The 72,089-nt window shown below is 30.2% G+C and overlaps 1 protein-coding gene across 1 annotated transcript; it reads left to right on the forward strand.

Annotated features, from left to right (window-relative positions):
• The first annotated feature begins 21,832 nt into the window (after positions 1 to 21,832).
• On the forward strand, positions 21,833 to 43,138 carry LOC143223234 (uncharacterized). The gene is made up of 3 exons (XM_076450939.1): positions 21,833 to 21,964; positions 40,953 to 42,037; positions 42,072 to 43,138. Exons 2-3 carry the CDS (start codon positions 41,282 to 41,284, stop codon positions 42,621 to 42,623), a joined length of 1,308 nt encoding a protein of 435 aa, XP_076307054.1. The 5' UTR covers positions 21,833 to 21,964; positions 40,953 to 41,281; the 3' UTR covers positions 42,624 to 43,138.
• The last annotated feature ends 28,951 nt before the right edge of the window (positions 43,139 to 72,089 follow it).

Below are 72,089 nucleotides of genomic sequence, written 5' to 3' on the forward strand. Positions count from 1 at the left end.
AAAATCACAGTACCCATGTTTGGATATTAATATCGTTAAAAAATCTAATTACCCACATTTGTATATTAATATTGTTAAAAATCACACTACAGCGATTTGTATATTAATATTTTTAAAAATCACAGTACCCATGTTTGGATATTAATATCGTTATAAAATCTAATTACCCACATTTGTATATTAATATTGTTAAAAATCACACGACAGCGATTTGGATATTAATATTGTTAAAAATCACAGTACTCATGTTTGGATATTAATATCGTTATAAAATCTAATTACCCACATTTTGTATATTAATTAAAAATCACACTACAGCGATTTGGATATTAATATTGTTAAAAATCACAGTATCCTGTTTTGGATATTAATATCGTCATAAAATTTAATTACCAACATTTGTACATTAATATTGGTTAAAATCACACGACAGCGATTTCTATATTAATATTGTTAAAAATCACAGTACCCATGTTTGGATATTAATATCGTTAAAAATCTAATTACCCATATTTGTATATTAATATTGTTAAAAATCACACGACAGCGATTTGGATATTAATATCGTTAAAAATCACAGTACTCATGTTTGGATATTAATATCGTTAAAAAATCTAATTACCCACATTTGTATATTAATATTGTTAAAAATATTATACAACGATTTGGATATTAATATTGTTAAAAATCACAGTACCCATGTTTGATATTAATATCGTTAAAAAATCTAATTACCCATATTTGTATATTAATATTGTTAAAAATCACACTCCAGCGATTTGGATATTAATATTGTTAAAAATCGCAGTACCCATGTTTGGATATTAATATCGTTATAAAATCTAATTACCCACATTTGTATATTAATATTGTTAAAAATCACACTACACCGATTTGTATATTATTATTGTTAAATCACGGTACTCATGTTTGGATATTAATATCGTTATAAAATCTAATTACCCACATTTTTATAATAATATTGTTAAAAATCACAGTACCCATGTTTGGATATTAATATCGTTATAAAATCTAATTACCCACATTTGTATATTAATATTGTTAAAAAATCACACTACAGCGATTTGTATATTAATATTGTTAAAATCACAGTACCATATTTGGATATTAATATCGTTATAAAATCTAATTACCCACATCTTTATATTAATATTGTTAAAATCATACGACAGCGATTTGGATATTAATATTGTTAAAAATCACAGCACCCATGTTTGGATATTAATATCGTTATAAAATCTATTTACCCACATTTGTATATTAATATTGGTAAAAAATCACACTACAGCGATTTGTATATTAATATTTTTTAAAATCACATTACCCATGTTTGGATATTAATATCATTATAAAATCTAATTACCCACATTTGTATATTAATATTGATAAAAATCACACGACAGCGATTTGGATATTAATATTGTTAAAAATCACAGTATCCTATGTTTGGATATTAATATCGTCATAAAATTTAATTACCAACATTTGTACATTAATATTGGTTAAAATCACACGACAGCGATTTCTATATTAATATTGTTAAAAATCACAGTACCCATGTTTGGATATTAATATCGTTAAAAAATCTAATTACCCACATTTGTATATTAATATTGTTAAAAATCACACGACAGCGATTTGGATATTAATATTGTTAAAAATCACAGTACTCATGTTTGATATTAATATCGTTAAAAAATCTAATTACCCACATTTGTATATTAATATTGTTAAAAATCACACGACAGCGATTTGGATATTAATATTGTTAAAAATCACAGTACCCATGTTTGGATATTAATATCGTTAAAAAATCTAATTACCCACATTTGTATATTAATATTGTTAAAAAATCACACTACAGCGATTTGGATATTAATATTGTTAAAATCACAGTACCCATGTTTGGATATTAATATCGTTATAAAATCTAATTACCCACATTTGTATATTAATATTGTTAAAAATCACACGACAGCGATTTGGATATTAATATTGTTAAAAATCACAGTACCCATGTTTGGATATTAATATCGTTAAAAAATCTAATTACCCACATTTGTATATTAATATTGTTAAAAATCACACGACAGCGATTTGATATTAATATTGTTAAAAATCACAGTACCCATGTTTGATATTAATATCGTTATAAAATCTAATTACCCACATTTGTATATTAATATTGTTAAAAATCACACGACATGGATTTGGATATTAATATTGTTAAAAATCACAGTACCCATGTTTGGATATTAATATCGTTATAAAATCTAATTACCCACATTTGTATATTAATATTGTTAAAAAATCACACTACAGCGATTTGTATATTAATATTGTTAAAAATCACAGTACCCATGTTTGGATATTAATATCGTTATAAAATCTAATTACCCACATTTGTATATTAATATTGTTAAAAATCACACGACAGCGATTTGGATATTAATATTGTTAAAAATCACAGTACCCATGTTTGGATATTAATATCGTTATAAAATCTAATTACCCACATTTGTATATTAATATTGGTAAAAATCACACTACAGCGATTTGTATATTAATATTTTTAAAAATCACATTACCCATGTTTGGATATTAATATCGTTATAAAATCTAATTACCCACATTTGTATATTAATATTGTTAAAAATCACACGACAGCGATTTGGATATTAATATTGTTAAAAATCACAGTACCTATGTTTGATATTAATATCGTTATAAAATCTAATTACCCACATTTGTATATTAATATTGTTAAAAATCACACGACAGCGATTTGGATATTAATATTGTTAAAAATCACAGTACCCATGTTTGGATATTAATATCGTTATAAAATCTAATTACCCACATTTGTATATTAATATTGTTAAAAATCACACTACAGCGATTTGTATATTAATATTTTTAAAAATCACATTACCCATGTTTGGATATTAATATCGTTATAAAATCTAATTACCCACATTTGTATATTAATATTGTTAAAAATCACACGACAGCGATTTGGATATTAATATCGTTAAAATCACAATACCCATGTTTGGATATTAATATCGTTAAAAACTTTAATTACCCACATTTGTATATTAATATTGTTAAAAATCACACGACAGCGATTTGGATATTAATATTGTTAAAATCACAGTATTCATATTTAGATATTAATATCGTTATAAAATCTAATTACCTACATCTTTATATTAATATTGTTAAAATCATACGACAGCGATTTGTATATTAATATTGTTAAAAATCACAGTACCCATGTTTGGATATTAATATCGTTAAAAAATCTAATTACCCATATTTGTATATTAATATTGTTAAAAATCACACGACAGCGATTTGGATATTAATATTGTTAAAAATCACAGTACCCATGTTTGGATATTAATATCGTTAAAAAATCTAATTACCCACATTTGTATATTAATATTGTTAAAAATCAGATTACAACGATTTGGATATTAATATTGTTAAAAATCACAGTACCCATGTTTGATATTAATATCGTTAAAAAATCTAATTACCCACATTTGTGTATTAATATTGTAAAAAATCACACTGCAGCGATTTGGATATTAATATTGTTAAAAATCACAGTACCCATGTTTGAGTATTAATATCGTTATAAAATCTAATTACCCACATTTTTATAATAATATTGTTAAAAATCAGAGTACCCATTTTTGGATATTAATATCGTTACAAAATCTAATTACCCACATTTGTAGATTAATATTGTTAAAAAATCACACTACAGCGATTTGTATATTAATATTCTTAAAATCACAGTACTCATATTTGGATATTAATATCGTTATAAAATCTAATTACCCACATCTTTATATTAATATTGTTAAAATCATACGACAGCGATTTGGATATTAATATTGTTAAAAATCACAGTACCCATGTTTGGATATTAATATCGTTATAAAATCTAATTACCCACATTTGTATATTAATATTGGTAAAAAATCACACTACAGCGATTTGTATATTAATATTTTTAAAAATCACATTACCCATGTTTGGATATTAATATCGTTATAAAATCTAATTACCCACATTTGTATATTAATATTGTTAAAAATCACACGACAGCGATTTGGATATTAATATTGTTAAAAATCACAGTACCCATGTTTGGATATTAATATCGTTATAAAATCTAATTACCCACATTTGTATATTAATATTGTTAAAAATCACACTACAGCGATTTGTATATTAATATTTTTGAAAATCACATTACCCATGTTTGGATATTAATATCATTATAAAATCTAATTACCCACATTTGTATATTAATATTGATAAAAATCACACGACAGCGATTTGGATATTAATATTGTTAAAAATCACAGTATCCTGTTTTGGATATTAATATCGTTAAAAAATCTAATTACCCACATTTGTATATTAATATTGCTAAAAATCACACGACAGCGATTTGGATATTAATATTGTTAAAAACCACAGTATCCTGGTTTGGATATTAATATCGTTATAAAATCTAATTACCAACATTTGTACATTAATATTGGTTAAAATCACACGACAGCGATTTCTATATTAATATTGTTAAAAATCACAGTACCCATGTTTGGATATTAATATCGTTAAAAAATCTAATTACCCATATTTGTATATTAATATTGTTAAAAATCACACGACAGCGATTTGGATATTAATATTGTTAAAAATCACAGTACCCATGTTTGGATATTAATATCGTTAAAAAATCTAATTACCCACATTTGTATATTAATATTGTTAAAAATCAGATTACAACGATTTGGATATTAATATTGTTAAAAATCACAGTACCCATGTTTGATATTAATATCGTTAAAAAATCTAATTACCCATATTTGTATATTAATATTGTTAAAAATCACACTGCAGCGATTTGGATATTAATATTGTTAAAAATCACAGTACTCATGTTTGGATATTAATATCGTTATAAAATCTAATTACCCACATTTTTATATTAATATTGTTAAAAATCACAGTACCCATGTTTGGATATTAATATCGTTATAAAATCTAATTACCCACATTTGTATATTAATATTGTTAAAAAATCACACTACAGCGATTTGTATATTAATATTGTTAAAATCACAGTACTCATGTTTGGATATTAATATCGTTATAAAATCTAATTACCTACATCTTTATATTAATATTGTTAAAATCATACGACAGCGATTTGGATATTAATATTGTTAAAAATCACAGTACCCATGTTTGGATATTAATATCGTTATAAAATCTAATTACCCACATTTGTATATTAATATTGGTAAAAATCACACTACAGCGATTTGTATATTAATATTTTTAAAAATCACATTACCCATGTTTGGATATTAATATCGTTATAAAATCTAATTACCCACATTTGTATATTAATATTGTTAAAAATCACACGACAGCGATTTGGATATTAATATTGTTAAAAATCACAGTACCCATGTTTGGATATTAATATCGTTATAAAATCTAATTACCCACATTTGTATATTAATATTGTTAAAAATCACACGACAGCGATTTGTATATTAATATTTTTAAAAATCACATTACCCATGTTTGCATATTAATATCGTTATAAAATCTAATTACCCACATTTGTATATTAATATTGTTAAAATCACACGACAGCGATTTGATATTAATATTGTTAAAAATCACAGTACCCATGTTTGATATTAATATCGTTAAAAAATCTAATTACCCACATTTGTATATTAATATTGTTAAAAATCACACGACAGCGATTTGGATATTAATATTGTTAAAAATCACAGTATCCATGTTTGATATTAATATCGTTAAAAAATCTAATTACCCACATTTGTATATTAATATTGTTAAAAATCACACTACAGCGATTTGGATATTAATATTGTTAAAAATCACAGTACCCATGTTTGGGTATTAATATCGTTAAAAAATCTAATTACCCATATTTGTATATTAATATTGTTAAAAATCACACGACAGCGATTTGATATTAATATTGTTAAAAATCACAGTACCCATGTTTGATATTAATATCGTTATAAAATCTAATTACCCACATTTGTATATTAATATTGTTAAAAAATCACACTACAGCGATTTTGATATTAATATTGTTAAAAATCTAATTACCCACATTTGTATATTAATATTGTTAAAAATCTAATTACCCACATTTGTATATTGATATTAATATTGTTAAAATAATAGTTAAAAATCACAGTTTGTTTTGATATTAATATCGTTAAAAATCTAATTACCCATATTTGTATATTAATATTGTTAAAAATCACACTGCAGCGATTTGGATATTAATATTGTTAAATCACGGTACTCATGTTTGGATATTAATATCGTTATAAAATCTAATTACCCACATTTTTATAATAATATTGTTAAAAATCAGAGTACCCATTTTTGGATATTAATATCGTTACAAAATCTAATTACCCACATTTCTAGATTGATATTGTTAAAAAATGACACTACAGCGATTTGTATATTAATATTCTTAAAATCACAGTACTCATATTTGGATATTAATATCGTTATAAAATCTAATTACCCACATCTTTATATTAATATTGTTAAAATCATACGACAGCGATTTGGATATTAATATTGTTAAAAATCACAGTATCAATGTTTGGATATTAATATCGTTATAAAATCTAATTACCCACATTTTTATATTAATATTGGTAAAAAATCACACTACAGCGATTTGTATATTAATATTTTTAAAAATCACATTAACCATGTTTGATATTAATATCGTTATAAAATCTAATTACCCACATTTGTATATTAATATTGTTAAAAATCACACGACAGCGATTTGGATATTAATATTGTTAAAAATCACAGTACCCATGTTTGGATATTAATATCGTTATAAAATCTAATTACCCACATTTGTATATTAATATTGGTAAAAAATCACACTACAGCGATTTGTATATTAATATTTTTGAAAATCACATTACCCATGTTTGGATATTAATATCATTATAAAATCTAATTACCCACATTTGTATATTAATATTGATAAAAATCACACGACAGCGATTTGGATATTAATATTGTTAAAAATCACAGTACTCATGTTTGGATATTAATATCGTTAAAAAATCTAATTACCCACATTTGTATATTAATATTGCTAAAAATCACACGACAGCGATTTGGATATTAATATTGTTAAAAATCACAGTATCCTGTTTTGGATATTAATATCGTCATAAAATAAATTACCAACATTTGTACATTAATATTGGTTAAAATCACACGACAGCGATTTCTATATTAATATTGTTAAAAATCACAGTACCCATGTTTGATATTAATATCGTTAAAAAATCTAATTACCCATATTTGTATATTAATATTGTTAAAAATCACACGACAGCGATTTGGATATTAATATCGTTAAAAATCACAGTACTCATGTTTGGATATTAATATCGTTAAAAAATCTAATTACCCACATTTGTATATTAATATTGTTAAAAATCAGATTACAACGATTTGGATATTAATATTGTTAAAAATCACAGTACCCATGTTTGAGTATTAATATCGTTAAAAAATCTAATTACCCATATTTGTATATTAATATTGTTAAAAATCACACTGCAGCGATTTGGATATTAATATTGTTAAAAATCACAGTACCCATGTTTGGATATTAATATCGTTATAAAATCTAATTACCCACATTTGTATATTAATATTGTTAAAAATCACACTACACCGATTTGTATATTATTATTGTTAAATCACGGTACTCATGTTTGGATATTAATATCGTTATAAAATCTAATTACCCACATTTTTATAATAATATTGTTAAAAATCAGAGTACCCATTTTTGGATATTAATATCGTTATAAAATCTAATTACCCACATTTGTATATTAATATTGTTAAAAATCACACTACAGCGATTTGTATATTAATATTCTTAAAATCACAGTACTCATATTTGGATATTAATATCGTTATAAAATCTAATTACCCACATCTTTATATTAATATTGTTAAAATCATACGACAGCGATTTGGATATTAATATTGTTAAAAATCACAGTATCCATGTTTGGATATTAATATCGTTATAAAATCTAATTACCCACATTTGTATATTAATATTGCTAAAAATCACACTACAGCGATTTGTATATTAATATTTTTAAAAATCACATTACCCATGTTTGGATATTAATATCGTTATAAAATCTAATTACCCACATTTGTATATTAATATTGATAAAAATCACACGACAGCGATTTGGATATTAATATTGTTAAAAATCACAGTACTCATGTTTGGATATTAATATCGTTATAAAATCTAATTACCCACATTTGTATATTAATATTGGTAAAAAATCACACTACAGCGATTTGTATATTAATATTTTTAAAAATCACATTACCCATGTTTGGATATTAATATCGTTATAAAATCTAATTACCCACATTTGTATATTAATATTGTTAAAAATCACACGACAGCGATTTGGATATTAATATTGTTAAAAATCACAGTACTCATGTTTGGATATTAATATCGTTAAAAAATCTAATTACCCACATTTGTATATTAATATTGTTAAAAATCACACGACAGCGATTTGGATATTAATATTGTTAAAAATCACAGTATCCATGTTTGGATATTAATATCGTTAAAAAATCTAATTACCCACATTTGTATATTAATATTGTTAAAATCACACGACAGCGATTTGGATATTAATATTGTTAAAAATCACAGTACCCATGTTTGGATATTAATATCGTTAAAAAATCTAATTACCCATATTTGTATATTAATATTGTTAAAAATCACACGACAGCGATTTGGATATTAATATTGTTAAATCACGGTACTCATGTTTGGATATTAATATCGTTATAAAATCTAATTACCCACATTTTTATAATAATATTGTTAAAAATCAGAGTACCCATGTTTGGATATTAATATCGTTACAAAATCTAATTACCCACATTTGTATATTAATATTGTTAAAAAATCACACTACAGCGATTTGTATATTAATATTCTTAAAATCACAGTACTCATATTTGGATATTAATATCGTTATAAAATCTAATTACCCACATCTTTATATTAATATTGTTAAAATCATACGACAGCGATTTGGATATTAATATTGTTAAAAATCACAGTATCAATGTTTGGATATTAATATCGTTATAAAATCTAATTACCCACATTTTTATATTAATATTGGTAAAAAATCACACTACAGCGATTTGTATATTAATATTTTTAAAAATCACATTAACCATGTTTGGATATTAATATCGTTATAAAATCTAATTACCCACATTTGTATATTAATATTGTTAAAAATCACACGACAGCGATTTGGATATTAATATTGTTAAAAATCACAGTACCCATGTTTGGATATTAATATCGTTAAAAAATCTAATTACCCACATTTGTATATTAATATTGGTAAAAAATCACACTACAGCGATTTGTATATTAATATTTTTGAAAATCACATTACCCATGTTTGGATATTAATATCATTATAAAATCTAATTACCCACATTTGTATATTAATATTGATAAAAATCACACGACAGCGATTTGGATATTAATATCCTTAAAAATCACAGTACTCATGTTTGGATATTAATATCGTTAAAAAATCTAATTACCCACATTTGTATATTAATATTGCTAAAAATCACACGACAGCGATTTGGATATTAATATTGTTAAAAATCACAGTATCCTGTTTTGGATATTAATATCGTCATAAAAACTAATTACCCACATTTTTATAATAATATTGGTTAAAATCACACGACAGCGATTTCTATATTAATATTGTTAAAAATCACAGTACCCATGTTTGGATATTAATATCGTTAAAAAATCTAATTACCCATATTTGTATATTAATATTGTTAAAAATCACACGACAGCGATTTGGATATTAATATTGTTAAAAATCACAGTACTCATGTTTGGATATTAATATCGTTAAAAAATCTAATTACCCACATTTGTATATTAATATTGTTAAAAATCAGATTACAACGATTTGGATATTAATATTGTTAAAAATCACAGTACCCATGTTTGATATTAATATCGTTAAAAAATCTAATTACCCATATTTGTATATTAATATTGTTAAAAATCACACTGCAGCGATTTGGATATTAATATTGTTAAATCACGGTACTCATGTTTGGATATTAATATCGTTATAAAATCTAATTACCCACATTTTTATAATAATATTGTTAAAAATCACAGTACCCATTTTTGGATATTAATATCGTTACAAAATCTAATTACCCACATTTGTAGATGGATATTGTTAAAAAATCACACTACAGCGATTTGTATATTAATATTCTTAAAATCACAGTACTCATATTTGGATATTAATATCGTTATAAAATCTAATTACCCACATCTTTATATTAATATTGTTAAAATCATACGACAGCGATTTGGATATTAATATTGTTAAAAATCACAGTATCAATGTTTGGATATTAATATCGTTATAAAATCTAATTACCCACATTTTTATATTAATATTGGTAAAAATCACACTACAGCGATTTGTATATTAATATTTTTAAAAATCACATTAACCATTATTGGATATTAATATCGTTATAAAATCTAATTACCCACATTTGTATATTAATATTGTTAAAAATCACCAGACATCGATTTGGATATTAATATTGTTAAAAATCACAGCACCCATGTTTGGATATTAATATCGTTATAAAATCTATTTACCCACATTTGTATATTAATATTGGTAAAAAATCACACTACAGCGATTTGTATATTAATATTTTTGAAAATCACATTACCCATGTTTGGATATTAATATCATTATAAAATCTAATTACCCACATTTGTATATTAATATTGATAAAAATCACACGACAGCGATTTGGATATTAATATCCTTAAAAATCACAGTACTCATAATTGGATATTAATATCGTTAAAAAATCTAATTACCCACATTTGTATATTAATATTGCTAAAAATCACACGACAGCGATTTGGATATTAATATTGTTAAAAACCACAGTATCCTGGTTTGGATATTAATATCGTCATAAAAACTAATGACCCACATTTTTATAATAATATTGGTTAAAATCACACGACAGCGATTTCTATATTAATATTGTTAAAAATCACAGTACCCATGTTTGGATATTAATATCGTTAAAAAATCTAATTACCCATATTTGTATATTAATATTGTTAAAAATCACACGACAGCGATTTGGATATTAATATCGTTAAAAATCACAGTACTCATGTTTGGATATTAATATCGTTAAAAATCTAATTACCCACATTTGTATATTAATATTGTTAAAAATCAGATTACAACGATTTGGATATTAATATTGTTAAAAATCACAGTACCCATGTTTGAGTATTAATATCGTTAAAAAATCTAATTACCCATATTTGTATATTAATATTGTTAAAAATCACACTGCAGCGATTTGGATATTAATATTGTTAAAAATCACAGTACCCATGTTTGGATATTAATATCGTTATAAAATCTAATTACCCACATTTGCATATTAATATTGTTAAAAAATCACACTACACCGATTTGTATATTATTATTGTTAAATCACGGTACTCATGTTTGGATATTAATATCGTTACAAAATCTAATACCCACATTTGTAGATGGATATTGTTAAAAAATCACACTACAGCGATTTGTATATTAATATTCTTAAAATCACAGTACTCATATTTGGATATTAATATCGTTATAAAATCTAATTACCCACATCTTTATATTAATATTGTTAAAATCATACGACAGCGATTTGGATATTAATATTGTTAAAAATCACAGTAACAATGTTTGGATATTAATATCGTTATAAAATCTAATTACCCACATTTTTATATTAATATTGGTAAAAAATCACACTACAGCGATTTGTATATTAATATTTTTAAAAATCACATTAACCATTATTGGATATTAATATCGTTATAAAATCTAATTACCCACATTTGTATATTAATATTGTTAAAAATCACCAGACATCGATTTGGATATTAATATTGTTAAAAATCACAGCACCCATGTTTGGATATTAATATCGTTATAAAATCAATTTACCCACATTTGTATATTAATATTGGTAAAAAATCACACTACAGCGATTTGTATATTAATATTTTTGAAAATCACATTACCCATGTTTGGATATTAATATCATTATAAAATCTAATTACCCACATTTGTATATTAATATTGATAAAAATCACACGACAGCGATTTGGATATTAATATCCTTAAAAATCACAGTACTCATAATTGGATATTAATATCGTTAAAAAATCTAATTACCCACATTTGTATATTAATATTGCTAAAAATCACACGACAGCGATTTGGATATTAATATTGTTAAAAATCACAGTATCCTGGTTTGGATATTAATATCGTCATAAAAACTAATTACCCACATTTTTATAATAATATTGGTTAAAATCACACGACAGCGATTTCTATATTAATATTGTTAAAAATCACAGTACCCATGTTTGGATATTAATATCGTTAAAAATCTAATTACCCATATTTGTATATTAATATTGTTAAAAATCACACGACAGCGATTTGGATATTAATATCGTTAAAAATCACAGTACTCATGTTTGGATATTAATATCGTTAAAAAATCTAATTACCCACATTTGTATATTAATATTGTTAAAAATCAGATTACAACGATTTGGATATTAATATTGTTAAAAATCACAGTACCCATGTTTGAGTATTAATATCGTTAAAAAATCTAATTACCCATATTTGTATATTAATATTGTTAAAAATCACACTGCAGCGATTTGGATATTAATATTGTTAAAAATCACAGTACCCATGTTTGGATATTAATATCGTTATAAAATCTAATTACCCACATTTGTATATTAATATTGTTAAAAAATCACACTACACCGATTTGTATATTATTATTGTTAAATCACGGTACTCATGTTTGGATATTAATATCGTTATAAAATCTAATTACCCACATTTTTATAATAATATTGTTAAAAATCAGAGTACCCATTTTTGGATATTAATATCGTTACAAAATCTAATTACCCACATTTGTAGATGGATATTGTTAAAAAATCACACTACAGCGATTTGTATATTAATATTCTTAAAATCACAGTACTCATATTTGGATATTAATATCGTTATAAAATCTAATTACCCACATCTTTATATTAATATTGTTAAAATCATACGACAGCGATTTGGATATTAATATTGTTAAAAATCACAGTATCAATGTTTGGATATTAATATCGTTATAAAATCTAATTACCCACATTTTTATATTAATATTGGTAAAAATCACACTACAGCGATTTGTATATTAATATTTTTAAAAATCACATTAACCATGTTTGATATTAATATCGTTATAAAATCTAATTACCCACATTTGTATATTAATATTGTTAAAAATCACCAGACATCGATTTGGATATTAATATTGTTAAAAATCACAGCACCCATGTTTGGATATTAATATCGTTATAAAATCTATTTACCCACATTTGTATATTAATATTGGTAAAAATCACACTACAGCGATTTGTATATTAATAATTTTGAAAATCACATTACCCATGTTTGGATATTAATATCATTATAAAATCTAATTACCCACATTTGTATATTAATATTGATAATAATCACACGACAGCGATTTGGATATTAATATCCTTAAAAATCACAGTACTCATAATTGGATATTAATATCGTTAAAAAATCTAATTACCCACATTTGTATATTAATATTGCTAAAAATCACACGACAGCGATTTGGATATTAATATTGTTAAAAATCACAGTATCCTGTTTTGGATATTAATATCGTCATAAAATTAATTACCCACATTTTTATAATAATATTGGTTAAAATCACACGACAGCGATTTCTATATTAATATTGTTAAAAATCACAGTACCCATGTTTGGATATTAATATCGTTAAAAAATCTAATTACCCATATTTGTATATTAATATTGTTAAAAATCACACGACAGCGATTTGGATATTAATATCGTTAAAAATCACAGTACTCATGTTTGGATATTAATATCGTTAAAAAATCTAATTACCCACATTTGTATATTAATATTGTTAAAAATCAGATTACAACGATTTGGATATTAATATTGTTAAAAATCACAGTACCCATGTTTGAGTATTAATATCGTTAAAAAATCTAATTACCCATATTTGTATATTAATATTGTTAAAAATCACACTGCAGCGATTTGGATATTAATATTGTTAACAATCGCAGTACCCATGTTTGGATATTAATATCGTTATAAAATCTAATTACCCACATTTGCATATTAATATTGTTAAAAAATCACACTACACCGATTTGTATATTATTATTGTTAAATCACGGTACTCATGTTTGGATATTAATATCGTTATAAAATCTAATTACCCACATTTTTATAATAATATTGTTAAAAATCAGAGTACCCATTTTTGGATATTAATATCGTTACAAAATCTAATTACCCACATTTGTAGATGGATATTGTTAAAAAATCACACTACAGCGATTTGTATATTAATATTCTTAAAATCACAGTACTCATATTTGGATATTAATATCGTTATAAAATCTAATTACCCACATCTTTATATTAATATTGTTAAAATCATACGACAGCGATTTGGATATTAATATTGTTAAAAATCACAGTATCAATGTTTGGATATTAATATCGTTATAAAATCTAATTACCCACATTTTTATATTAATATTGGTAAAAAATCACACTACATCGATTTGTATATTAATATTTTTAAAAATCACATTAACCATGTTTGGATATTAATATCGTTATAAAATCTAATTACCCACATTTGTATATTAATATTGATAATAATCACACGACAGCGATTTGGATATTAATATCGTTAAAAATCACAGTACTCATGTTTGGATATTAATATCGTTAAAAAATCTAATTACCCACATTTGTATATTAATATTGTTAAAAATCAGATTACAGCGATTTTGATATGAATATTGTTAAAAATAACAGTACTCATGATTGGATATTAATATCGTTAAAAAATCTAATTACCCACATTTGTGTATTAATATTATTAAAATTCACACGATAGCAATTTGGATATTAATATTGTTAAAAATCACAGTAACCATGTTTGGATATTAATATCGTTATAAAATCTATTTACCCACATTTGTATATTAATATTGTTAAAATTCACACTACAGCGATTTGGATATTAATATCGTTAAAAATTTAATTACCCACATTTGTATATTAATATTGGTAAAAAATCACACTACAGCGATTTGTATATTAATATTTTTGAAAATCACATTACCCATATTTGGATATTAATATCATTATAAAATCTAATTACCCACATTTGTATATTAATATTTTTAAAATTCACACGACAGCGATTTGGATATTAATATTGTTAAAAATCACAGTACCCATGTTTGGATATTAATATCGTTATAAAATCTATTTACCCACATTTGTTTATTAATATTGTTAAAAATCACACGACATCGATTTGGATATTTTATCGTTAAAAATCACAATATCCATGTTTGGATATTAATATCGTTAAAAAATTTAATTATCCACATTTGTATATTAATATTGGTAAAAAATCACACTAGAGCGACTTGTATATTAATATTTTTGAAAATCACATTACCCATGTGTGGATATTAATATCATTATAAAATCTAATTACCCACATTTGTATATTAATATTGTTAAAAATCACACTACAGCGATTTTGATATGAATATTGTTAAAAATCACAGTACTCATGATTGGGTATTAATATCGTTAAAAAATCTAATTACCCACATTTGTATATTAATATTGTTAAAATTCACACGACAGCGATTTGGATATTAATATTGTTAAAAATCTCAGAACCCATGTTTGGATATTAATATCTTTATAAAATATAATTACCCACAATTGTATATTAATATTGTTAAAAATCACAGTATCCTGTTTTGGGTATTAATATCGTCATAAAATTTAATTACCAACATTTGTACATTAATATTGGTTAAAATCACAAGACAGCGATTTGGATATTAATATTGTTAAAAATCTCAGTATCCTGTTTTGGATATTAATATCATCATAAAATCTAATTACCCACATTTGTATATTAATATTGTTAAAAATCACACGACAGCGATTTGGATATTAATATTGTTAAAAATCACAAAACCTATGTTTGGATATTAATATCGTTAAAAAATCTAATTACCCATATTTGTATATTAATATTGTTAAAAATCACACTGCAGCGATTTGGATATTAATATTGTTAAAAATCACAGTACCCATGTTTGGATATTAATATCGTTATAAAATCTAATTATCCACATTTGTATATTAATATTGTTAAAAATCACACGACAGTGATTTGGATATTATTATTATTAAAAATCACAGTACCCATGTTTGGGTATTAATATCGTTAAAAATCTAATTACCCACATTTGTATATTAATTTTGCTAAAAAATAACACTACAGCGATTTGTATATTAATATTGTTAAAAATCACACTACCTATGTTTGGATATTAATATCGTTAAAAAATCTAATTACCCACATTTGTATATTTATATTCTTAAAAATCTCACGACAGCGATTTGGATATTAATATTTTTAAAAATCACCGTACCCATCTTTGGATATTATTATCGTTAAAAAATCTAATTACCCAAATTTGTATATTAATATTGTTTAAAATCACACGACAGCGATTTGGATATTAATATTGTTAAAAATCACACGACAGCGATTTGGATATTAATATTGTTAAAAATCACAGAACTCATGATTGGATATTAATATTGTTAAAAAATGTAATTACCCACATTTGTATATTAATATTGGTAAAAAATCACAATATAGCGATTTGTATATTAATATTTTTAAAAATCACATTACCCATGTTTAAATATTAATATCGTTATAAAATCTAATTACCCACATTTGTATATTAATATTGTTAAAAATCACACGACATCGATTTGGATATTATATCGTTAAAAATCACAATACCCATGTTTGGATATTAATATCGTTAAAAAATTTAATTATCCACATTTGTATATTAATATTGCTAAAAAATCACACTACAGCGACTTGTATATTAATGTTTTTGAAAATCACATTACCCATGTGTGGATATTAATATCATTATAAAATCTAATTACCCACATTTGTATATTAATATTGTTAAAAAATGACACTACAGCGATTTTGATATGAATATTGTTAAAAATCACAGTACTCATGATTGGGTATTAATATCGTTAAAAAATCTAATTACCCACATTTGTATATTAATATTGTTAAAATTCACACGACAGCGATTTGGATATTAATATTGTTAAAAATCACAGTACCCATGTTTGGATATTAGTATCGTTATAAAATCTATTTACACACATTTGTGTATTAATATTGGTAAAAAATCACACTAAGCTATTTGTATATTAATATTTTTGAAAATCACATTACCCACGTTTGGATATTAATATCATTATAAAATCTAATTGCCCACATTACCCACGTTTGGATATTAATATCATTATAAAATCTAATTACCCACATTTGTATATTAATATTGTTAAAAATTACGACAGCGATTTGGATATTAATATCCTTAAAAATCACAGTACTCATGTTTGGAAATTAATATCGTTAAAAAATCTAATTACCCACATTTGTATATTAATATTGCTAAAAATCACACGACAGCGATTTGGATGTTAATATTGTTAAGAATCACAGTACTTATGATTGGATATTAATATCGTTAAAAAATCTAATTACCCACAGTTGTATATTAATATTGTTAAAAATTACTGTACCCATGTTTGGATATTAATATCATTATACACTCTAATTACCCACATTTTTATATTAATATTGGTAAAAATCACACGACAGCGATTTGGATATTAATATTGTTAAAAATCACAGTATACTGGTTTGGATATTAATATCGCCATAAAATCTAATTACCCACATTTGTACATTAATATTGTTGAAAATCACACGACAGCGATTTGGATATTATTATTATTAAAAATCACAGTTCCCATGTTTGGATATTAATATCGTTATAAAATTTAATTACCCACATTTGTGTATTAATATTGTTAAAAAATCACTCTACAGCGATTTGTATATTAATAATGTTAAAAATCACATTACCCATGTTTGGATATTAATATCGTTAAAAAATCTAATTACCCCCATTTGTATATTAATATTGTTAAAAATCACACTAAAACGATTTGGATATTAATATCCTTAAAAATCACAGTAACCATGTTTGGATATTAATATCGTTATAAAATCTAATAACACACATTTGTATATTAATATTTTTAAAATCACAATACAACGATTTCGATATTAATATTGTTAAAAATCACAGTACCCATGATTGGATATTAATATCGTTAAAAAATCTAATTACCCACATTTGTATATTAATATTGTTAAAAATCACACGACAGCGATTTGGATATTAATATTGTTAAAAATCACAGTACCCATGTTTGGATATTAATATCGTTATAAAATTTAATTACCCACATTTCTGTATTAATATTGTTAAAATATCACTCTACAGCGATTTGGATATTATTATTATTAAAAATCACAGTTCCCATGTTTGAATATTAATATCGTTATAAAATTTAATTACCCACATTTGTGTATTAATGTTGTTAAAATATCACTCTACAGCGATTTGTATATTATAAATGTTAAAAATCACATTACCTATGTTTGGATATTAATACCGTTAAAAAATCTAATTACCCCCATTTGTATATTAATATTGTTAAAAATCACACGACAGCGATTTGGATATTAATATTGTTAAAAATCACAGTACTCATGATTGGATATTAATATCGTTAAAAAATCTTATTACCCACATTTGTATATTAATATTGGTAAAAAATTACAATACAGCGATTTGTATATTAATATCCTTAAAAATCACAGTACTCATGTTTGGATATTAATATCGTTAAAAAATCTAATTACCCACATTTGTATATTAATATTGCTAAAAATCACACGACAGCGATTTGGATATATATATTCTTAAAAATCACAGTACTTATGATTGGATATTAATATCGTTAAAAAATCTAATTACCCACAGTTGTATATTAATATTGTTAAAAATTACTGTACCCATGTTTGGATATTAATATCATTATAAACTCTAATTACCCACATTTTTATATTAATATTCGTAAAAATCACACGACAGCGATTTGGATGTTAATATTGTTAAAAATCACAGTACCCATGTTTGGATATTAATATCGTTATAAAATCTAATAACACACATTTGTATATTAATATTTTTAAAATCACAGTACCCATGTTTGGATATTAATATCGTTAAAAAATCTAATTACACACATTTGTATATTAATATTGTTAAAAATCACCCGACAGCGATTTGGATATCAATATTGTTAAAAATCACAGTATCCATGTTTGGATATCAATATCGTTATAAAATCTAATTACCCACATTTGTATATGAATATTATTAAAAATCACACTACAGCGATTTGGATATTGATATTGTTAAAAATCATAGTATACTGGTTTGGATATTAATATCGTCATAAAATCTAATTACCCACATTTGTACATTAATATTGTTGAAAATCACACGACAGCGATTTGGATATTATTATTATTAAAAATCACAGTTCCCATGTTTGGATATTAATATCGTTATAAAATTTTATTACCCACATTTGTGTATTAATATTGTTAAAATATCACTCTACAACGATTTGTATATTAATAATGTTAAAAATCACATTACCCATGTTTGAATATTAATATCGTTAAAAAATCTAATTACCCACATTTGTATATTAATATTGTTGAAAATCACACGACAGCGATTTGGATATTAATATTTTTCAAAATAACAGTAGACTGGTTTCGATATTAATATCGTCATAAAATCTAATTACCCACATTTGAACATTAATATTATTAAAAATCACAGTACCCATGTTTTTGGATATTAATATCATTATAAACTCTAATTACCCACATTTTGATATTAATATTGTTAAAATTCACACGACAGCGATTTGGATATTAATATTGTTAAAAATCACAGTACCCATGTTTGCATATAAATATCATTATAAAATTTAATTACCCCCATTTGTATATTAATATTGTTAAAAATTACTGTACCCATGTTTGGATATTAATATCGTTATAAAATCTAATTACCCACATTTGTATATTAATATTGTTAAAAATCACACGACAGCGATTTGGATATTAATATTGTTAAAACTCACTGTACCCATGTTTGGATATTAATATCGTTATAAAATCTAATTACCCACATTTGTATATTAATATTGTTAAAAATCACACTACAGCTATTTGGATATTAATATTGTTAAAAATCACAGTACCCATGTTTGGATATTAATATCTTTAAAAAATCTAATTACCCATATTTGTATATTAATATTGTTAAAAATGACACTGCAGCAATTTGTATATTAATATTGTTAAAAATCACAGTGCCCCTGTTTGGAAATTAATATCGTTATAAAATCTAATTACCCACATTTTTATATTAATATTGTTAAAAATCACAGTACCCATGTTTGGATATTAATATCATTAAAAACTAACAATACTTAGATCTGTATATCAGTATAATAAATAAGCATTAATCTCTTCATTTCCAAATCATAAAATTCCATAATCATATGTTACAATGTTTATCTATCAAATTAACATAATTTATTCAAGGTTACAATAAATCAGGACTAGTCAGTTAACCCCCTACTTTTCTTAAAACATGGATTATTCTCAAGCACTTTTCAACACAGGATTATTTACTTTTTTTGGAATTTCAATAATGTTCTTCATTGTTTAACGTGATCTCTTCCAAAATACTATTTCTACATGTTAAGTTTTTTTAAATTACTTACTTGGGATAATCCTATACATTACATGATTAAGTTAGTCGTATTAGTTTCTCCTAATTACTTTACGATATTTAATGTGTTTTTTACTTTCCTTTCTAAACATTGTTACTAAAAATATTATCGAATCTTATATTTAATATTAATCAGGCGCATACGTGATAATTATTACTTGGTTTTAAATAGTATTATTAATAGAAATTTCAAAGGCATTTTTCAAAATTTTATCCAATGCACAATTTCAGACATGGGGATAGAGTAATCGATATTCCCAATGAGTCAATGGTAAGTTTATAGACTTACAATACTAAAGTGTGATGTTCGATTCCTTTGCTGGACAGAGCTCCAACAGCCTGTTTTGTAGTTATGTGGTAAGACAAATAACTCGACCATACCTGAAGAAGAAAGACCCATCCATTGTGGAAAAATAAAATACGTGCTTCCCCCCCCCCAAGTAGTTCCTTGTATTATGCTTATTAACCGTCGTTTTCAAACCTATTCAAAACTGAGATAGTTTCAACAACAGCTCAAAGAAATTAGTTACTCATCTTTACCTATTATTACTTATCCGTAGAACATTTTACGACGTAGAAAAGGTCAGTAATTATTTTACAACTAGTAAAACAGATGATGAGTAGAGTGTGTAATCTTCCTCAGTTATTTCATGAGGAAATGACCGATATTGGCAATAGATTAACACTAGTGAGTAACTCTCTTAGTCTTAGCAGGTTTTATAGTCAGTAAGTTTTATTTATTTTTCCAAAACAATAATAAGTTATATATTTCTCACCCTTTCTTATGCATTTTCCTTAACAGTATTGATTATTATATTTATTTTAAAAGTTAATATGAATATTATATCATATTGCTACCTTACTCAATGGGCTTAGAAGTAACCTAAAACTATTGAACTATGCGACTTTTGTGTCACTTTTTACCGTAGTATTGTAGTTAGAAATCTAATTAAACAAGTAAAATATTTACTACAGTAAATACGTATTTAGTCTATTTCACATGCCTATTTTTGTTTTTTATTATCTCTGATTTACTGAGGTCTGAGGGCTGCAATACCAGTTAAACTAAACATGCTCGCACTTTCAGCCGTGGGGACGTTATAATGTGACCGTCAATCCCACTATTCTTTGGTAAAATAGTAGCTCAAGACTTCGCGGTGTGTGGTGATGACTGACTGCCTTCCTTCTGGTCTCACACTGCTAAATTAGGGACGCCAAGTGTGGATAGCTCTCATGTAGCTTTGCGCGATATTCAAAAACAAACAAATTTATATCAATTGTTATTCTGGAACGTTTGCTTCGTACATGGACTTGAAAGCAGCTTAGCCTCGTGAGCCACACGTACGTCGTGAACCGAAAATACTGTTGACAACAAGAGTAAACAACAGTTGAATAACATATGAACTAACATTTACAAATATTTTAATATTTTTTTCTATTGTCACATGTATCAGTATTCCTATCAGCGTCTTTTAGATGTGTGTGTGTGTTGGATTTTTTTAAAAATTTAAGTGATGTTTATGTTTGTAATGAATGGGCTATCTGGGCTCTGCCCACCACGGAAAACGAAACCTGGACTCTAGCGTGTTATTTCTTTATTTGTAGCTACTCTCAAAGCCACAGATTAAGCACCTGTGCCTACAACAGGCATTGAAACACTGTTGTTAGAGTTATAAGCCTTCAGAGTTACTCCTGTGCCACTTTGGGGCGGGTAGGGCTTTGATGTCCTTACAGTGAAAATGACATAATTTTTGTGTCTAATGGTTTCTCTCGCTGGCACAGCGGTAGCTCTACGGATTTACAACGCTAAAATCAATGGCTCGATTCCCCTCGGTGGACTCAGCAGAGAGCCCGATGTGACTTTACTACAATAAAACACGCACTCTGTTGGTTATTTGTTTATTGTCAAAATAACGATTTTACTGTTAGTTATCGACTCCACATAAACTCTTTGTGAAAAAATAGCTGAAACTAAAACTTAAACAGAAGACAACAGTCCCAGTTTTCAGTGATTATCAAAACATGATTTATATTCTTTCAAAAATACAGATAGAAAGTACGGTTATTTTCAATAAAATTGTCGTATTTGTACAGTAAGAATAAATATTTTATAATACTTATTTGGTATCTGATACACCAATTATTTCTATTCAGTGACACAATATATCTGGATAGAGTTTTTCACAAAAAAACCAATAATACATGGTCTGCACGATCATTTTTCAACAAAGCATAAAACAAATAAACCAAATTTAAAAATCTAAATATTTGCCAAGTTTCCCACTTGTTCTTCGATTCTTGGGAATATAAAATGAGTGGTCGTGAAACTGATAAATGTGACAATAATTCTCACGTACTACAGGTATACATGTAATTCACTTTATTAGTTTAAAATAGTCTGGAAAAGGATAAAAAAATATTATTACAGAAGCTCAAACAAAAAGAAAGATATCCATTTATTAGATAAAACTACACACTGACCCACCCTGGGTTCGAATCCGCGTCACACCATACATGCTAGCCCTTTCAGCCGTGGGGGCGTTATAATGTAACTATCAATCCCACTATTCGTTGTTAAAAGTGTAGCCCAAGAGTTGGTAGTGAGTGGTGATGACTAGCTGCCTTCCCTTTAGTCTTCTCTCGGTGGGCTAAGCAGATAGCCCGATGTGGCTTTGCTATAAGAAAAACACACACCCTTTAGTCTTACACTGCTAAATTGGGGACGGCTAACGCTAATAACCCTCGTGTAGCTTTGCGCGATATTCAAAGCAAACCAAATATGACCTCCCCCATCCAAAAAATCAAAAATACATTTAATTTCTGGTTATTTACTATGATAATACCCAGAGTTAACGTTTACCATTCAAAAACCTGATCATCCAGATAAGCCGAACAAACCAGGGTATTGTCAAGTTAAACTGAAATAACAACAACAATAACGACCCTTCCTGCTTCTGTAACCAAGACCAAATGGTTAAGGTGCTCGATTCTTAATCCGAGGATTGCGGTTTAAATCCCTGTCAGACCAAACATACTTGCCCTTTCAGATGTGACGATCAATCCCACTATTCGTTGGTAAAATAGTTGCCCAACAGTTGGCGGTGGGTGATGATAACTAGCTGCCTTCCCTCTAGTCTTACAATGCTAAATTAGGGATGGCTAGCACAGATAGCCCTCAAGTAGCTTTGCGCGCAATTAAAAAAAAACAACAACAAACAAACTAGCCAATACCAGCAATTTGTCTCCATCTCGGAGACTTTTCATCATAGAAATAATCCAATACTTGTGAATTAGAACCCTGTAGAAAGTTCGTCTGATTCACTGAGAGTTCAATACTGATTTTTTTCATTAATACAACAGTGAGCCGCTAGACATTTTACCTTGATGCGATTTATTTTATGTTGTTATTTTTACATTTTGTGCTGTTACTGATTGCAGTAAAACCTCCACACTTATACAGGAAAAAACTGGACACTTGAAACAAAAAATGGCAAACATAACACTTTCCCTGTTCTTGTGCAGCTGTTTTCGTTTCGTTCTGTTTGTTTTTGCGATACTGCTTGCTCTACAATTTATAGTTAAGTCTGCGTCATTTTGGTGTCGAATGATAAGGATTCTGTTGTCTTGAATTGTCAGTTATGGGTGATTTACATGAACATAGTTCCGGTTCTCTACCATTTCTCATGGTAACCAAACAAAATATGGTTTCTATATCGATCGTATTTCCGTCAGACATAAAACGGACGTTCAGTTAGTCAGCAGATGTCTTATATTTCAGTTAGGCCTACTCAGCAGATGTCCTATATTTCAGTTAGGCCTACTCAGCAGATGTCCTATATTTCAGTTAGGCCTACTCAGCAGATGTCTTATTTTTCCTAAGATTCGAGAGACTGGATAAAACATACTTTTTCCTTTCATTTTCACCTCAGCAAAAACAATTTGTAAATAAAGTATTATACTTACTGATGTGATGGAAATAATTTGTTGAAGAACTGCATGGTAAAGATGAAGACGCGATCATCATCATCAGTCAGTAAGGAGGAACACTCGAAGTTCTGATGAAATCTAATAAAAACAAACAAGAAAGAACACCTTGCTTTTATCATTATTACAGTCGATCAAAAGAACACCTTGCTTTTATCATTATTAAAGTCGATCAAAGGAACACCTTGCTTTTATCATTATTACGATCGATCAAAAGAACACCTTGCTTTTATCATTATTACGGTCGATCAAAAGAACACCTTGCTTTTATCATTATTACGGTCGATCAAAAGAACACCTTGCTTTTATCATTATTACGGTCGATCAAAAGAACACCTTGCTTTTATCATTATTACGGTCGATCAAAAGAACACCTTGCTTTTATCATTATTACGGTCGCTCAAAAGGACACCTTGCTTTTATTACTATTACGGTCGATCAAAAGGACACCTTGCTTTTATCACTATTATTGTCAATCAGTGGTTGTCTGTTTATAGTCCACTGCTAAGAAATATACCTCGATTGATAAAAGTTTCATCTAATAATTTGGAAGACAGTTAATTATAAGGTCAACAAAAAGGAAGACGGTTAATTATAAGGTCAACAAAAAGGAAGACGGTTAATTGTAAGGTCAACAAAAATCTGTGAAGCACAAAGAGTAGCCATCACTTGGAGGAGTATTCAGATGACCATCACCAAATTGACCAGACCTACATGACTTATCATCCTCCAAGTGGCACAGTAATATGTTTGTAGACATACAACACTAAAAATCGGGTTTTGACACCCACGGTTGACAGAGCACAGATATCCAGTCTACTGTGTAGCTTTGTGCTTAATTCAACATAAGAACAACTTCATTACTTATCACACGCTTTGAAAACTGTATTCCGATGGTTTACATGACATCAAAGTATTCTGTAATGTTCAGGGAATCTAATATTCAAAAGCGCACGTGATAAAATAATAATTTAGCACCAATAGAAGAATCCCCACATTCGGATTGTGTACGTTTTCTAGAGCGAAACCACATCGGGCTCTCTGCTGAGTCCATCAAGGAGAATGTAAACCATGATTTGAGCGTTGGAAATCCAAAGCCATAAGCCTGTCCTCTCGGGAGACCACAATGGCCCGTAGTTAGGGAGCTCGACTCGTAATGTGAAGATCGCTCCTTCTAATTCCTGTTACAACAAACATGCCCCTACTTTCAGCTGTAAGGGCGTTAATTTGTGACGTCAATCCCACAATTCATTTGTAAAAGAGTTGTCCGAGAGTCGGAAGTGGGTGGTGATGACTAGCTGCTTTTCCTCTATTCTGCCAGTGCTACCTTATGGACAACTAGAGCGAAATTCAAAACAAACAAACCGAATATCCGGAATGTTCTAATAAAGAAAATCAACTTCCCAAAATCATGTGGATTATTGGCTTTAATCTATAATACAAACATTTTAGTAAAAGATCTATAAAAATACATTGTTTAATTAATAGTCACTGATATTCCACATATGTTTTAAATTTATGTTCAGAAATCATATGTTATCTTCTGCTTTTGAAGTTATGTCTAAGACATGTTAAAAAGATTCTTCTAGAAGTACTCCATCAACTACTTAAGAAATCACATGTGAAAATACTACACTGTTTTATACGTTGTGTAGAAATACTACACTGTCTGTATTAAATGTCGTGTGTAGAAATACTACACTGTCTGTATTAAATGTCGTGTGTAGAAATACTACACTGTCTGTATTAAAAGTCGTGTGTAGAAATACTACACTGTCTGTATTATAAAACATTTTTGGAAAGTACTACAACCATTTGATCCAGAATTCATGTTTAAATTATCTCTAGAGGTTCTACGCTTTTTACTCATATAAATAGTTCGTATTATGTTTTTTCAAATGCGAATAACATGACATTCAGTTATCGCTTCCAAACAGTTTTCTCTTATTGGGATGACCTATTTTCAATGCCACCTCCAGACTAACTTTTTTCTTATTAAGATAATAAAATTTGAGCTGTTTCCAGTAATACAGTGGTATCTCTACGAGCATACAATGCTAGAAACAGGCTTTCGACACCCGTGGTGGGCAGAGCACAAATAGCCTATTATGTAGCTTTGTGCTTAAGTACAAACAAACTTCAAGTGAACAAACTGCTCGCTAGGCCAAGATATTGTTTGAATCACAACCATCTGTGTTCGTATAGCAATGATGGCATTATAACAACAGCTCTTACCCGACATGGTCAGGTGGTTAAGACATTCGACTTGTAATCTGAGTGTCGTGGGCTTGAATCCCCGTCGCACCAAATATGCTCGCCCTTTCAGCCGTGGGGACGTTATAATGTGACGGTCAGTCCCACTATTCGTTGGTAAAACAATAGTTCAACAGTTGGCGGTGAGTTTTGATGAATAGTCGCCTTCCCTCTATTCTTACACTACTAAATTAGAGATGGCTAGCGCAGATAGCTCTCGTGTAGTTTTGCTGGAAATTAAAAAAAAAGAAACAAACAAGACAGTGACTTCATCCTATATTCATAATCTATACCAACTTGAACAGAATCTATGTATTAATTTCCTAACGTATTTTTACCTTAAATAAAAGTAAAGTCTTGATGCAATGGCACATGTCATAACTACATTTTGACAATGTTTGGAGTTTTGTAGCTAGTTGATTTCACCGAAAAATATTCCCGGTATAGAAAAGAAAATAATATGAATCAGCTGTATTACGAGATATTTAAGAAGTCGTAATTCAGCCAAATAAAATTGCAGGAACTTGTAATAGGTAAAATTTCACGAACACAAAATGAGAGCAGACAACGACAATGTATCTCAGGAAACAAACTACAATATAAACATGAAATATCTTTGTCTGAGAAAAGTGACACAAGTATGTGAACAAAATTTGTTTTCACTATATGTTTGATTATTTCAGGTACCTAAAAAATGAAAAGAATATTCATGATATTTCATACCAAAATGTATCTGTCGAAAGACGCAGCATTAGACTGTTAAAGTGTGCATTGAGTAATTGTTAAATCCGTGAGCTAAGTGGATTATGGAAACAGTTTAGGGAGGGGTAGTGTATATTTGGACATAAAAGCCTTACGACAGAGCCATTTACAATAAAACTACCCTACAAGACTATTGCCTAGATCTATGGCTATCAGATACTGTATGAACAGACGTAGTAGAGACGTGGACTGTTACGACATGGTGAGGCCCCGAATTGTTATAACATAACGTATTCTACTTCTGCATATCAATTTTAACAGACCATAAAAGTTACGAAACAATATTATTTCTCTAACTATGCTTTATATTTAATCATATATATACATTATTCGAAGTTTCTTTTTCTATTCTTAAAAAATTAGAACATTTTTGTTAAATAAGTAACATGCATTATATAAGAAATATACAAACACAAAATATATGATCAAAGAGTGTTTTCTTTACTGCAACAGTAAAAATGGAGTCGGTTCTAACATGAAGTTGGTCCGGCATGGCCAGCTGGTTAAGGCGCTCGACTCGTAATCCGAGGGTAGCGGGTTCAAATCCACGTCATACCAAACATGCTCGCCCTTTCAACCGTTGTGGCGTTATAATGTGACGGTTAGCCTCACTATTCATTGTTAAAAGAGTAGCCCAAGAGTTGGCGGTGGGTGGTGATGACTGGCTACCTTCCCTCTTGTCTTACACTGATAAATTAGGGACGGCTAGCGCAGATAGCCCTCGAGTAGCTTTGCGCGAAATTAAAAAAACAACAAACATGAAGTTTGTGCTCAGGAATTAGCGAGCCAGACTGTAAATCTGAGGTTCGAGTCCCGATGCCAAAAAACCTGCACTCGAAACTTTGGGGCTGGGGTGAATTATGCGAGTGAGTCAGATTCTATTAGTAGACTACAGTGGCCCAAAGTTTGCACTGGATGTTGTTAGAAAGTTACTTTCCTCCAAATCTATTATTTAAAAAATTAGTGACAGCGCACATAGCCTTGGTGGATCTTTGCTTGAATATCTGGAACAAATACAAAACTGAATTTTTGAGTAATTCGATTGTTATTTGTATCTGTTTTCAAACTTGTTGAAAATATTCTTATTTATAACAAAATATTCTTAGACATGAAGACTGACAGATTGACATACAGATTTGTGGATAGACAGAGAAACCAAAAACAAACTGATAGACAGAGACAGCTAAGACACTAACAGCTAGACTAATAGACAGATACATATATAGATAGATACCAACAGTCAAGCTGAACAGATAGATAGAGATACCAACAGTCAAGCTGAACAGATAGATAGAGATACCAACAGTCAAGCTGAACAGATAGATAGAGATACCAACAGTCAAGCTGAACAGATAAATAGAGATACCTACAGTCAAGCTGAACAGATAGATAGAGATACCTACAGTCAAGCTGAACAGATAGATAGAGATACCTACAGTCAAGCTGAACAGATAGATAGAGATACCAACAGTCAAGCTGAACAGATAGATAGATAGATAGATAGAGATACCAACAGTCAAGCTGAACAGATAGATAGATAGATAGAGATACCAACAGTCAAGCTGAACAGATAGATAGATAGATAGAGATACCAACAGTCAAGCTGAACAGATAGATAGATAGATAGAGATACCAACAGTCAAGCTGAACAGATAGATAGATAGATAGAGATACCTACAGTCAAGCTGAACAGATAGATAGATAGAGATACCTACAGTCAAGCTGAACAGATAGATAGATAGAGATACCAACAGTCAAGCTGAACAGATAGATAGATAGATAGAGATACCAACAGTCAAGCTGAACAGATAGATAGATAGATAGATAGAGATACCAACAGTCAAGCTGAACAGATAGATAGATAGAGATACCAACAGTCAAGCTGAACAGATAGATAGATAGAGATACCAACAGTCAAGCTGAACAGATAGATACACAGAGATACCAACAGTCAAGCTGAACAGATAGATACACAGAGATACCAACAGTCAAGCTCAACGGATAGATAGATACACAGAGATACCAACAGTCAAGCTCAACGCATAGATAGATACACAGAGATACCAACAGTCAAGCTCAGCGGATAGATAGATACACAGAGATACCAACAGTCAAGCTCAGCGGATAGATAGATACACAGAGATACCAACAGTCAAGCTCAGCGGATAGATAGATAGATACACAGAGATACCAACAGTCAAGCTCAGCGGATAGATAGATACACAGAGATACCAACAGTCAAGCTCAGCGGATAGATAGATACACAGAGATACCAACAGTCAAGCTCAGCGGATAGATAGATACACAGAGATACCAACAGTCAAGCTCAACGGATAGATAGATACACAGAGATACCAACAGTCAAAATGATCGATTAGTAGTCCAGAGTAATACACATAGAGATGGATGGATATCAGTGCTAACAGCCTGACTGACAAATGAATAGATTGACGACATTATTACATGTCTTATGACTTGCTTGGAAATTGATCATGGCTGTTCTGACAGACAGAGCGACAACAGTATCTCCAATTTTTTGTGTTGTTCAGATGACATAGAAAGAAAACCCAAATTCTACACAAGCTAAGCAACATTATTAACTGTTCGTGTTCTTGTTTCTATGTTTCCCTGGCTATCTGACGACAGTTTGACACGTGACGATGAGAAATGACATTTTCAGCTAAACACAAAATTGTCGAGGTGAAAACAGAACTGTTACTTGGATCATGTAAACCCGTGAAGTAAAAATTTAAAAGATAAGCGTTTTTAGCCTGTCAAGTCACAATGCTATCAAGACTGATCGTATAAGGTCTAATATATTTTTGAACAATAAACAGAAAGGCCTATCTGTGTGCTATTTCTATTACAAGTACAGAAACCCGGTTTGTAGCATTGTAAGTCCGTAGAACGGTAATAAAATAACTAACATTTCTTCTCGTTGTAGATACCTTCTACTTAAACAGGAGCAGAAAGGATTGTTTTAAATATATCTATAATTAATATTATACTGTGTTTGTAAATATACCTCTACAGTTTCAAAACCATTTACGCTGGACGTACACAGTGGCGTCCTACAGATCAAAAGGTCCAAGCTTCGAGACGAGATGCAGATGAGTATAATCTTATACGTATAGGAACAACTGTATCTGGATCATAAATGATCTCTGATCTGGATATTTAACCTATCGTCACGTAAGGTTTCTTTCATGTTGAAAGTATCAATGCCAGTATCAAAATACATTACTTAAAATGAGTATGTTAACCCTAAATAACTGGAGTTTTTCTCCGCTTTTTAAAAATAAAGCATCAGAAGTGACTATCATCACACATTTTAATTTATAAAAGTCATTTCAAATTATTAAAATCAATCCTAATTTCTGTGTATTCCACAACACGTTTTCTCGTTTAATTATAACCTTTCTTTTTTAACAAAATTAATTAATTTAAGATAGAACGTTTTCCTCACAGAAGCCACTTGTATACTTCTTTTGTTAGCTAGACACAACCAATTCTATAAAGTATCACCTCCGAATTTCTGTATACACGCAAAACAAATGTCAGGTGACCAACAATCTAACCTGTTTTCAAGATGTCATATATTAGAGTATATGTCCACAAATACTCGTTTAGTGTTACAGATTTTATAAAATGTGTAGTCTAACAAACGTCCAGGAAACATTCGTTAACACATTTTACAGTCTGGTGAAAATCTGTATCGTAGAAGCTGGCGTACAATGAATGAATGAAGCTGGCGTACAATGAATGAATGAACTATTAGGGTAAGATAACCCACCGACTCATCCAGGTCATCAACAGGAAATAACGAGTGGTCAAACAACTTCATGGAGCTTCCCATCATGGTCAATTGGACTCAAACTTGATTGGCCTGTTGACCATTTCATTCTCACCTATCTCTCTGTTCCCCGGTAACTCTACGGATTTACAAAACTAAATTACAGGTCATTTTGGATCTCTTTAGACATTTGCTGTTTCTCAAACTGTTAAATGACATAAAAAAGGTTCTTTTCAACCATTTTCATGTATCGTTCATATTGTTGTACAACGTATAATCGTGACTTGTCAGAGAAAGTATATAGGAAAATTCGATTACATTCACTATTTACTTGTAATCTATCTCGTTAGGGTTCGACAGAAATAGTGACTTAAACATAGTGTTTAATTTGTTACTGATTTGTTTCTTTTACTTCTCGCAAAGCTACGCGAGAGTTAACTAGTAACTAGTTATCACCACCCAACTTTAACACTTTTACCAAGGAATAGTGAAATTGACCGTCACATTATAACGTTCCACACATGTGTGACGGGGATTCGAACCCGCGACCCTCAGATTACGAGTGGAGCGTTCTAACCACCTGATTATTATGGAAAAGGAAAAATATCAAATGTCAGATGGTACTAACTCTTAAAAAATCGCTTTTACGTGAAAGTACATGAAATACAACTTTAATACTGATTTTATTACCTAAAACGTTTTTTTGAAGAAAAAACTGTACACATAATGGCTACTTTTATTAAAAAGAAAATAAATGAACTACATTGTTTATCAATAATATATATTTTGTTTTATGCGCCTAATTTTCTATACAATTGTTAACTAACTGTTGCGGTGAAACTCTAATACTATTTACAGTATTAACTTCAATGTAATTCCTCAAACTTAAAAATTATATTATATAGTGAATTAGTATAAAGGTAATTTTGGGAACACGAGCAGATCAATGGCTGGCATATCGGAACGTGGACCTGAGTCCATGCAGTTCAAAACTTCTTTCTGTTAGTTTGGGGCCATGGACGCGTTATAAGAGTGACGGTCAAATCCAACTGTTCTATATGAAATAATAGCCAAGTGTTGGCGGTTGGTGCTGTCGAACATCTACCTTCAATGAAGTTTATTATTGCAAAATTAGGGGATGGGCGGCTAATGTAAAACATTCTCCAAATTCAATAAATTAATTAAAAGCTAACTTGAACCAAAATATTTGTGTACGTTCGATAAACAACTACAAGACAACTTATCATCGTTTAAATCACTTTGCAACAAGATCACTACGTTACTAAATCTGCAACAATGTTACTACCTTTTAATACACTATCAAGTCTGTGTCGGTTCTCAAACAAGCCATGTGAACTAGGGTATCGACTACATTGTTGTGTATCCAGGTGACTAACGAGGTGACTAACTCTTACAGTGTAACTAGTGTATCAGCTACATAATTGTTTCTTTAGTTTATCAATTATCTTACGATGTAACTAGTGTATCAGCTACAAATTGTTTCTTTAGTTTATCAATTATCTTACGGTGTAACTGGTGTATCAGCTACAAATTGTTTTTTTTGTTTGTTTTTCAATTACATTACGGTGTAACAGGTGTATCAGCTACATGATTGTTTCTTTAGTTTATAAATTATATTACGGTGTAACTTGTGTATCAGTTACGTTCAATAGATTACCAAATTTATTACTTTATCTCCAGGTGACTAACTCTGATACGTGTAACTAAATTACCAGTTGTGTTACTTCATCTCCAGGTGGCCAACCCTGTTACGTGTAACTAGATTACCAGTTGTGTTACTTCATCTCCAGGTGGCCAACTCTGTTACGTGTAACTATATTACCAGTTATGTTTTTTATCTAAAAAAAAACTTTGTTACGTGTAACTAGATTAACAGTCATAGTACTTTACCTACTTTGTTACGTGTAACTAGATTAACAGCCGTACTACATTATCTTTACGATATCAGTTCTGTTACCATATACCAGCTACATTATTTTGTCACTAGATTTCCACCAATGATATTAATCAACCAAGTGTATCAGCTATGACTCAGTGTCTCTAGGTTATCAACTCTGTTACATTGCTCATTGGTGGACTAGATTCTAGGTTATCAACTCTGTCACATTGCTCACTGGTGGACTAGATTCTAGGTTATCAACTCTGTCACATTGCTCACTGGTGGACTAGATTCTAGGTTATCAACTCTGTCACATTGCTCACTGGTGGACTAGATTCTAGGTTATAAACTCCTGTCACATTGCTCACTGGTGGACTAGATTCTAGGTTATAAACTCCTGTCACATTGCTCACTGGTGGACTAGATTCTAGGTTATAAACTCCTGTCACATTGCTCACTGGTGGACTAGATTCTAGGTTATAAACTCCTGTCACATTGCTCACTGGTGGACTAGATTCTAGGTTATCAACTCCTGTCACATTGCTCACTGGTGGACTAGATTCTAGGTTATCAACTCCTGTCACATTGCTCACTGGTGGACTAGATTCTAGGTTATCAACTCCTGTCACATTGCTCACTGGTGGACTAGATTCTAGGTTATCAACTCCTGTCACATTGCTCACTGGTGGACTAGATTCTAGGTTATCAACTCCTGTCACATTGCTCACTGGTGGACTAGATTCTAGGTTATCAACTCCTGTCACATTGCTCACTGGTGGACTAGATTCTAGGTTATCAACTCCTGTCACATTGCTCACTGGTGGACTAGATTCTAGGTTATCAACTCCTGTCACATTGCTCACTGGTGGACTAGATTCTAGGTTATCAACTTCTGTCACATTGCTCACTGGTGGACTAGATTCTAGGTTATCAACTCCTGTCACATTGCTCACTGGTGGACTAGATTCTAGGTTATCAACTCCTGTCACATTGCTCACTGGTGGACTAGATTCTAGGTTATCAACTTCTGTCACATTGCTCACTGGTGGACTAGATTCTAGGTTATCAACTCCTGTCACATTGCTCACTGGTGGACTAGATTCTAGGTTATCAACTCCTGTCACATTGCTCACTGGTGGACTAGATTCTAGGTTATCAACTTCTGTCACATTGCTCACTGGTGGACTAGATTCTAGGTTATCAACTCCTGTCACATTGCTCACTGGTGGACTTGATTCTAGGTTATCAACTCTGTCACATTGCTCACTGGTGGACTAGATTTATTACTTCGTTATTGGGTCCTATTGATTTTGTAAACACACATTTTTTCATGAACAAATATGGAAATAAACAAAAAAACAGTACAATCCTTTCTCAGGTTCAACAAATAATTTTCTTCCACATCTACTTTTAGTGAACAGGTCAACATTTTTATTTTCGCATTAGTGATTTGCCTCAAACGAATAATCATTTGTCTTTATGAAACGAAGTGAAGAGAGTCAAGCGTGGCCTAGTGGTAAGTGTGCCAGAACTGGTGTCTTTTTACCACAAAAATCCTGAGCTCTTTATCTATCCGATCTGAGTTGGCGAACTACTAGTAGCTTAATTACACTAACTGCAGTAAGAAACTCCAGTAATCCACAGTTACATCACCTTAAAATAGTAAAGTCTCAAAGAGACTGTGCTAGTTTCAGATAGGTTAGTCACTCTAATCAGTATGTTGCACATAATTAAGAACCTAAATAAAATCACCCATACACCAGTTTTATTTGATTGCTTGTTGCTGAGCATAAATCTACACAATGGGCTGTGTTATACTCTCCACTGGTATCGAACCGAGATGTTTAGCGTTATAAGCCTATATATTTACATTAAAGTTAGTCTTTACTGAATACATAATCTGTAATGGTAGGCTGGTCATAAGAGCTTAAATAGCAAACGAAATTAGCCACCGTTACATCAGGTTGAAATTACAAAATCTTCCATTACATCAGGTTGAAATCTCAAAATCTGTACTGAATCATTTGCAGATTTTGTCAGTTTAATCACAGGAAACTTACTAAGAAATCAGCTAAGTCACCATTACAATATAACAATAATTTGTTGTTTTTCTCCTAAACCCTGCTAGATAACGATTCGTTTATTAACGAAACTTCAATAAGAAAGGCTAGTGGGGTGTTTTTCTCTGTTTGATAACTTATTATTGATTTCTGTCTGGGGTTTGGCCGTCCTACATAACGAAGTAGAATCAACTGGAATCATCTTATTTGACGCGTGCGTTTGGTTTAATTATGTTCACTTAAAATTTCTGAACATTTAGTAAATTTTTTCTAAAGTAGGTGCCAAATTATTTATATTAAAACAGATTAAACTCAAATGAAATTTAAAAATATTCATGGACACTATTTCAGAAACTTCTGTTCATTTATAGCATTGTTTTCAAACAGAGAAAAAATTAATGAAATGGCGTGTGGTACAACTTGAAGTACATCATCTGCTATAATCTTACTGATTTTGATGTTCAAATAGAACACGATTATGTGTAATATTTTTAATAAACTCATCTTACACTGATGACAGTCAACTTTTCCTAATACATCTATATATTCTTACGTAAAGCAATGAGCATCATTGCTTGGTATTGGTTGACAGGACTCGAAAGAACTAAACGACTCTGCTTATTTTCAAGACGCCGAGGAAATAAAATATTCCGGGTGATAATTACACTTTTCATAATTAACTTAAAAAAAAGTGCATCCAACACGTCTTTTCAACTTCTAGTTAACATCGAGTTTTCAATTTCTCTGCAGATTCCTCTGAAACTAAAGGGTCGATTAGAGCATTTTTCTCTCTCCAAGAGAAAAGAGTCGCCGGGTAAAAAAACAACCTGCTTGTAAGTGAGGATCGTTTGAAAATATATTTTCACATTTTTTTCTCCATGTGGTAAGCGCTTTCTGTGAAATTACTGTTGTATACCATATGGATTATGTCTATACAAGTAAAAGTTATTACAATTTACTTACGCCATTTTAGTTGCTGTAATTCTCTCCCTTAAAATTAAATTTGCGTGTTTAGCAAGACAAAACTTACGCTAACAATTTATTTCAGTCCTCAAAGCTGTTTGTTAAGCTTTCATTTAAGGGATATGTTAAATCTGTCCTACTAACATATACGCTCTGGATCTACGACCGTTAATAACAAATGTAAGTTATGGTTCTTAAAAATAATGCACACTTGATAAAGGTTACATAAAAAAACGACTTTTTTATTTCGAAATTCAAGATTAACGTCAGGACGTTCAAAACAAAATAAGACCAGTTTTTTTATACCTAAAACATCTACCAGATGTTAGATAAATATTATATTTTTTGTCGTAATTTCACGTGTTTTTGTAAATTTTGGAAATATATGTTTAATTATAACCCTTATTACATACCCATGTCTCGTTATTTTTGTGTGAACCATTATTAGTTATTCTCTCATGTGAACTACAAGTAGTTATTACTAAATAAGTACATCTTTAGTAAGTGTAAGTATTACTCTCAATACAGTGTCACAGTGCTCTTGACAAACTGTTTGTTATTGGGAAGCCTGCAGTGTTAAGTTATGCAAGCATGTCGTGTCATACAAGGACTGCCTCAGTAAATAGGTAGACAAAAAATAGATAATCGATTCACTACCAACTCAAACAACAGAGAACACTTCAGTGAGGCGCCACCCTTCAGTCCTAGAACTACCAGCATATTAACAGTACGTGTGGCCGAGTAGTATTGAATAATGATTCATCTGAGTCACATTACTAATGTAACATGATAAACAAACGAGCACGAACTCTGTGAATCTCTTGTATACGTGAGTTATTATACACTACTTGTTTCTAAACTGTTCCACAACAGTGGACTTTATTTCTCAAAACAAAGTTACTCTAACAGACACCTGACATATATTTCATTTTAAGCTAACTACAAAGATGAAGGGAAGATATCTAAACATTTGTCCCCACAAAGAAGATTTAAAATACGAAGTAAATTATTGAAATGATTGTAATAATAAGATAATATGAGAGACGCTTCCCAGTTCTGCTTGACGTTTGTATGTTCACAAGTGTAAATGGCGTATTATTTTCCCAATATAAGTTACATTACCGCTGTAACATATATTTATCCACGAGCCCCTCACGCTCACGATGACGTAATAGAAGCTTATTCCTGAATTTATTCTTGGCAAAAAGTTTTGATTATTGTTATGATTTATGGCTTTATTTATCTAGGGCTGGGGAGAGATTCAGTTTTGTCAGAAAGGAATTTGCCTATTGGGGTTTAGATAGGTACTCAGACCAGCTGCTACATGTTTTATCGAGACCACTGTGTATGATGCTACTTTTAAAGCTTTTGTTTTGAAACTCGCGCAAAGCTAAATGTGGGCTATCTGCGCTAATTGGCTCTAATTTAGCAATGAAGACCAGAGGGAAGACAGTTAGTCATCACCACTCACCGCCAACGCTCGGAATACTCTTTTACCAATGAATAGTGAGATTGATCGTAACATTATAATGCCAATACGGGTGAAAGGTTAAGCATGTTTGGTGTTTAAAGGAATCCGGAATAAAACGAGTGCGTAAGCCTGTACATTCTGTTTTACAATAAGCGGATGTGGTAAACCGGTTATCAAGTCTGATAATCTGGATATCAAGAACAAGTAGCTTCCATTTTATTTGATTTTACAAGTAATATGAATGTAAGGGTTCGAATTTAAGTAATTTAAAGGGTTTTTTTATGTGGCCAGAAAGAATGTTGGTTTGCATGCAGTGGAACAAGTTAGGACGTTCTTAGTGAGAGAGGGTATATCTGACTCCACCTATTTGGTCATTTAGTTGACCATTAGAAACAAGATAATTATCCTGGTGGGGGCCGGGTAATGTATAGTATTGTTGACGGTTAAAGTTTGTACATTTCTCATACTTTTGGAAAAACATTTCTTCAATATTACTTGTATTGTTTCCTCGAGTGGAATGTTAATAAATAAAGATCGAAAGTCGAATTTAACATATTGACGATCCTCAGAAATATTAGAATCTTTATGTGCAAAGGATAAATAAATATTAGCTGTAGACTTCTTGATCGAACTTAAGATAGAGACAACAAAATAGAAATGTATGCCAGTTCTGAATAAAATAGGTCTTAAGTGGATGTTATGTTTGTAGATCTGGATAGGAGTATGAGGGGCTATTTGTGTCTAAATATGTTTTCAGAAAAAAGTTATCGCAGTGTATTAACTTTCTTCAAACTCGTTGTAGTATTTTTTTTAAAGTTTTATGGTCGGTTTTAACCAATCACCTTGCATTTTGTTAATATAATCGGGCTTAGTATTGATAAGAATGCCTCTACCTTTGTCGGATCATTGACATGGGAATAACATTCTATGGATATTTCGATCTTTTGGAAAAGAAAAAACTGAGTTAATGTAAGAATTATAAAGTGTTACGTTAATCCAAAAGATATATATATATATATAAATGTGTTAACCATGAGATTATAAAACGTTGTGTTAAACCAAATGTTATATATATAGTCGCATTAATGTAGATATTGAATGATGTTGTGTTAATCTAACAGTTATGTGTATATATTATGACTGTACAATGATACGATACGAGTACCGTATCGTGAATACAATTACGTTGATACATTGTCTGATACAACATCATCTATGTATTTTCACGAAATTTGGCCATCTTTCAATGAGCATTTTAACTCGTTCGTAGAAAAAATCATAATTTCTAATATTTTTGCTAAATATTTATATATGGAGTCATAGTAGTCACTGCTCTGAGTGTCAAGCGATTTAATGTTAAGGTTAAAATATTTTCTGTCTAAAAATTAACAAACTTCTTTTGTGTAATTTCTATTATATCCGAAATAACTTTTCAGCTTTTTCTCGACAAATCTTCATATTTTATTTTACACATATGGTACTCTAGTTTCATGTAAAGTCTGTCAGTTTGACCAGCCTCGTAACCATCATAAAAAGATATAAAACTTATCATTTTGTTCTTGAATTATTTCAATTTCTTGCAGGAAACTGTATTTACTGAAACTAAACAAGTTAAACCTTTTAACATTATGCTTATGATTAAGTTTTATTGTAAAAGCTGTCAAACTTTGCAAGACTTCTATTTTACGACAAGCATTGTATCGTGACATCAATATCTAGGTACGTATCGTATGGCATCAGTAATAATATATATATGCGTATATAGTTACGTTAATTATAAAATTACAAGAAATAGCAATCGGACAAAAATTGCAGAAGCATGGAGATCTTATACAACATGAAATACTAATATCTCTTAAACAAGACCTTCTAACCTAAATAAAAAAAAACTCCATAATAAGTCAATTTTAATATATATATATCGCATGAAATCAAAATATGAATGACTAATTTGTTTTAAGTTAATTAATATCGTAATTCTCGTTATCAAAATCTTAGTTTTAAAATTACAAACATCATTCGCCTTCACAAAAACTTTTATAGCAAGAAATATTTATTTGAAACTTTACCTTTAAGCCTTCACTTGGAAAGTGTCTCTCACAAAACTGTAATTTAATTTTTCATCCGAGTTAATAACTCAATAAAGCTAATATACATTACGTTTCAAAGATTTTGTGCAATTATCATGCAATTTTTAGAAGAAAGTTAATTTTCACGATTATTCAAGTGTTTACTTTAATTGAAAACAAAATAAATCGTAACATGATGTTTTTAAACGACACATTCTTTCATAAATGTTTCGTACAATGATGTATAACTGCACTTTTGGTTTTCTATAGCTGAAAGACATGCAATAGGTCTATTCTCTAAGAAGATTTTGTTAAAACTGTTTGAAACTCTAAACCTTCAAGAATGTCACTTGAAAATTTTATTCTTAAAAAAACCTTTAGATAATTTAAATTGTATGCATTTCACCAGAAGTTAACGTACGTTTTTGTGAAGTGACAGTTACCTTTGTCAACTTACAGAACGGGTGACTCGTCTTTTATACCTCAACATACCAGTGGCTCGTCTTTTATACCTCAACATACCAGTGGCTCGTCTTTTATACCTCAACATACCAGTGGCTCGTCTTTTATACCTCAACATACCAGTGGCTCGTCTTTTATACCTCAACATACCAGTGGCTCGTCTTTTATACCTCAACATACCAGTGGCTCGTCTTTTATACCTCAACATACTAGTGGCTCGTCTTTTATACCTCAACATACTAGTGGCTCGTCTTTTATACCTCAACATACTAGTGGCTCGTCTTTTATACCTCAACATACCAGTGGCTCGTCTTTTATGCCTCGCTATGCCAGTGGCTCGTCTACCATACTTCAATATGCCAGTGGCTCGTCTACCATACTTCAATATGCCAGTGGCTCGTCTACCATACTTCAATATGCCAGTGGCTCGTCTACCATACTTCAATATGCCAGTGGCTCATCTCCCATACTTCAATATACCAGTGACTCATCTTGTATACCTCGCTATGCCAGCGGCTAATCTTTTATACTTCAATATACCAGTGACTCATCTTGTATACCTCGCTATGCCAGTGGCTCATCTCCCATACTTCAATATACCAGTGACTCATCTTGTATACCTCGCTATGCCAGCGGCTCATCTCCCATACTTCAATATACCAGTGACTCATCTTGTATACCTCGCTATGCCAGCGGCTCATCTCCCATACTTCAATATACCAGTGGCTCATCTCCCATACTTCAATATACCAGTGGCTCATCTCCCATACTTCAATATACCAGTGGCTCATCTCCCATACTTCGATATGCCAGTGGCTCATCTCCCATACTTCGATATGCCAGTGGCTCCTCTCCCATACTTCGATATGCCAGTGGCTCATCTCCCATACTTCGATATGCCAGTGGCTCCTCTCCCATACTTCGATATGCCAGTGGCTCCTCTCCCATACTTCGATATGCCAGTGGCTCCTCTCCCATACTTCGATATGCCAGTGTCTCCTCTCCCATACTTCGATATGCCAGTGGCTCCTCTCCCATACTTCGATATGCCAGTGGCTCCTCTCCCATACTTCGATATGCCAGTGGCTGCCAGTCTCCCATACTTCGATATGCCAGATATGTGGCTCCTCTCCCATGCTTCGATATGCCAGTGGCTCCTCTCCCATACTTCGATATGCCAGTGGCTCCTCTCCCATACTTCGATATGCCAGTGGCTCCTCTCCCATACCTCGCTATGCCAGTGGCCCGTCTTGTATACCTCGCTGTGGCAGTGGCTCGTCTTGTATACCTCGCTATGGCAGTGGCTCGTCTTGTATACCTCGCTATGCCAGTGTCTCGTCTTGTATACCTCGCTATGCCAGTGTCTCGTCTTGTATACCTCGCTATGCCAGTGTCTCGCATTGTATACCTCGCTATGCCAGTGTCTCGCATTGTATACCTCGCTATGCCAGTGTCTCGCATTGTATACCTCGATATGCCAGTGTCTCGCATTGTATACCTCGATATGCCAGTGTCTCGCATTGTATACCTCGATATGCCAGTGTCTCGTCTTGTATACCTCGATATGCCAGTGGCTCGTCTTGTATACCTCGATATGACAGTGGTTCGTCTTTTATACCTCGATATATCAGTGACTCGTCTTTTATACCTCGATTAATCAATAGATAATATTGTGCATTTTAATGCACAAACCAGAAGATAATTCTGTATATCTTGGTGGGCCAGTAGCAAATAATCTCAGCGAACCGGTACAAATCAAATATCCTTTATCGAACCAACAAATGATTTAGTAAAGCTTGTTAGACAGTGGTTAATATCTTACATACTGTTGAACCAGGGTCTGATATTGTATATTTTGGTAATCTAGCGTCTGGTATCTTATACACATATTGGCGAGATAGTGACTAATACTTTACATTTTATGGTGAACCAGTGTCTAATATTTTTTGTTTTGGTGATTTAGTGGCTAATATTGTATAATTTAATGATCTAATGGCTTATCTTATGCAACATACTAAACCATGGCTGATATTATTTACATAGATGCTGTCACAGAAGTTTGTTACCTGCCTGTAGTCTCGTGTTTATCAAAAAAGCTTCTTATTATTTTATTTTATTTTAGAAGATATTTTATTACTGAAATATTCTAAAAAATAAAACCCAATCTAAAATATTTTCTCCAATCAACAGTATTTTGAGTTCTATTCGTACTAAAACTTGTGAATAGACTATAATTACCCTTAGATATGACAACACTTGTTCCATAAGAAATAAAAAATTGTAACGTAATTCATCACCAATAAACTACTAATATATCGTGTTTAATGCTCGCCACTTAAAGTCCAACCAAAGTAATTTATTCCATAAAAATTTCTCATTACTCGCTTCAGGGACCATTAGTATATTTCATTACAATATATTTTTTAACAAGATTTCTAAACTTTCCACAAAGAACACATTATAAGTTAACTAACTGATTTATGTGTGATATGTATTTAGGCATAAAGAATCTACACTTAACTTCGTGCTACCTGCAGAATATATCCGCTCAAGAAAAGAAACCTAAAACATTTCTGAACTCTGTGAAATATCTGCCTCTCTGTATAATACATTTATATAAAAAAACATCTGTCTCTCTGTAGAATACATTTATATGAAAAACATCTGTCTCTCTGTAGAATACATTTATATGAAAAACACCTGTCTCTCTGTAGAATACATTTATATGAAAAACATCTGTCTCTCTGCAGAATACATTTATATGAAAAACATCTGTCTCTGTAGAATACATTTATATAAAAACTTCTGTCTCTCTGTAGAATACATTTATATAAAAAACATCTGTCTCTCTGTAGAATACATTTATATAAAAACTTCTGTCTCTCTGTAGAATACATTTATATAAAAAACACCTGTCTCTCTGCAGAATACATTTATATAAAAAAACACCTGTCTCTCTGCAGAATACATTTATATAAAAAAACACCTGTCTCTCTGCAGAATACATTTATATAAAAAAACACCTGTCTCTCTGCAGAATACATTTATATAAAAAAACACCTGTCTCTCTGCAGAATACATTTATATAAAAAACACCTGTCTCTCTGCAGAATACATTTATATAAAAAACACCTGTCTCTCTGCAGAATACATTTATATAAAAAAACTTCTGTCTCTCTGCAGAATACATTTATATAAAAAAACTTCTGTCTCTCTGCAGAATACATTTATATAAAAAAACACCTGTCTCTCTGTAGAATACATTTATGTAAAAACATCTGTCTCTCTGTAGAATACATTTATATAAAAATATCTGTATCTGCAGAATACATTTATATAAAAAACATCTGTCTCTGTAGAATACATTTATATAAAAAACATCTGTCTCTGTAGAATACATTTATATAAAAAACATCTGTCCCTCTGCAGAATACATTTATATAAAAAACATCTGTTTCTCTGTAGAATACATTTATATAAAAATATCTGTCTCTCTGCAGAATACATTTATATAAAAAACATCTGTCTCTCTGTAGAATACATTTATATAAAAAAAACATCTTTCTCTCTGAAGAATACATTTATATAAAATACATCTGTCTCTCTGTAGAATACATTTATATAAAATACATCTGTCTCTCTGTAGAATACATTTATATAAAAAACACCTGTCTCTCTGTAGAATACATTTATATAAAAAACATCTGTCTCTCTGCAGAATACATTTATATAAAAAAACTTCTGTCTCTCTGCAGAATACATTTATATAAAAAAACTTCTGTCTCTCTGCAGAATACATTTATATAAAAAACACCTGTCTCTCTGTAGAATACATTTATATAAAAAACATCTGTCTCTCTGTAGAATACATTTATATAAAAAACTTCTGTGTCTCTGTAGAATACATTTAAATAAAAAACATATGTCTCTCTGTAGAATACATTTATATGAAAAACTTCTGTCTCTCTGCAGAATACATTTATATAAAAAAACACCTGTCTCTCTGCAGAATAGATTTACATAAAAAACATCTGTCTCTCTGCAGAATACATTTATATAAAAAACACCTGTCTCTCTGCAGAATACATTTATATAAAAAACACCTGTCTCTCTGTAGAATACATTTATATAAAAAAACACCTGTCTCTCTGCAGAATACATTTATATAAAAAAATCTGTCTCTCTGCAGAATACATTTATATAAAAAACTTCTGTCTCTCTGCAGAATACATTTATATAAAAAACTTCTGTCTCTCTGCAGAATACATTTATATAAAAAACTTCTGTCTCTCTGCAGAATACATTTATATAAAAAACTTCTGTCTCTCTGCAGAATACATTTATATAAAAAGCATCTGTCTCTCTGCAGAATACATTTATATAAAAAACATCTGTCTCTCCGTAGAATACATTTATATAAAAAACATCTGTCTCTCTGCAGAATACATTTATATAAAAAACATTTGTCTCTCCGTAGAATACATTTATATAAAAAACATCTGTCTCTCTGTAGAATAAATTTATATAAAAACATCTGTCTCTCTGTAGAATATATTTATATAAAAAAATATCTGCCTCTCTGTATAATACATTTATATAAAAAACTTCTGTCTCTCTGCAGAATACATTTATATAAAAAACATCTGTCTCTCTGCAGAATACATTTATATAAAAAACACCTGTCTCTCTGTAGGATACATTTATATAAAAAACACCTGTCTCTCTGTAGAATACATTTATATAAAAAACATCTGTCTCTATGTAGAATACATTTATATAAAAAACATCTGTCTCTATGTAGAATACATTTATATATAAAACATGTGTCTCTCTGTAGAATACATTTATATAAAAAACATCTGTCTCTCTGTAGAATACATTTATATAAAAAACATCTGTCTCTCTGCAGAATACATTTATATAAAAAACACCTGTCTCTCTGCAGAATACATTTATATAAAAAACACCTGTCTCTCTGCATAATACATTTATATAAAAAACTTCTGTCTCTCTGTAGAATACATTTATATAAAAAGATATCTGCCTCTCTGTATAATACATTTATATAAAAAACTTCTGTCTCTCTGTAGAATACATTTATATAAAAAGATATCTGCCTCTCTGTATAATACATTTATATAAAAAAACTTCTGTCTCTCTGCAGAATACATTTATATAAAAAACACCTGTCTCTCTGCAGAATACATTTATATAAAAAACATCTGTCTCTCTGTAGAATACATTTATATAAAAAAACATCTGTCTCTCTGCAGAATACATTTATATAAAAAACACCTGTCTCTCGGCAGAATACATTTATATAAAAAACACCTGTCTCTCTGAGGAATACATTTATATAAAAAACACCTGTCTCTCTGCAGAATACATTTATATAAAAAACATCTGTTTCTCTGCAGAATACATGTATATAAAAAACACCTGTCTCTCTGCAGAATACATTTATATAAAAAAACTTCTGTCTCTCTGCAGAATACATTTATATAAAAACATCTGTCTCTCTGCAGAATACATTTATATAAAAAACACCTGTCTCTCTGCAGAATACATTTATATAAAAAACACCTGTCTCTCTGCAGAATACATTTATATAAAAAAAATTCTGTCTCTCTGCAGAATATATTTATATAAAAAACATCTGTCTCTCTGCAGAATACATTTATATAAAAAACTTGAGAACTTCTGACTCTCTACAGAACTTATTGATTCGTATAAAAAACTTACAGGGTTTCTATGCTCTCTGACTGTTTGTGTGTCTTTGTCTAAAAGCAAGCCTTCTCTATACTTTGTCAAGTAAATACACTAGTGTAAATACATGTAAACGATATTTGTGTCCTCTGTAGAAACCACACGTTCTTTGTTCTAGATGTAGTTAATAGTTTTATTATTTTATCATACTTTAACTTTTAACTCAACCTTATTGGGTTTTGTAGTTTCTTTCCTTTGATAAATTATCAGCATTTTAGAAAGTAAACAACGTAATCTAGCGGATTGTTATATAAACTATAAATCTCAAATTAAGGTATTTAAATAAACCAAATGAAAACAATATACTTAGAAGAGATAAAAGAAATTTTGAAAAATAAAATAATTGATTCTATTAAATATCTAATTGTAGCTTTTGCGTTTTTTTCTTTGTTTATATGTCTTGTAATAAAAGATTATAAGCCTAAACTAAACTACGTGATTTTATTAAAAAGATGTCTTCCTTCACATGTGTACTGGCGTTCTCTTTATCTCGTAGCCAAAGAGACTCTTCATCACTTTGATTTGTTTTTCATCTTAACTTATTTCGTTTTGAACTGGTTGAAATTATGTTCCTTATTGGGTGAGATTATCACTTAGCTGGGGATTAATTATGGAAGGGAACTTTAGGCCTACTTAGTTTCAACGTTGATATATCCGGAGATTGTAGTTTTAAAGTTTTCAGTGGTTGTAAAGTAGTGAGTCATTCTGTATGCTGTAGAATTGTTTTTGTTGTAAAGTGAGTCATTCTGTATGCTGTAGAATTGTTTTTGTTGTAAAGTGAGTCATTCTGTATGCTGTAGAATTGTTTTTGTTGTTTTAGAATGGGACTGTACGTCTGCAAATTCCTTGATTTTGAATAATTTATTTCAAGAATATATCAGATCAGAAAAGTCCTTCCAAATATATATTTCGGTTACACAGAGATTTTTCGAGTTATGAAAAAACTGTGTCGACTGTCTTTCAGGCAGTAGTCCCATGATACAAAATAATCGATAAGAAAGACAGTATTACCCTGATTTATGTATCAACTTTATATACATATAAGAACGTAGATCCAATGTGATTTCGTAATTCGCAGTCATTGTGTTTCCTTTTTATACATAGAAATAGAGAAAGATTTAATCAAATCGTCTGTTTCCGACAAGCAGCTGCCAAGTGTAGCCATATTTTCTTACATGAGGGATTTCTTGAAATGCAGAAAGCCCAAACGCAGAAAGATTGATAAATAAAATGCATGTTCAGGCGATCCATACTTCCGGGAACCAAAACCCTTATCTCAGAAAGTCTGACTAACTGGATAAAGAAAAATTAAACACTAAACTGGATGGTTACATACTTGTCAAAAATGGATTATTTCATTCAAACTGAGCTTAGTCATTCAACTAAAGTTCACGATATGTCATAAAATCAGCGTTTCTCTATTCATGAAATGTCATTAAGTCAGCGTTTCACTGTTCATAAAATGTCATTTGGTCAGCGTTTCACTGTTCATGAAATGTCATTAAGTCAGCGTTTCTCTATTCATGAAATGTCATTTGGTCAGTGTTTCACTGTTCATAAAATGCAACAAAGTCAATGCTTATCGATTTATGAGATGTTATTAAATCAGCCTTTCTCTATTCATGAAATGTCATTTGGCCAGCGTTTCACTGTTCATAAAATGTTATTAAGTCAGCGTTTCACTGTTCATAAAATGTTATTAAGTCATTGTTTCACTGTTCATAAAATGTTATTAAATCAGCGTTTCTCTATTCATGAAATGTCATTAAGTCAGCGTTTCTCTATTCATGAAATGTCATTAAGTCAGCGTTTCTCTATTCATGAAATGTCATTAAGTCAGTATTTCACTGTTCATGAAATGTCATTAAGTCAGCGTTTCTCTATTCATGAAATGTCATTAAGTCAGTGTTTCACTGTTCATGAAATGTTATTAAGTCAGCGTTTCACTGTTCATAAGATGTCATTAAGTCAGCGTTTCTCTATTCATGAACTGTCATTAAGTCAGCGTTTCTCTATTCATGAAATGTCATTAAGTCAGCGTTTCTCTATTCATGAAATGTCATTAAGTCAGTGTTTCACTGTTCATAAAATGCCACGAAGTCAATGCTTATTGATTTATGAGATGTCACTAAGTCAGTGTTTATCGATTTATGAGATGTCATTAAGTCAGTGTTTATCGATTTATGAGATGTTATTAAATCAGCCTTTCTCTATTCATGAAATGTCATGAAGTCAGTATTTCTTTATTCATGAAATGTCATTTGGTCAGTGTTTCACTGTTCATGAAAGGTCACTAAGTCAATGTTTCTCTATTTATTTGTTTTTGAACTTCACACAAAGCTACTCGAGGGCTATCTGTGCTAGCCGTCCCTAATTTAGCAGTATAAAACTAGAGGGAAGGCAGCTAGTCAACACCACCCACCGCCAACTCTTGGGCTACTCTTTTACCAACGAATAGTGGAATTACCCGTAACATTATAACAACCCCACGGGTGAATAGGCGAGCATGTTTGTCACGACGGGGATGCGAACCCGTGACCCTCAGATTACGAGTCGCACGCCTTAACGCGCTTGGCCATGCCAGGCCCCAGAGATACAGAAGTGCTTAGGTTTTTATATAAATATATTCAACAGAGGGACAGAAGTTCTAAAGTATTTTATATAAATGGATTTTACAGAGAGACAGAAGTTCTTAAGTTTTTATATAAATGCATTCTACAGAGATACAGAAGTTCGTAAGTTTTTATATAAATATGTTCTACACAGAGATAAAAGTTCTTAAGTTTTTTATACAAGTGTATTCTACACAGAGACAGAATTTCTTATATTTTTTATGTAAATGTATTCTACAGACACAGAAGTGCTTAAGTGTTTATATATATGTATTATTCAAAGAGACAGAAGTTCTTAAGTTTTTTATATAAATGTATTTTACAGAGAGAGAGAAGTTCTTAAGTTTTTTATATAAACGTATTCTACAGAGAGACAGAAGTTGTTAAGTTTTTATATAAATGTAGTCTACAAAGATACAGAAGTGCTTAAGTTTTTATATACATATATTCAACTGGCAGACAGAAGTTCTTAAGTTTTTTTATATAAGTGTATTTTACAGAGAGAGAGAAGTTCTTAAGTTTTTATATAAATGTATTTTACAGAAAGACAGAAGTTCTTACATTTTTGATGTAAATGTATTCTACAGAGAGACAGTAGTTCTTAAGTTTTTTATATAAATGTATTCTACAGAGAGAAAGAATTCTTAATTTTTTTGTATAAATTATTTATAGAATGACAGAAGTTATTAAGTTTTTATATAAATGTATTATACAGAGAGACAGATGTTTTTTATATAAATGTATTATACAGAGAGGCAGATATTTCATAGAGTTCAGAAATGTTTTAGGTTTCTTTTCTTGAGCGGATATATTCTGCAGGTAGCACGAAGTTAAGTGTAGATTCTTTATGCCTAAATACATATCCCACATAAATCATTTAGTTAACTTATAATGTGTTATTTGTGGAAAGTTTAGAAATGTTGTTAAAAAAAAAGATATTCAAATGAAATATGTTAATGGTCCCTGAAGTGACTAATGAGAATTTGTGATGGAATAAATTACTTTGGTTGGACTTTCAGTGAAGAACATTAAACACTTTATCTTGCTGATTTGTTGGTAATGAATTATGTTACAGGTTTTTACTTTATATGGTGTTCATATATCTGAAAGTAATTGTGATTTATTCACAAGTGTGTAGTATGTCCCAGGAAATTGTTGAAGAGGTTTGTTTTGTAACGCATTTCTAAACCACTGCCCCCTTGTAGCAGAGTAGCATATCTTCAATACTTGTGTTTCGCAGAGCACAGATAGCTCATTGTGTAGCTTAATTTCAAAAGGAACAGACAATGAAAACCAGTGAATAAAATTAAATAACAAGGAAGGGTTGTCATTGTTTAAAGGGCTGGTATTGTACAGTTGTTTTTGGCCTAAACTACTTTGTCATATCGATCGTATTGATATCCAATGACTAACTATACGTACATACTAACTAACTTCTTAGAGTATCTCACTTTATCTTTGATAACTTCATATATTTATGATTTTCACTCAAGTTTTCTTTAAACGATAAACTATAATTTTGAAAAGTATTGATTTATATCGAGAGAGCTTCCAGTAAATACGATAACCCTATGAGGTTTACCCACATATATTTATATATACATACATGTAGTGATATTTGAGTTATTTAAGAAAAATCGACGAAAAACGTTGATAGATACTTGGTAGACTCACATGATGTTTTGGGTAGTCAAACTACGAATCTGATGGTCTTGGTTTGCAACCCGTTGTCGCACAAACGCGCACTTCAGGAGTAGTCCAAGAATTTACAGTAAGTGCTGTTGACTTGCCATGAGTTAAACATTAATCAGGACATGAGCAGGTAATCCACCGTTTGTTGTTTAAAAAGTCTATTTGGTGATTGGTTGATACTATAGCTTTGTTGATATTCAATATAGACTATTTGGTAATTGGTTGAGAAAAATAGCTTTGTTGATATTCAATAAAGACTATTTGGTGATTGGTTGAGACAACAGCTTTGTTGATATTCAATAAAGACTATTTGGTGATTGTTTGAGACAATAGCTTTGTTGATATTCAATAAAGTCTATTGGGTGATTGTTTGAGACAATAGCGTTGTTGATATTCAATAAAGTCTATTTGGTGATTGTTTGAGACAATAGCTTTGATGATATTCAATAAAGTCTATTTGGTGATTGTTTGAGACAATAGTTTTGTTGATATTCAATACAGACTACTTGGTGATTGGTTGAGACAATATCTTTGTTGATATTCAGTACAGATTATTTGGTGATTGGTTGAGACAATATCTTTGTTGATATTCAATACAGACTATTTGGTGATTGGTTGAGACAATATCTTTGTTGATATTCAGTACAGACTGTTTGGTGATTGGTTGAGACAATATCTTTGTTGATATTCAGTACAGACTATTTGGTGATTGGTTGAGACAATATCTTTGTTGATATTCAACTTAATTTTGTGGTTATTAGAAAAATGGAAAATTAGTAAACGATCATAAGATATTTTATGTTGTTATAACCTCATGATAAATCTGTTAGTATAATTATCACGATCTATTAGCCATATAACATGATAATTTGACAAAATTTGATTGTTAGATTATAACTAATATATTGATTTGTACTGAACGGTGATAGATTATAACCAATATATTGATTTGTACTGAACGGTGATAGATTATAACCAATATATTGATTTGTACTGAACGGTGATAGATTATAGCCAATATATTGATTTGTACTGAACGGTGATAGATTATAACCAATATATTGATTTGTACTGCACGGTGATAGATTATAACCAATATATTGATTTGTACTGAACGGTGATAGATTATAACCAATATATTGATTTGTACTGAACGGTGATAAATTATAACCAATATACTGATTTGTACTGAACGGTGATAGATTATAACCAATATACTGATATTTACTGAACGATGATAGATTATAACCAATATACTGATATTTACTGAACGATGATAGATTATAACCAATATATTGATATTTACTGAACGATGATAGATTGTAACTAATATATTGATATTTACTGAACGATGATAGATTATAACCAATATACTCATTTGTACTGAACGGTGATAGATTATAACCAATATATTGATTTGTACTGAACGGTGATAGATTATAACCAATATATTGATATTTACTGAACGGTGATAGATTATAACCAATATATTGATTTGTACTGAACGGTGATAGATTATAACCAATATATTGATTTGTACTGAACGGTGATAGATTATAACCAATATACTGATTTGTACTAAACGATGATAGATTATAACCAATATATTGATATTTACTGAACGATGATAGATTATAACCAATATACTGATATTTACTGAACGATGATAGATTATAACCAATATATTGATTTGTACTGAACGATGATAGATTATAACCAATATACTGATTTGTACCGAACGGTGATAGATTATAACCAATATATTTATTTGTACTGAACGGTGATAGATTATAACCAATATACTGATTTGTACTGAACGGTGATAGATTATAACCAATATACTGATTTGTACTGAACGGTGATAGATTATAACCAATATATTGATTTGTACTGAACGGTGATAAATTATAACCAATATACTGATTTGTACTGAACGGTGATAGATTATAACCAATATACTGATTTGTACTAAACGATGATAGATTATAACCAATATATTGATATTTACTGAACGATGATAGATTATAACCAATATACTGATATTTACTGAACGATGATAGATTATAACCAATATATTGATTTGTACTGAACGATGATAGATTATAACCAATATACTGATTTGTACCGAACGGTGATAGATTATAACCAATATATTTATTTGTACTGAACGGTGATAGATTATAACCAATATACTGAATTGTACTGCACGGTGATAGATTATAGCCAATATATTGATATTTGCTGAACGATGATAGATTATAACCAATATACTGATTTGTACTGCACGGTGATAGATTATAACCAATATACTGATTTGTACTGAACGGTGATAGATTATGACTAATATATTGATATTTACTGAACGATGATAGATTATAACCAATATATTGATTTGTACTGAACGATGATAGATTATAACCAGTATATTAATATGTACTGAACGATGATAAATTATAACCAATATACTGATTTGTACTAAACGATGATAGATTATAACCAATATATTGATATTTACTGAACGATGATAGATTATAACCAATATACTGATATTTACTGAACGATGATAGATTATAACCAATATATTGATTTGTACTGAACGATGATAGATTATAACCAATATACTGATTTGTACCGAACGGTGATAGATTATAACCAATATATTTATTTGTACTGAACGGTGATAGATTATAACCAATATACTGATTTGTACTGAACGGTGATAGATTATAACCAATATACTGATTTGTACTGAACGGTGATAGATTATAACCAATATATTGATTTGTACTGAACGGTGATAAATTATAACCAATATACTGATTTGTACTGAACGGTGATAGATTATAACCAATATACTGATTTGTACTAAACGATGATAGATTATAACCAATATATTGATATTTACTGAACGATGATAGATTATAACCAATATACTGATATTTACTGAACGATGATAGATTATAACCAATATATTGATTTGTACTGAACGATGATAGATTATAACCAATATACTGATTTGTACCGAACGGTGATAGATTATAACCAATATATTTATTTGTACTGAACGGTGATAGATTATAACCAATATACTGAATTGTACTGCACGGTGATAGATTATAGCCAATATATTGATATTTACTGAACGATGATAGATTATAACCAATATACTGATTTGTACTGCACGGTGATAGATTATAACCAATATACTGATTTGTACTGAACGGTGATAGATTATGACTAATATATTGATATTTACTGAACGATGATAGATTATAACCAATATATTGATTTGTACTGAACGATGATAGATTATAACCAGTATATTAATATGTACTGAACGATGATAAATTATAGCCAATATATTGATTTGTACTGAACGGTGATAGATTATAACCAATATATTGATATTTACTGAACGATGATAGATTATAACCAATATACTGATTTGTACTGAACGGTGATAGATTATAACCAATATATTGATTTGTACTGAACGGTGATAGATTATAACCAATATATTGATATTTACTGAACGATGATAGATTATAACCAATATACTGATTTGTACTGAACGGTGATAGATTATGACCAATATATTGATATTTACTGAACGATGATAGATTATAACCAATATATTGATTTGTACTGAACGATGATAGATTATAACCAATATATTAATATGTACTGAACGATGATAGATTATAGCCAATATATTGATTTGTACTGAACGGTGATAGATTATAACCAATATATTGATATTTACTGAACGATGATAGATTATAACCAATATACTGATTTGTACTACACGGTGATGGATTATAGCCAATATACTGATTTGTACTGAACGGTGATAGATTATAACCAATATACTGATTTGTACTGAACGATGATAGATTATAACCAATATATTGATTTGTACTGAACAATGATAGATTATAACCAATATATTGATTTGTACTGAACGATGATAGATTATAAGTAATATATTGATTTGTGCTGAACGGTGATAGATTATAACCAATATATTGATTTGTACTGAACGATGATAGATTATAACCAATATACTGATTTGTACTGAACGGTGATAGATTATAACCAATATATTGATTTGTACTGAACGATGATAGATTATAACCAATATATTGATTTGTACTGAACGATGATAGATTATAACCAATATATTTATTTGTACTGAACGGATAAGGAAATCAGTCGTATAGGTATCATTCAAATATTAAAAATATGCAAACATTTCTGACAATGATATATAATTGTTTATAGTTAAGCACAAAGCTACACAGTGGCTTATCTGTATTCTGCCCACCACGGGTATCGAGACCTAATTTGTGACGTAAACTTAACGCTCAGCCACTGAGGGTCAAGAAACAAAGGAAATAATGGCGATTCTTACAAAAAAATGTATTATTTTTTTCTTTTCGAAACTGAAACTCCACTTATGTGTGAAACATAAATAAAGTTTAGTGAAGCATAACCGTAATCACTATCATTCAACACGATAAAAAATCATTTTGAAATATGAAAAGGCAGCCGAACAATCAAGTTTGTTAATAGTCAGTTTCATTCGTCGTTAGTTGGATTAAGTTTACATTTTACTAATATTAGTGGTTATTAATACTTTGTTGTATGTGAGTTTCATAAGTTAAAGTGGATATAAAATATTTGCTATAATCTGTTATATTGTATATTGTTATATTTGTAAATTATTCTCAAAAACCTGTTCTGCTGCAGTTAAATATTAATATGAAGTTTACTTTCAAAGCATAATATTAGAAACACAAATTGCAGTTAGGGTATCTGTATTAGGGATGTCAGTGACACAATAATAATAAAACGTTGCACCAGAGGACGTTGTTATTTGTAAAGTTAAAATAATGACTAGCGTGTCGGACTACGCATCTAAAGGTTCATTGTTCCAGTCGGTTTCGCAGATACAAAAAGGTTGCTTAGTGTGTAATAATTGTGAATGTCAAATCCCAATATTTCAATTGACTAGATTAGGAAATGACGTTGAATTCTGTTGTCTAACTTCTATTTTTCTAGTCTATCGGTTCAAAATAAAGGACGGATAACTCAATTGGACTAAAAGAAACTAACTCAGAAAGAAATGCATAAAACATTTTCAGCTTTGACGTCCAGAAACATTGTTGGTTTTCACCTCAGTACAATCATGCAAATTCATTTTGCGCTTTATACGTAATTGTAAATAAATCAACAGTTTACCTTGTAGCTGTCATATTTAACTAATATATACAAGTTGCTTAGACACGTTTGATCAAAATTATCAATTATAAGCTAAACAAACGATCCACTGTTTTGGAGTTTAGATTTGGATATGTTTATAATATTTGTATAGAAAAACCTTATTTAACGCACTCGTAAAACTATAAATACAAATGGCCTAGCATGGCCATAAGGGTTAAAGCGTTCGACTCTTAATCTGAGGGTTGCGGGCTCGAATCTCCGTCACACCAAACGTGCTCGCCTATTCACCCGTGGGGTTGTTATAATGTGACGGGTAATTCCACTATTCGTTGTTAAAAGAGTAGCCCAAGAGTTGGCGGTGGTTGGTGATGACTAGCTGCATTCCCTCTAGTCTTACACTGCTAAATGAGGGATGGCTAGCTCAGATAGCCTTGAGTAGCTTTGCGCCAAATTCCAAACAAAAATAAACATAAAGGAATTTTAAAACAGTTTAATCTAAGTTTAAAACAGTGTAAACTTTAATATGAAGTGATACTATGCAATATATAAACACACAAATTATGTCTGATGAACCTTTGAAGTATAAGACATTAATTAATATATGCTCTCACGTCAATACTGTTATAAGGCCAAGAAACATGGTCTTGTCTATAACAAGTGAATTTTTAACTATTTAAGAAGTGTATCGATGAATACAATTGGTATCTCTCTTGTTATCTGTTCTACAAATGTAAAGAATTTTAAATAAAATGTAGGAAGAACGAATGGAAGCATAAAAAGTAAAAGTAAGAAAACAGTGTAAGATGGGTGAGATAACATTACAATACTTGGTTATTTCTGATTCGGTGAAATTTCAAAGTGGGTGTGGTCATCGTTTAACCAATATCTACTTCGAATATTTTTTTTACCTTAATAATTGTTCACTAATTCTTATTTAGAAAGGATTAGCTACTGATAAAACCCAGTTTATGTCTATAATTGGATAAAAGCTCAAAGTTTGACAACGTTTTTGAATTTCTACACGAGGGCTATCTGCGCTAGCCGTCCCTAATTTAGCAGTGTTAGATTAAATGGAAAACAGCTAGTCATCACCACCCACCGCCAACTCTTGAGCCACTCTTTTATCAACGAACAGTGGACTGACGATCACATTTTAATGCTCGCACGGCTGAAAAGGAGAGCTGTTTCTTGCGACGGGGATTCGAACACATGAACCTCAGATTATGAATCGAACGCCTTAACAAGCTTGGCCGTGCAGAGCCACTATCTGCACTAGGCGTCAATAATCTAGTAGTGAAAGGAATACAGGGAAGGTAGCTGGTCGAATGCCTTAACCACCTGGCTATACCGGACCGAAATTCAAAGTAAGGCATAAAGTAGAAATGGGTGGAATAGTGACCACACCCACTTTGACGTTTTACATCTCAAGTACCACTAAGGGTTATAATGTTATCCCGCACATTCTTATCTTGTCCCTAAATCTTATTCTCCTCATATTTATACTTATTAATTTTTTATTGAAAAATTGTTTCGCTTGTCTCATAGTTTTTACTGATGTAAAATCTCGATAATGACTGGGATCGAAACCTGTTCTTTACGTAGTTTTTTGGGAGTAATCTCTCGACATCTCTTGGCTTTTGCTCATAAATTTGCTGTAGTTTTTCTTCCATATAACAATGCAATTCATTTCTTGGATTGCATTGTTCACTGATGCTTGTTACGATTATTCAGCTTCACTGTTTCTAACCTAAACTCTATTCTTTACTGTTTCTTACCTTATCTCTATTCTTTACTGTTTCTAACCTTATCTCTATTCTTTACTGTTTCTTACCTTATCTCTATTCTTTACTGTTTCTAACCTTATCTCTATTCTTTACTGTTTCTAACCTTATCTCTGTTCTTTACTGTTTCTAACATTATCTCTATTCTTTACTGTTTCTAACCTTATCTCTACTCTTTACTGTTTCTAACCTTATCTCTGTTCTTTACTCTTTCTAACCTTATCTCTGTTCTTTACTGTTTTTATTCTTCTCTCTATTCTTTACTGTTTCTTACCTTATCTCTGTTCTTTACTGTTTCTAACCTAATCTCTGTTCTTTACTGTTTCTGACCTTATGTCTATTCTTTACTGTTCCTAACCTTATGTCTATTCTTTACTGTTTCTGACCTTATCTCTGATCTTTACTGTTTCTAACCTTATCTCTATTCTTTACTGTTTCTGACCTTATGTCTATTCTTTACTGTTTCTAACCTTATCTCTATTCTTTACTGTTTCTGACCTTATCTCTGATGTTTACTGTTTCTAACCTTATCTCTATTCTTTACTGTTTCTAATCTTATCTCTAATTTTTACTGTTTCTTACCTTATCTCTGTTCTTTACTGTTTCTAACCTAATCTCTATTCTTTACTGTTTCTAACCTTATCTCTATTCTTTACTGTTTCTATCCTTATCTCTGTTCATTACTGTTTCTAACCTTATCTCTGTTCTTTACTGTTTCTAACCTAATCTCTGTTCTTGACTGTTTCTGACCTTATCTCTGTTCTTTACTGTTTCAAACCTTATCTTTGTTCTTTACTGTTTCTAACCTTATCTCTGTTTTTTACTGTTTCTAACCTAATCTCTGTTCTTTACTGTTTCTAACCTCATCTCTATTCTTTACTGTTTCTATCCTTATCTCTATTCTTTACTGTTTCTAACCTAATCTCTATTCTATACTGTTTCTTACATTATATCTGTCCTTTACTGTTTCTAACCTTATCTCTGTTCATTACTGTTTCTTACCTTAACTCTGTTATTTACTGTTTCTAAACTTATCACTGTTCTTTACTCTTTCTTACCTTATCTCTATTCTTTACTGTTTCTAACCTTATCTCTATTCTTTACTGTTTCTGACCTTATCACTGTTCTTTACTCTTTATGACCTTATCTCTATTCTTTACTGTTTCTAACCTTATCTCTATTCTTTACTGTTTCTGAGATTATCTCTGATCTTTACTGTTTCTAACCTTATCTCTATTCTTTACTGTTTTGACCTTATCTCTGATCTTTATTGTTTTAACCTTATCTCTATTCTTCACTGAATCTAACCTCTTCTGTTGTTTTTTCTTTTCTAACCTTATCTCTATTCTTTACTGTTTCTAACCTAATCTCTATTCTTTACTGTTTCTATCCTTATCTCTGTTCATTACTGTTTCTAACCTTATCTCTCTTCTTTACTGTTTCTAATCTTATTTCTAATTTTTACTGTTTCTTACCTTATCTCTGTTCTTTACTGTTTCTAACCTTATCTCTATTCTTTACTGTTTTAACCTTATCTCTATTCTTTACTGTTTCTATCCTTATCTCTGTTCATTACTGTTTCTAACCTTATCTCTGTTCTTTACTGTTTCTAACCTTATCTCTGTTCATTACTGTTTCTTATCTTATCTCTGTTCTTTACTGTTTCTAACCTTATCTCTGTTATTTACTGTTTCTAAACTTATCACTGTTCTTTACTCTTTCTGACCTTATCTCTGTTCTTTACTGTTTCTAACCTTATCTCTATTCTTTACTGTTTCTGACCTTATCTCTGATCTTTACTGTTTCTAACCTTATCTCTATTCTTCACTGAATCTAACCTTATCTATGTTCTTTACTCTTTCTAACCTTATCTCTGTTCTTTACTGTTTTTATTCTTATCTCTATTCTTTACTGTTTCTAATCTTAACTTTGTTCTTTACTGTTTCTATTCTTATCTCTATTCTTTACTGTTTCTAATCTTATCTCTATTCTTTACTGTTTCTTACCTTATCTCTGTTCTTTATTGTTTCTAACCTTATCTCTATTCTTCACTGAATCTAACCTTATCTCTGTTCTTTACTCTTTCTAACCTTATCTCTGTTTTTTACTGTTTTTATTCTTATCATTATTCTTTACTGCTTCTAATTTTAACTTTGTTCTTTACTGTTTCTAACCTTATCTCTATTCTTTATTGTTTCCTACCTTATTTCTATTCTTTACTGTTTCTAACCTTATCTCTGTTCTTTACTCTTTCTAACCTTATCTCTCCTCTTTACTGTTTGTAACCTTATCTCTATTCTTTACTCTTTCTTACCTTATCTCTATTCTTTACTGTTTCTGACCTTATCTCTATTCTTTACTGTTTCTTACCTTATCTCTATTCTTTACTGTTTCTAACCTTATCTCTATTCTTTACTGTTTCTAACCTTATTTCTATTCTTTACTGTTTGTAACCTTATCTCTATTCTTTACTGTTTCTTACCTTATTTCTATTCTTTACTGTTTCTAACCTTATCTTTGTTATTTACTGTTTCTAACCTAATCTCTGTTATTTACTGTTTCTAAACTTATCACTATTCTTTACTCTTTATGACCTTATCTCTATTCTTTACTGTTTCTAACCTTATCTCTATTCTTTACTGTTTCTGAGATTATCTCTGATCTTTACTGTTTCTAACCTTATCTCTATTCTTTACTGTTTCTGACCTTATCTCTGATCTTTATTGTTTTTAACCTTATCTCTATTCTTCACTGAATCTAACCTTCTCTCTGTTCTTTTCTCTTTCTAACCTTATCTCTATTCTTTACTGTTTCTAACCTAATCTCTATTCTTTACTGTTTCTATCCTTATCTCTGTTCATTACTGTTTCTAACCTTATCTCTCTTCTTTACTGTTTCTAATCTTATCTCTAATTTTTACTGTTTCTTACCTTATTTCTGTTCTTTACTGTTTCTAACCTTATCTCTATTCTTTACTGTTTCTAACCTTATCTCTATTCTTTACTGTTTCTATCCTTATCTCTGTTCATTACTGTTTCTAACCTTATCTCTGTTCTTTACTGTTTCTAACCTAATCTCTGTTCTTTACTGTTTCTAACCTTATCTCTGTTCTTTACTGTTTCAAACCTAATCTCTGTTCTTTACTCTCTCTAACCTTATCTCTGTTCTTTACTGTTTCAAACCTTATCTCTGTTCTTTACTGTTTCTAACCTTATCTCTGTTTTTTACTGTTTCTAACCTAATCTCTGTTCTTTACTGTTTCTAACCTAATCTCTATTCTATACTGTTTCTTACATTATATCTGTCCTTTACTGTTTCTAACCTTATCTCTGTTCATTACTGTTTCTTATCTTATCTCTGTTCTTTACTGTTTCTAACCTTATCTCTGTTATTTACTGTTTCTAAACTTATCACTGTTCTTTACTCTTTCTGACCTTATCTCTGTTCTTTACTGTTTCTAACCTTATCTCTATTCTTTACTGTTTCTGACCTTATCTCTGATCTTTACTGTTTCTAACCTTATCTCTATTCTTCACTGAATCTAACCTTATCTATGTTCTTTACTCTTTCTAACCTTATCTCTGTTTTTTACTGTTTTTATTCTTATCTCTATTCTTTACTGTTTCTAATCTTAACTTTGTTCTTTACTGTTTCTATTCTTATCTCTATTCTTTACTGTTTCTAATCTTATCTCTATTCTTTACTGTTTCTTACCTTATCTCTGTTCTTTATTGTTTCTAACCTTATCTCTATTCTTCACTGAATCTAACCTTATCTCTGTTCTTTACTCTTTCTAACCTTATCTCTGTTCTTTACTCTTTCTAACCTTATCTCTGTTTTTTACTGTTTTTATTCTTATCATTATTCTTTACTGCTTCTAATTTTAACTTTGTTCTTTACTGTTTCTAACCTTATCTCTATTCTTTATTGTTTCCTACCTTATTTCTATTCTTTACTGTTTCTAACCTTATCTCTGTTCTTTACTGTTTCTAGCCTTATCTCTCTTCTTTACTGTTTGTAACCTTATCTCTATTCTTTACTGTTTCTTACCTTATTTCTATTCTTTACTGTTTGTAACCTTATCTCTATTCTTTACTGTTTCTAACCTTATCTCTATTCTTTAGTGTTTCCTACCTTATTTCTATTCTTTACTGTTTCTAACCTTATCTCTGTTCTTTACTGTTTCTAACCTTATCTCTCCTCTTTACTGTTTGTAACCTTATCTCTATTCTTTACTCTTTCTTACCTTATCTCTATTCTTTACTGTTTCTGACCTTATCTCTATTCTTTACTGTTTCTTACCTTATCTCTATTCTTTACTGTTTCTAACCTTATCTCTATTCTTTACTGTTTCTAACCTTATTTCTATTCTTTACTGTTTGTAACCTTATCTCTATTCTTTACTGTTTCTTACCTTATTTCTATTCTTTACTGTTTCTAACCTTATCTCTATTCTTTACTGTTTCTTACCTTATTTTTATTCTTTACTGTTTCTTACCTTATTTCTATTCTTTACTGTTTCTAACCTTCTATCTCTTCTTTACTGTTTGTAACCTTATCTCTATTCTTTACTGTTTCTTACCTTATTTCTATTCTTTACTGTTTGTAACCTTATCTCTATTCTTTAGTGTTTCTTACCTTATCTCTATTCTTTAATGTTTGTAACCTTATCTCTATTCTTTAGTGTTTCTTACCTTATTTCTATTCTTTAATGTTTATAACCTTATCTCTATTCTTTACTCTTTCTTACCTTATTTCTATTCTTTAATGTTTGTAACCTTATCTCTATTCTTTAGTGTTTCTTACCTTATTTCTATTGTTTAATGTTTCTAACCTTATCTCTATTCTTTAGTGTTTCTTACCTTATTTCTATTCTTTAATGTTTGTAACCTTATCTCTATTCTTTAGTGTTTCTTACCTTATTTCTATTCTTTAATGTTTGTAACCTTATCTCTGTTCTTTACTGTTTCTTACCTTATTTCTATTCTTTAATGTTTGTAACCTTATCTCTGTTCTTGACACAATGCTCTGTTTGCTAGAACAAAATTCAAAAGGTTACCAACATACATTTTTTTTTTACTTTTTCCTTATTTTCATTCATTGAAAGGCATACTTTACAAATTGAAGTGTTTAAATAACAACCTCAGGTGTTAATAGATCACATCTAGTTTGAAAACAACGCAAAGGTAAATTATACAACATTTTATTCTTGCTTTTGCTCTAGAACACTAAATTCGTGTTAGAATTTGGAAGTGGTGGCGTTCGTCCTCACGTCTTAGGCACTAACTGCTGTGATATAATTGCTTTGTCTATCACAAAACCCTCGAGTCAGATGCACATATTGGAAAACCTTTTTTGTCAAACCTTAGCTCATAGCTAGAACCCAGATCTAGAAGATCTTTGCAGTTCATGTTGTTTTTTACCTTGTTTATATTGCAGCAGGCTGGTCACGTAGCGCGTGCGCATGAGCAATATTGTCCTTGCACGTAATATGAGAACTTGGCTTCTCACAAAGCGTGTTTCTAATACGGAATATGGATTCCATTGTATTGTTAGCTCTATAGTGCTGAAGAAAGATTACTGTTATCACTTGTCATTACCAAGGTTATATATGAAACTGAGAAGAAAATACTCTTAGGAAAAGTAAAGTAATTCAATCATGTGCATTTAGATTTGCATACGGTGAAGGTTCAGGAGACAGCTATGCCTTTCCAAGAACTTTATTCAGTCAGATAGACTTTCTCAAGTTTTTGATGGCACTCTCTAGTTGGTTTGTTTATTACTCAACAGTGTGTATAAAGTGCTTATGGAATTTTGTTTAGATGCTTTTTGCAATATGTTTGACATTTTAATTTGTATTGCACATTCACTGCACATTTGACACATTCGTATTATAAGTTCTAGGGTACTTATAATAATAATAATAAAATGAATTTCATGTCATATGCAAGTGACTTTTCAACTTTCTGTAGATGCCCAAATGGCAGATTTGTTGGTATCTGTATACACATTACAATCGATGTATTTCGTTGAATTTCTTATAACTAACTTACTTTTCGATGTAAAGTTTAAATTAACAGTGGAAGAAAATCTCATAGTAAAGACTAAAACGTTTAAGGTGAAAATAAACATGAATATAAATAAGTTTAAAACAAATAATAACCAGAAGTAATCAAAATAAAGTGCAGTAAAAACACGGTCATGAAATAAGGAACATAAAACACTTATTAAACATTCAATCCCTTTTACCATATTTATATTAACATCTTTAGTCCTAAGTATGCTCACATTGTTTTTTTCTTTCACTTTCACTTTTCAATACCTCGTCAAATTGCATTGTTTATATATTATGACTTGTAATAAACAACGGAACATCAATACTTTTTTGTTTATTGTAAATAGTGAAGAAAGTATGGCATTGTTGACAGTTTATATGTAATAAAGGGTTTTATATCTTGGACATGATATCTTAAATCATCAAAAGAAAGTCATTCATAAGCTACACTAAGATTTCTTATAGCTACAGTAATAAAATATGTTCTTATGTCTATATTGATAATATATTCTTATATGTACACTGATAAAATATGTTGTTATACCTAGACTGATTAAATATGTTCAAATAGTTAATGTGATAATGTACCCAAATATTCAGAATAGCCTTCTTTGAATCTATTTGTACATAACACAACCTTCTTGGGACGCAATAAACCTGAAATTAGTGTCAACGACTTAACGTTCTTCAATACGATAATAGTTGAACATCAAAATGGTACTAAATTTTACTCACTTATTACGATGGTTCTGTTACGTAGTTACTAGGAAATAAACATAAGAAATAAATAAATCATAAGTTAAGTTTGTTATTTCTGTCACATAAACAGAAGTGTTATACATTGTTTTATTCATTACAAGTTAAGTTTGTGATTTCTGTCACATCAACAAAAGTGTTATACATTGTTTTATTCATTACAAGTTAAGTTTGTGATTTCTGTCACATCAACAGAAGTGTTATACATTGTTTTATTCATTACAAGTTACGTTTGTGATTTCTGTCACATCAACAGAAGTGTAATACATTGTTTTATTCATTACAAGTTACGTTTGTGATTTCTGTCACATCAACAGAAGTGTTATACATTGTTTTATTTATTACAAGTTACGTTTGTGATTTCTGTCACATCAACAGAAGTGTTATACATTGTTTTACATATTAAGTTATTATTATTATACATTGTTTTAATCATGTCAGTGCCAATCAAATACTTGGAAAACCAAACATTTTATTCAAATACTTGCCTTCAATTTACAAGTTGTAAAAAAAGTACATACTTTCTCAGTGAAACGATAATAAAGAAACGGAAAGCATGATGTGTAATATTATATATATGTATGTTTATATTAGCATAAAACATAGCTATACTGTTCGTATAAGACTCAAGCCTATATCTGTATAAATGACACAGGAATCTACAACACAGACAAATATTCACAAACAAGAACAGTCTAGTCATTCCAAGAAGTAGCAAGAATATAATTTATTATCTGAAAGTTTATTTTACGTTTCACGTTTGAACATACCAGGCATTTAAAGAAAGTAGGACGAACTTGGCCTAAGAATGATAAAAAAGATACGAAACAAATGAGTTACTTAGGCCTAATGTATAAAATAAGAGGCTATCAAAACGAAACAAGCAAGTTACTTAGGCCTAATGTATAAAATAAGAGGCTATCAAAATGAAACAAGCAAGTTACTTAGGCCTAATGTATAAAATAAGAAGCTATCAAAATATTGTTTATCACTCTTCAATACGTCATAGAATACAGGACTTGGTCATTAATAAAATTCATAATTAACACATACTGATTTCTAGTGTGTACTTCTGAACAGGCAGTCTGTTTGAAGATGGTTATGTTCTAGACGTATGTCTCGTTGAACTCTATTCAGGATTTCTTTTTGTTAAGCTTGTTTAGTATATTCAAACAAAGCTACAGGAACACTACCTCCACTAGCAGTCCTTGGTTTTGAACTTATAGCTCGACGAATGATAATTGTTTTACACCATTAATCTCCAACTTTTTTAGCTGATCAAGTAAAAGATTTGACTTGTCAAAAATGGCGAACCATCAGATTCAAACACGTTTATCACTAGATGTCTTCCGACTCAATCCGTTCAGAAAGACACAGAATTAAGTCAACCGTTTCGATCCTGTTATAAGCCTAGATCACAACTTTCTAAAATAACATAAACGCTGGTACTATATACACATTCTGCTTGCATGATGTAATCACCTACAAGTACAAATGCTATCTCATTTAGCAAAATATTTGGCTTCGAAAGGGTGAATTTGATAAGAATCATCGAAGGATTCGACCCCTCAACCCTCAAATTATGTGTCGAGCGCCTTAACCACCTAGCCATACTAGACCAAGGTTTCTTGGAATGATATTACATTTATTCAGGACTTAATGCTAGATATTTTAAAATCCAACTGGCTTACGAAGTTTGGAAGGAAGTTTGGAACTCCACATTGTTTATTCAAGGTATTGTTTACTCTGAGTAAAAATAAAATAATAATATTATTACTAAAACAACTTGCGAAGCATTGGAATATTTGTTATTGTTTTTTAATTTATACATGTTAACTGAGTGCTTATACTTTAACACTAAAAACAAAGCATATAAATTTTCTCTCACTGGAAGTACTAGATTTATGTGAGCTCCATGATTCTAGAATGTAGGGATATTACAAAAAAAAATTGAATAATGTTATGTATGCAAACATTAACTCCACTAACATGAAATCCTCAGACTCCTGTAAGGTCTAGAGTTTCCCATCATGATTCATAAAGGTCCTAATGTATTGATCAAGCTTCTCCTTTATTCTCAAATACTTGTATTTTTATTCTAAAGAAGGAGTTACTCGGAAAAGGTACTAGCCTCTGGTGTCTGAGCCTGTGCACCACATCTGACCCCCCTTAGCTTGTGAGTGGAGATAGATTTGTTTGTTTTGGAAGGGAGGGCGAGCATGTTTAGCGCGACGCGGGCGCGAACCCACGACCCTCGGATTAGGAGTCGCACGCCTTACGCGCTTGGCCATGCCAGGTCCGTGGAGATAGGTACACAGTTTCAAAGATGGCGCCCTCGAAACGGTAAGGAAGGAATACACATAAGATTCAATGTAATATTTGGGTTCAGCAACCACGAAAACCTATCATTAGATTTTCATCACACATAAAATTATCTACGATTTTTTAGAAGTTTTTAGCCCCCTCTCCCAGTATGAAGTTTTCGCCGTATTAACAAAACACCCCAGCCCACCCTAAGTCTACCTGCCAAGTTCAACTCTGCTAACTCAAGAACAGAAGGATGAATTAGCTAGATATTCATATAAAACTATAAGGTTATTTAGTGTAGGGTGACAAATTATAAATAGTTTCTTTTATGTCATCCAGCTATGTGTCAGAAGACATTACAATAATGAAAAAAATACTTTCTGTTTTGTGGGGAAAAATATTTTTTCAATTCTAAATTTGAAACATTTATTCGAAGCGCGGGTCGATTTTCTGTCTTGGACCCAATTTGTTGTTATAATTAAAACATATAATATAGAAAAAATTGTCACTTAAAAATAACTTTGGAGTTGTTGTTTTTCCTTAAGTTATTATATAAGTTGTTTTTAGGGTTAGAACCCACGGAGACATTTATTTTGTTTAGAGATTAACATTTCTTGTCACAAGACGCAATAGAATGAAAGCTCTTACTCACGTAAAGAAACAACGCCATAGAGATCTGGAACGACTGAGAGTTAAATGATGTGGAAAGCAATTATTATACTGTTTTGATCCATAAGCAATAACGATAAAAACGACTTTTACCCCAAAATAACATTCCACGTCAGTTCCGTTTGGCATTTAATCTTACATTACTTCAAATGCTATAGGAAACAACTTGTATAAAAAAGTAAAACTGTAGAACTAGTACTGTTTTGCACGGAAATGTGACACTCATAACACAAAAGACGTTGTTAAAAAAACACTTTTGTTCACCGTGGATTAAAGCTGCTAAACAGTAGAAAAACTAGAACGATTTTGTACTGAAATATGACACACATATACCGTAAACGACATTAGAAAGGAAACTTTTGTACGTATTTAACATGAATGTTTAAAACACCAGAAACTTTAGAACTTGAAATATTGGTGTTCTTTTCTTGTTCCTCTAATCTCGGGGAAAACAAATATTTTAAAGTTTTCGAATGAGAGCAAATAACTTTAATGTTAGCATCACAAAAAACGAGGGATAACCGAGCCATGGGACATAAATTTCAGTTTTATAATAAATTATTAAAGTAATAAAACACGCGCAAGACATATAAAGAGTAGAAACTATACAGTTGAAATTGTTCATTTCTTGAGTCTAATGTCTATAAATGTCAATTTCGTAATCGAGCACGAAGTTACACAAAGGGCTGGTAAGCTGTGTTCAGCCCACAACGGTTATCGAAATACGATTTCTAGAGTTGTGAGTCCGCATTATACCGTTGTGCCACTATGGGGGACGGGGGAAGGAAGGCTTATGGATTTGATGTTTGTTTGTTTTTTTTTAATTTCGCGCAAAGCTGCACAAGAGCTATTTAACAGCGTAAGACTATAGGGAAGGCACCTAGTCACCACTACCCACCGCCAACCCAATGAATAGTGGGATTGATCGTCACATAATAACGCCCCACTGCTGAAAGGGCGAGCATGTTTGGAGCGATGGGGATTCGAATCCGCGATCTTTAGATAACGAGTCGAACGCCCAAACTAACTGGCCATGCCGGGTCTTGTGGATGAGATATAAAATAAATTTTATCATAACATGAATATTTAGACAAAATACTTTAACACACCAAGGAACGTCAACAAATCCTTACGAAATCTCTTCAGCACTAAGCGTTTGTCAATCAGAATATATAAGTTACTGTGTTATGGAAAGATAAACACGAGAATCAATCGATCTAAGAGACTTGGGGCTTTCAATATCTTTTATAATATAAAAATGAAAGAAAGAAATATATTTTACTGAAAGCAACGAGTATAAATACCTATCATACCTATTTTAAAACCAAATCTTAGTAGGACTGTCTCAACAAGTATAAGTACTTATCATACCGATTTGTAAACCAAACCTTAGTAGGACTGTCTCAACAAGTATAAATACCTATTTGTAAACTAAACCTTAGTAGGACTGTCTCAACAAGTATAAATACATATTATACCTATTTGTAAACCAAACCTTAGTAGGACTGTCTCAACAAGTATAAATAACTATCATACCTATTTGTAAACCAAACGTTAGTAGGACTGTCTCAACAAGTATAAATACCTATCATACCTATTTGTAAACCAAACCTTAGTAGGACTGTCTCAACAAGTATAAATACCTATCATACCTATTTGTAAACCAAACCTTAGTAGGACTGTCTCAACAAATATAAGTACTTATCATATATATATTAAAACAAAACCTTAGTAGGACTGCGTCAACAAGTATAAATATCTATCTCACCTATATTTAAACCAAACCTTAGTAGGACTGTCTCAACAAGTATAAATACCTATCACACCCATTTTTAAACTAAACCTTAGTAGGACTGTCTCAACAAGTATAAATACCTATCATACCTATTTTTAAACCAAACCTTAGTAGGACTGTCTCAACAAGTATAAATATCTATCTCACCTATTTTTAAACCAAACCTCAGCAGGACTGTCTCAACAAGTATAAATACATATTATACCTATTTGTAAACCAAACCTTAGTAGGACTGTCTCAACAAGTATAAATACTTATCATACCTATTTTAAAACCAAATCTTAGTAGGACTGTCTCAACAAGTATAAATACCTACCATACCTATTTGTAAACCAAACCTTAGTAGGACTGTCTCAACAAGTATAAGTACTTATCATACCTATTTGTAAACCAAACCTTAGTAGGACTGTCTCAACAAGTATAAATACCTACCATACCTATTTGTAAACCAAACCTTAGTAGGACTGTCTCAACAAGTATAAATACCTATCATACCTATTTGTAAACCAAACCTTAGTAGGACTGTCTCAACAAGTATAAATACCTATCATACCTATTTGTAAACCAACCTTAGTAGGACTGTCTCAACAAGTATAAATACCTATCATACCTATTTGTAAACCAAACCTTAGTAGGACTGTCTCAACAAGTATAAATACCTATCATACCTATTTGTAAACTAAACCTTAGTAGGACTGTCTCAACAAGTATAAATACATATTATACCTATTTGTAAACCAAACCTTAGTAGGACTGTCTCAACAAGTATAAATACTTATCATACCTATTTTAAAACCAAATCTTAGTAGTACTGTCTCAACAAGTATAAATACCTACCATACCTATTTGTAAACCAAACCTTAGTAGGACTGTCTCAACAAGTATAAATACCTATCATACCTATTTGTAAACCAAACCTTAGTAGGACTATCTCAACAAGTATGAATACCTATCATACCTATTTGTAAACCAAACCTTAGTAGGACTATCTCAACAAGTATACATACCTATCATACCTATTTGTAAACCAAACCTTAGTAGGACTGTCTCAACAAGTATCAATACCTATCATACCTATTTGTGAACCAAACCTTAGTAGGACTGTCTCAACAAGTATAAATACCTATCATACCTATTTTTAAACCAAACCTTAGTAGGACTGTCTCAACAAGTATAAATACCTATCATACCTATTTGTAAACCAAACCTTAGTAGGACTGTCTCAACAAGTATAAATACCTACCATACCTATTTGTAAACCAAACCTTAGTAGGACTGTCTCAACAAGTATAAATACCTATCATACCTATTTGTAAACCAAACCTTAGTAGGACTGTCTCAACAAGTATAAATACCTATCATACCTATTTGTAAACCAACCTTAGTAGGACTGTCTCAACAAGTATAAATACCTATCATACCTATTTGTAAACCAAACCTTAGTAGGACTGTCTCAACAAGTATAAATACCTATCATACCTATTTGTAAACTAAACCTTAGTAGGACTGTCTCAACAAGTATAAATACATATTATACCTATTTGTAAACCAAACCTTAGTAGGACTGTCTCAACAAGTATAAATACTTATCATACCTATTTTAAAACCAAATCTTAGTAGGACTGTCTCAACAAGTATAAATACCTACCATACCTATTTGTAAACCAAACCTTAGTAGGACTGTCTCAACAAGTATAAATACCTATCATACCTATTTGTAAACCAAACCTTAGTAGGACTATCTCAACAAGTATAAATACCTATCATACCTATTTGTAAACCAAACCTTAGTAGGACTATCTCAACAAGTATAAATACCTATCATACCTATTTGTAAACCAAACCTTAGTAGGACTGTCTCAACAAGTATAAATACCTATCATACCTATTTGTAAACCAAACCTTAGTAGGACTGTCTCAACAAGTATAAATACCTATCATACCTATTTTTAAACCAAACCTTAGTAGGACTGTCTCAACAAGTATAAATACCTATCATACCTATTTGTAAACCAAACCTTAGTAGGACTGTCTCAACAAGTATAAATAACTATCATACCTATTTGTAAACCAAACGTTAGTAGGACTGTCTCAACAAGTATAAATACCTATCATACCTATTTGTAAACCAAACCTTAGTAGGACTGTCTCAACAAGTATAAATACCTATCATACCTATTTGTAAACCAAACCTTAGTAGGACTGTCTCAACAAATATAAGTACTTATCATATATATATTAAAACAAAACCTTAGTAGGACTGCGTCAACAAGTATAAATATCTATCTCACCTATATTTAAACCAAACCTTAGTAGGACTGTCTCAACAAGTATAAATATCTATCTCACCTATTTTTAAACCAAACCTTAGTAGGACTGTCTCAACAAGTATAAATATGTATCTCACATATTTTTAAACCAAACCTTAGTAGGACTGTCTCAACAAGTATAAATATCTATCTCACCTATTTTTAAACC

The sequence above is a fragment of the Tachypleus tridentatus genome, chromosome 1, assembly GCF_004210375.1.
Source record: "Tachypleus tridentatus isolate NWPU-2018 chromosome 1, ASM421037v1, whole genome shotgun sequence".
NCBI classification, from domain to species: domain Eukaryota; kingdom Metazoa; phylum Arthropoda; class Merostomata; order Xiphosura; family Limulidae; genus Tachypleus; species Tachypleus tridentatus.

Bases quoted from the DNA above. Each gene is read 5' to 3' on its own strand.
- LOC143223234 (XM_076450939.1), top strand. From the start codon at position 41,282: ATGCCAGTGGCTCGTCTACCATACTTCAATATGCCAGTGGCTCGTCTA. The intron at 42,038-42,071 runs GTGGCTGCCAGT...TCGATATGCCAG, and splicing joins TCCCATACTTCGATATGCCA to ATATGTGGCTCCTCTCCCAT.